At 41.3% G+C, this 72,089-nt stretch overlaps 1 long non-coding RNA gene across 1 annotated transcript; it reads left to right on the forward strand.

Moving 5' to 3' along the window:
- The first annotated feature begins 27,456 nt into the window (after positions 1 to 27,456).
- LOC139158918 (uncharacterized) lies at positions 27,457 to 47,429 on the forward strand. Its single transcript, XR_011557770.1, has 4 exons — positions 27,457 to 27,580; positions 35,576 to 35,799; positions 36,838 to 36,950; positions 47,243 to 47,429. It is a non-coding gene; the product is annotated as an uncharacterized lncRNA (long non-coding RNA).
- Positions 47,430 to 72,089: the final 24,660 nt, after the last annotated feature.

Here is a 72,089-nt window from a genome sequence, read left to right on the forward strand (position 1 = left end):
CTGAGTGGGTTAATGATTCCCCCCCAGGGTAATGGATGGACAGATGGAGTTGTCCGTGGGAGGCAAAACCCACAGCCACTCCGTCTTATCAGGGTTGAGTTTGAGTCTGTTGGCACCCATCCAGACCCCAACAGCCTCCAGACACCGGCACATCACTTCCACTGCTTCTCTTATTGGTCTCTGGGAGGTATGCAGCAAGAGACAAATAGTCTGGCCCTGAGCCATGTATGGCTTTATAGGTAATAACCAACACTTTGAATTGTGCCCAGAGATTAATAGGAAGCCAGTGCAGCTCATGGAGCGTAGGTGTTATATGGGTGTACTGAGGTACACCCATGACATTTGCGTGGCTGAGTTCTGGACCATTTGGAGTCTCCAAACACTCTTCAAGGGTAGCCCCATGCACACATACATACATGTACACATGCGTAGATATATTTTATTTTTATTTTATTTATTTGTTTCGTTAAGTACGTATGGATGGTATACAAGGATATAACAATATTTATACACACGATACTAGTAAAAGAGAAACATTAGGACAGGGACCGAAAGGCACTCAGAAATTTTTTAAAAAGAAATAATTCTAAAGGTTACATACACAGTGGGTATGATTTTAAGGGAAACATGCAGAAGGAAACTTAAAGCCATGTAAAATGCGTGAAAAACATAAGAAATCCCGAAAAACAAAATTATCTGCATTTTTAAAAGGCTCAGATGTTAGAAAAGGATATAATGTTTATTTGTTGTGAATATAAATAGTTATGAAAATCTGTTGGATCAGATTACTTCTCCTTGTATATAGAGAAATAAACAGTAAATTAATTAATTCCCATATTCCCAAAAAGGCATTTAGTCTACAACCGGGTTATTTGTGGAAAGTACACTGCCTAGTGTCTAACTTAATTTAATAGTCTAATTTAATAATCAGAATTTCTTCAATCTGTTTTTATCCTAAGTTATCAGAACAGTATGCAGAAGAAATAAAAGCCAAAATATGCCACAGTTTAATAATAATATACAAAAAAAAAAAGATTCAGTAAAAACAGATCAATGGCATTAAAAAAAGTGTCAAGCAAACAAATACAAGTAAATATAAATCTTCCAAATGTTCCCTTTGAATATAGTCTCCTCTGCTTTTTATGTCTCTGCTCTGTTTTTATTGGAGCAATTTTAGGTTCTTTTGTATTATATTTAGGGCATACAGTATTTTATTTTATCTATTCATTTTTTTTTATTTGCTATCCTTGTATCTTAGATGGGTGAGTTAAAATGCATTAAATAAAACCTGCTAGGATGCCACTGCTAAATGCATAAGTTCCATAATACATTGAAAAAAAAATCCATAGTATCTCTGCAGGTAGTCCTCAACTTATGACCAAAATTCACCCCAACAATTATATTCAGTGAGAAATTGGTTAAGTGACTTTTGCCTCATTTCACAACTATTTTTGACACATTTATTAAGTGAATTATTGCAGTTGTTAAGTGAATCGGATTTCCCCATTGACTTTGCTTGTCGGAAGATCGCAAAAGATGATCACGTGACTCAGGGACACTGCAACAGTCATAAATTTGAATCAGTTGTTCAGCATCCAAATGTAAATCATGTGACTTTCGGGAAGCTATGGTGTTCATAAGTGTGGAAAAGGGTCATGTCACTTTTTTCATAACTTCAAAGGGTCGCTAAATGCATTGTTGTAAAATGAGGACAGTTTGTTTCCCCAAAATACCCTTTACATGATATCACAGACTCCAGGACCTCCCTTCTGAGATTGAACTACTCAAAATTTCTGCTACCGGATTTCACCCCTGGATTGACCCTCTCTTTTTTGTGCCTCCCTTAACAACTTTCTCACTTTTTAACATAAATTTTGGGCTCAATTATAGTCATAATTACACACCTCTGTAATGCAAAACAGGAGTGAGTTCCGTTTTTCTTTGCTACCGTTTTTCTCAATAGTGCTTTCCACCTGCACTTTGCATGTGCACATGTGCAGTGCTTTAAACACAGCTTCTGCGCATGCCTAGAAGCAAAAAAACAAGATAGCGCTACTGAAAGAGCTGATTTAGGGGTGTGGCAGGCCTGGGTCACTGCTGGTTCTAGCAACTCAGGCTGCCAAGTTCCTACCGGTTCTATAGACCTGATCCAAACCAGAAGCAACTCCCCACTGACGCAAAACACATGATTCAATTTTTAAATATAAGTATATATTTAAATTATCGTTATTTAACATTCTGAAGAAAATGTATAAACCAACCAGGAAAAAGGAAAAGATAAAAGGTTAAAAGTCATCTCATGCATTTCCTGTGGAAGGGTGAAATTATTCTTGGGATGATTCTCTATTCTTTCTCCGAACATCCTATACAATGTGAACTGTGCTTTTTTCCAGTGTGCAAACTCTGAAAAGGGAAAGGGCATAATTCTCCATGAAAACGTTAGCATTACTTTTTTTAGCTGTTCCACGGAACTTCCTGAGAGTCTAATTTGTTTGAGAGTTCAGATAGTTAATCTTCACAAGCCCAGGCTCTTTGTTCTGCTTCATTTGCCAGTATCTTTTTCTTTAATTTCTTTGAAGTCACCTTAGGTATTGAACTATTTCCCTTTTAGCCTATCTACTTTATTTACTGTCTCCTTTACCTCTTGATTCACCTCCATTAAATCTTTCTGTGAAGGCTACATGGCCATTTTGGCACCTAATTCTTTGCTCGGTGAGCAGACATATTCCTCCTCCCTCTTCATATTTCCTTTTTTGTGCCTTATATTTAAAGCACATTTTGGTTAAATTGCTGCTACTGATTCCATTTGTCTCTATAAAAAAAGAGTATCTTTAGAACCTAATTTCACATCTAAGCTCTTTCTCACTCTCTTTCTTTTTGTACAGTTATAGAGACACATAAAACTAAAAGGTTGGAGAGTAAGGTGCTGTTTCCATAACCATAGACTTTGGGACACTTATATAACATATAATTTACTTAGGTTTGAGAAGTATTGATTTGCCGGCATGAACTCTCAGTGACAAATATGACACTGTGTTATGTTAAATGGCCCTTAAAACAGTGACGGGATTCAATTTTTTTAACAATCGGTTCTCTGCCCTAATGACTGGCTGGGTGGGTGTGGCTGGGTGGTCATGTGACTGAGAGGGCATGGCTAATTCAATGTCACTCATAGCAAAATGGGGTTGTGCATGCTAGCCAATGCTGCAGAGACAGGGTGATTTCCTACATACGATTCTGAGCCTCTTCCCCCTCACCCTTGGGTTGACAAAATAAAAGCCTTTCTAAAGATTGCGACTGCCTGCTCAACGCACGCTTGCATTGAGAACTTGGTGGTGCAGTGGTTAGAGTGCAGTACTGCAAGCTTCTTCTGCTGAACACCGGCTGCCGGAGGTTTGACAGATCAAATCTCAGCAGGCTCAAGGTTGACTCAACCTTCCATCCTTCCACGGTCGATAAAATGAGGACCCAGATTGTTGGGGGCAATATGCTTACTCTTTGTAAACTGCTTAGAGAGGATTTGTAAAGAACCGTGAAGAGGTATATAAGTCTAAATGTTATTGCTAACTTGAGGGGTAGATTGTGTGATATGAACTCCATCTGCTGCTCCTCCAAGCCCAGCTCTGGCAGCCACCAACCATCGGCCATTTTTTTCCCAGCGCTTGTGAAAGGAACTTGGAGCTTAGGGGCAGCATATAGCATGCTTTTCACTCCAAGCAGCCCAGACTGGAAAACACATGGCTGGGGTAGAGCGGTCTTCCTTAACAAGTTCCAAATGAACTGTTGCTTCTGCTCCAAGCCTGGGTTCCCCGCATGAGCATGGAAGTCAGGTAGCAGTGAAGATTCTCTCATTTGGTTGCCAGGCAGTTGTCTTTTTTGGCTGGTTTGGACTTGGTCCAATCATGACCAGATCATATATAACGTAATGATGCTCAAGGCCAGTGATGGTGAACCTTTTTTTCCTTGGGTGCCCAAAGAGTGTGGGGGCATGCTACCATGAATGTGAGTGCCCACACCCATAATTCAATGCCTGGGGAGGGCAAAAACAGCTTTCCCCACCCTACGGAAGCCCTCTCGAGACCAGAAACGGCCTGTTTCCCAACTCCTAATGGGCCCAGTAGGCTTGTGTTTTGCCCTCCCCAGGCTCCAAAGACTTCCTTGGAGCTGAGGAAGGGTAAAAGCATCCACCTCCATCCCCCTGGAGACTCTTTGGAAGCCAAAAATACATTCCCAGAATCTCTGTGCAAGCCAAAAATCATCTGGCCAGCACATACATGCATGTTGGAGCTGAGCTAGGGCAACAGCTTGCGTGCTAGCAGATATGGATATATCCTAAAAAGAACCATACATACACTACAGTCAATCTAATTCCAGGCCTGCTGGAAAAGCCAAGTCTTAACAGCTTTCAAGAAGGCCGGTAGGGAGGAGATGTGGTGCAGATCTCTGGAGGCAATTGATTCCATAGGGCTGGAGCCGCCACAGAGAAGGGTCTTCCCCGAGGTCCCGCCAACTGACATTGCTTGGCAGACGGGACCTGGAGAAGGCCGACTCTATGGGCCCTTACTGGCTACAATGAGGTCAGAGATGGTCTTGAACCATTTAGGGATTTGTCATTTTAAAAAAAGAGCCTGTATAAGTTTGGAAGGTTTTTGATTGCCATTGAAATCAAGCAGATCGCCGTGAATGGAGTGTGACCCTGTTGTCTCCTTCATCCATCTGAACAAAAAGAGGACAGAACAACAACCTCAGCTATTTTATGACTCTGCTTTCACTGAGTTGTACGTGCAGCGTTTTTGTCCATGTTATAAGCCCAATCAGCGAGAAGAGCCCAAGGCATACCACAGCTTCAATTTCATTATCTACATGGTGATGCACTAAATTGTTACCATCTTGACATGCCAAGCATCTAGGGAGTAGTCTTCCTAAAAGCAAATGCTCAGATGCCAATAGCATCCTTCCAACTTTCCAACAAAAGGAAAGGTCTTTGTATACAAAAAAGATTCTGAAAAGTATCCTCTCTTTAACCGAGGTTGCATGAAGCTGTTTCATGTTTGCTACCTTGGCAACCCTGGTCTCTGCCTTCTTCCAATATGCTTTTTGCAACATCCTGGGAAAGCCTGAAGTCCAGGAATTTGTTGGTCCTCTTCCATTGAAGTACTAAGCAGGGCTGACCCCTTAAGCTATTTTTGAGATCAGCCAAGTTTGACCAGCTGCTGCCACTCTGCTGAGTGCTCTGAAGCATGTAGAGATTGCACTAAACCCAGCCATAGCACATTTGCACCTCCTCCAAGGTGCACTCTAAGGCTGCACATAAACCAATGGCTCAAGGAAGAAAAGGGGGCATGATAATTAAAGAAGCCCCAACCATTGCATTGTTCCAGCTGTTCCAAAGTTTCCCAGAAAAAATGGTTGAACATAAGACCGCTTCCAAAGGCAAGTTTTAGCACTTTCTTTCAATAGCCAGTGGAAATAGTTAGGGCTGAGGTTTTAAACTGTACAGTTTTATTTTTCCTCCTAGTGTTTCCCAACAAATACAAGGTCTTCTTTACTTAATACTGGATCAAGTAAGTATTTATCCATTCATTGCCATGATGGGCTGCTGCCCCTGTGAGGGGGGAAGGACGCAGTGGAGGTAGTAAGTTTATGCACTATTTATTGAATACTTAATAGTTTGGTTTGCTGTCCTTCCTTCTCTAGTACCTTAGTAGGATACTTAATTACTTTTAAAATAGGAAATAATTAAATAGAATGTTTTACCCATAAATGTTTTAATCATTTTAATCATCGTCTAAAATTGAACTTTTATCGCAATTGAAGAAAATTGAGCTACTTGCCTAATTTGTTATATTGAAACTTGCAGGTTCAGTACAAAACCTTAAAATGTTACTGTGCTCCTCAACAAATAATGTTGTGTACCATTTGTCCTTTTTGTGGCTATTCAAATAATGTGACTTAATCAACTGAAAAAGAGTCCAAGCACCTATTTGAAAGCTTATCTTGGTTGGTAAGCCACTCCCACCCAGTCACATGACCTTTAAACCACCTAGTCACATGATTATCAAGCCACTCCCACCTGGTCACATGGATGACAAGCCACTCCTACCTGGTCACATGACCACCAAGCTACACCCACATAATAAGCCACACCCACAGTGTGGTAGTAAAATTTTTTACAGCCCTTCACTGATTAGTTGTGACAGCTAGTCTCCTGAGCCTTACATTGTAGGCTTGGGAGAAAGAGCGCGGCCCAGTCACCCAGATAGCTTTCATGCCTAAGGCAGAACTAGAATTCATAGCTTCCTGGTTTCTATCCTGGTACCTTAACCACTAGAGCAAACTGGCTGTCTTTTAAAAGGTGTAAGTATTTGTTCATTTTCTTTCTTCTTAATTCATTCAAACAACATTACTTCAAGTCACTTCCCACTAGTTATTTCCCTCATTGCACACAGTTAATGGGAAGTTATTTGCTTTTTCTTCCTCACTCACTCACTCGTGATAGCCTTCAGACTATATTGTGTAAGTAGGCAAAAATACAAACAAACCCCAAGTTGCGCCAACTGGAACCAACGTTATACTTCTGTGCTTGTCAATAGATTTGTACTGCCTTCATTTTTTTCTGAAGCAAAATGGGTTGGACTCATTTCTTCTCTCTGCTCCATACCCTCTCCCCATATGGATTTTAAGGTAAAGTTAAAGGTTTCCCCCCACACAGTGAAGGGCCTTTCTTCTTACCTCCTACTGAAGATCCCTTGAAAGTCGTCGCGGGTGCACATATGCCTGTTGGCATGAGATTTGGCTCCTGTGCATGCACAGCAAACCAAATCTCACGGGAGAATGCACGCGAGAGCAAGATTTTGGCTATTTTTGTTGATTTTTTTGCTTCTGCTGCACATGCACAAAAGCCAAATCTCACACGGTGGTGCATCGGGGGCATGTAGCTGCACAGGCACCCCAGATTTTACAACCAGAGTCACTCACCTGGGGGCATCGGCTGCTGCCCGCAACTGCCCACACATGTATTTTAGTTGTTTCCGGTTCTAGGGGCAGTGCTCATCTCCATTTCAAAGTTGTCCGAAGATGTCTCCATGGTCATGTGGCTGGCATAAGTAAATGCCAAAGGCTCACGGAGCACTGTTACCTTCCCACCAAAGTGGTCCCTATTTTTCTACTTGCATTTTTTCTGTGCTTTCAAACTGCTAGAATGACAGAAACTGGGGCAAATAACGGGAGCTCACTCCATTATGCGGCACTAGGGATTCGAACTGCTGAACTGCCAAACTTCTGATGGACAAGCTCAGTGTCTTAGCCATTGAACCACTACATCCCTTAATGTGTGTTCCAGCTGGACACAAAAGACTTCCCTCTTTGCATCTGGGGAGGATTACAACTGGATGGGTTTTTGAACTCTGTTGTTGGAGAGGACACTTGAAGCTCTGTGGCTAGTGCCTCCCACCACCAAAATATACCCCACCAAGTACATCACAGAGACAATCCATGATTCATTGATTTGAGGCACAAATAATTCAAATAACCTGAGCTCAAATTGTATTTCTTTGAGCATAATTCAAAGGGTCCTTGAGAAGTCCATGATACTGAGAAAGGTGGAAGGAAAGATGAGAAGAGGACTGCAAACAGCAAGGTAGATGGACTCAGTTTCAGAGGTTTCAGAGGTTATGGGTGCACTCTGGGAGACCTGAAGGGCCTGGCTGGAGAGAGATCATCCCAGAGAAGCTCAGAGAGTTGACAGTCACTTGGTGTCACATAATCAATCAAAACTGATTGGATGATTTCCCTGGATTTTTTTCAAAGAAAGAAAAGTCTTTACGATCCTTTTTAATAGTAGGAAACTCCTTTAGTGATTAGATGTCCATGTAATAGGTTGATCTGCATATTCAATTTGGAGCAGATTTTATTGAAATTGTGAACCACATTGTGTTAAACACAAAGGTTCATATCAAGATATCGAATTGATTCATGTGTCTTTGAATTAATTTAAATTATCTAAGTGGATCTGATCATGCAACTAATAATCAATTATAATCAACCAATCAGCTTGGAGCCAACTGTCATGCTCTGGAGAACAGCAATATTAATAAGTATTATTAATAATGATTATTAATAATAATCATTCAGTTTAGAAAGCATCTTGTATGTTTTACCAAACATATCTTTCCTTGGCTTGGTAGGTATGACTTTAGACTGCAAGAAAGTCACATTTTAATCACACTGCTTCTTGGCATAGTCACATTTGGCAGGAAATATTTATCAAATTTGCTTGTTCAAGTTATTCCTTGTCTAAATGACAGAATAATAAGAAAGAGCTAGATACCTTTTCTAGGAAGTAGGATCAAAGTTTACCACGTGAACTCAAGCATGTTGGCTCCACGTTTATGTGATTTAAAACCTATTAACTTTGGGGAACAACTTTGAGAATTAAATGTGCTGCGCTTGCCAAAGAGCCATAGTGGCACAGTGGTTAGAATGCAGTACTGCTACTTCTGCTGACAGCAGTTCGGCAGTTCGATTCTCACCGGCTCAAGGTTGACTCAGCATTCCATCCTCCCATGCTCGGTAAAACCAGATTGCTGGGGGCAACATGCTGAATCTGAAAGAGCTATAAAGCACTGCATATAAGTGCTATTGCTATTGTTTATTGTTGGAAAATCGTAATGGAAGGTTTTCTTGGTTAGGGCAGCTGACAACTCTTGCAATTCAATATTTGCTCAGAAGGGAACCACAGTTCTCTGTGAAGGCTAGAAGACTCTTTAAAGGTTCCAGTGGCAATTTTGACAGGAAGGAAGAACCTCAGTACAGTACTGGCATAAACACTTCCAGAGAAATCAGGTGTTTAAATTTACAAGCTCCATTGTTCTTAAATATAGAAAGCCCCAGCTCCTTAGTGTAAGTTAATCATTCCAGTACTAACCACATCTGCTTTGTCACAAATAAAGATCTTGGACTTGCAAGAATACTTTCTATTTGCAGCCCCAGGAGCTGCATTCTTCCTTTTTCTCCAAAGAAAAGGCTACAGATAGGTCAAGCTTTGGCAGAATGGGAGTGTTAATTCCTTTCGGTGTCAGCTGTGAATGTGGTCACCTGTCCTATGTCTTCGCAGTCACACAGTGGGTTATTCTGCTGTGGGCAGATATTTAAGAGCAGGGAAAGACATCGACAATTGAAGCCACGGTGCAGAACAAAATGCTGATTCTTGAGCTGCAACCTACTTTGGGCTGTAAAAATAATAAGCAACCGTATTTCCCCCCTAAAGTGTGCAGTGAATGCATTTACCTTCTTCTTAAACATGCTCCACACTAAAACCACTGTAATTTATATGCGACTGTTCTCAATGATGCTTCCCTGATGCTGATTTGTGTTTTGTCTAAAAGTCTGTTTTATAGTATTGTGAACCTCTTTGGAATTCTTTATGATGGAAAGCAATAAGTAAGTAGTTGGGTGCAGTTGGTGTACCACAAACTGGGAGACTGTGAGTTCTAGTCCTTCAAGAATGAAAACAGGCTGGGTGACATGGGGCCAGTCACAGTCTCTCAGTCCAACCTCACGGGGTTATTGTGGGAAAGATAGGGAGAGGCAATGTTAGATATGAACACTGCCATAATAATAATAATAATAATAATAATAATAATAATAATAATAATAATCATCATCATCATCATCATCATCATCATCATCATCACAATAATAACAAGAACAGCAGCAGCAACAACAACAACTACAACTGGTTGCCGATCAATTTCCGGTCACAATTCAAAGTGTTGGTTATGATCTATAAAGCCCTTCATGGCATTGGACCAGAATATCCCCGGGACCGCCTTCTGCCGCACGAATCCCAGCGACCGGTTAGGTCCCACAGAGTTGGCCTTCTCCGGGTCCCGTCGACTAAACAATGTCGTTTGGCAGGACCCAGGAGAAGAGCCTTCTCTGTGGCGGCTCTGACCTCTGGAACCAGCTCCCCCCGGAGATCAGAACTGCCCCCACCCTCCTTGCCTTTCGTAAAGTTCTTAAGACCTATCTCTGCCGTCAGGCATGGGGGGAACTGAGACATCTCCCCCGGGCCTATACAGTTTATACATGGTATGTTTGTGTGTATGCTTGCTTTTAATAATGGGGTTTTTATTGTTTTTTAAATTATTAGATTTGTTCTTACATTGTCTTTGTTATTGTTGTGAGCCGCCCCGAGTCTACAGAGAGGGGCAGCATACAAATCTAATAAATAATAATAATAATAAATAATAATAATAACTACTACTACTACAGAGTTGGAAGGGACCTTGGAGGTCTTGTAGTCCAACCCCCTGCTTAGACTACTTCAGACAAATGGTTATCCAACATCTTAAAAACTTCCAGTATCGGAGCATTCACAACTGCTGGAGGCAAGCTGCTCCACTGATTAATTGTTTTGTCAGAAAATTTCTCCTTAGTTCTATGGTAAGTTGCTTCTCTCCTTGTTTAGTTTCTACCCATCACTTCTTGTTCTACCTTCAGGTAATTTGGAGAATAGTTTGATTCTCTCTTCTTTGGGGCAATCCCTGAGGTACTGGAACACTGCTATCATCTCTCCCCTAGTCATCCTTTTCATTAAACTAGACATACCCAGTTCTTGCAACCTTTATGTTTTAGCCTCCAGTTCTCTAATCATCTTTGTTGCTCTTCTCTGCACTCTTTCTTGAGTTTCAATACCCTTCAATACCCAACAGGACCGACACAGATTTCAGAGGATAATCAGAACTGCAGAAAAAACAATTGCTGCCAACCTGCCTTCCATTGAGGACCTGTATACTGCACGAGTCAAAAAGAGGGCGGGGAAAATATTTACTGACCCCTCACATCCTGGACACAAATTGTTTTAACTCCTACCCTCAAAACGTCGCTACAGAGCACTGCACACCAAGACAACTAGACACAAGAATAGTTTTTTTCCGAACGCCATCACTCTACTAAACAAATAATTCCCTCAACACTGTCAGACTTTCTACTAAATCTGCACTTCTATTCTACTAGTTTTTCTCATCATTCCTATCACCCATTTCCTCCCATGTTGACTGTATGACTGTAACTTGTTGCTTATATCCTAAGATTTTTATTAATATTGCTTCTTCATTGCTTATTTGACCCCTATGACAATCATTAAGTGTTGTACCACATGATTCTTGACAAATGTATATTTTATTTATGTACGCTGAGAGCATATGCACCAAGACAAATTCCTTGTGTGTCCAATCACACTTGGCCAATAAAAATTCAATTCTATTCTATTCTATTTTTATATCATGGTGACCAAAACTGAATGCAGTATTCCAAGTGTGACTTACCAAGGCATTATAAAGTGGTATTAACAGTTCAAGTGATCTTGAATCTATCCCTCTGTTAATGAGGGATAGAATCAAGATGAGATAACCCAAAATAAAAGCTGCAAAAAAGTCTAATAAATAAGATATTCCTTTTTGGGAATAAGATCTGGGAGGCTAGGAATAATAGGATAATGCTATCCATTCAATCACATCCAGTTCTCGGTAACTGGATGAATAATAGAATAGAGTCAAATGGAGAGGGTTTGCGGGATCTAAATTCTAATAAGCAGATTTTGCCAGTTTATTTATTCAATTTTTATTTATTTATTCAATTTTTACGTCGCCCCTCTCCTTAGACTCAGGGCAGCTTACAACATGTTAGCAATAGCACTTTTTAACAGAGCCAGCATATTGCCCCGACAATCCGGGTCCACATTTTACCCGCCTCGGAAAGATGGAAGGCTAAGTCAACCTTGAACTGATGATGAGATTTGAACCGCTGACCTACAGATCTACAGACAGCTTCAGTGGCCTGCAGTACAGCACTTTACCTGCTGCGCCACCCCGGCTCTTAAATTTATTAATTATATTAAATGTTACAAATGTATTGATGCCAGTTAGGTGCTTGAATTCAGGACATCCACTACTAATAGAGGGAAATGCTGCAGCATTTACAATTTTACAAGTAAGAGAAACAAGAATCTAAGTGGATTCAATGTGGGCAAAGTACCCGGTAGTTCATAGTTGATTATGCTCACACATTTCTCTATTCCTTGGTAATTTTATTTTTCACAATTTTTAAAAAATTGTAAGCTGTGGCCAGAGATGCTTTGGATAGTGAGATGGGAGCAGTGATGGGCTCCTACAGGTATGGTCAGGTACACAGAGCTGGTAGAAAAAAATTGGTCAGGCATGCAGAACCGGTTAAAAAAAAATTGATTTTCCCCCCTTTTTTTCCCTTCTGGGCTCTGGATATGCTTTGCCTATTACAGTAAATAAGGTTGAATGTGTATAATTCTAGAAGAGCTGTGCGTGCATGTGTTTGTGTACATACACATACAGTTTATATAGTAGATAATGTATATTTTTGTGTGCCTGTGTGTAATATGTATGTACACATATGGCATATATACATAGAATTGAATAGTATATTTTGGATGTAAATAGATAGGAAAATTGTATCTCTTTAAGGCGAGGAAAGGCCAGGCACCCTAACCCAAACCCTTGATGTGAGTGAAATCAAGTTGGCCACCTTTAAGCCAGTCACATGACCTTTAAGCCACCCCATGGTCACCTTATCGTCAAACCACTCCCACCTGATCATATGGCTGGCAAGCCACACCCACAAAATAAGCCACACCCACAGTGCAATAGTAAATTTTTTTGAAGCACTTCACTAGATGGGAGTCATACAAATTTAATAAATAAATCAATAAAGTTGTGATTTAAATAATGGTTGCAGAAGAATCTGTGAAAACAGAATAAGTTGGATGATGGTATTTCTGCCAAGAATTAGGAATGTTGAATGAACAACTGTTATTTTCATGGAGATTACCCCTTTCCTCTTGCTTATCAATGAACAGCAGAAAGTTGCTCTGAATATTCTTTTGCGAGTTCAAAAATCTTTATTCCACTCTGTCCAATATTCAGGTGGAACATTTAATGGGCTGATTAATTTTTATGAGCGGCAGCTCTCCATCTAATGGAAATGGTAGCTGGCAAAAAACAAAAAGCAAATTATACCATTGTCATGGAATGATTTCTTATTGTTGAAAGAGAACACAAGATTTAATAGAAGAACTATATTCTTGATGTAGTTTGATGATTTATTATAGGTAGGCATGGAAGATCTTTTAAAAGTTAGCAATGCTGCTATAGAAACATCCAATGGAAATAAGGAAAAATAAGGAAGGGCTGGCTTAATGATTGTTGTGATGAACAGAAGGAAATAGGCTTTGAGAAATATCAATAAAGTATGGATGTAGCATGCACACTCATATTGTGTTGCTGTAATTTGTCCCATCTGATTCTCGAGGCATAAACAGATAACCATTCTATGGCAAAGATTAGATGACGCCAAGCAATTAACTTGGGTGTATAGAGAACCCAGCCAACATGAATTTATAAAATTAAGCCCATCCTTTAAAAGTCAGTGAAAATGATGGTTCCTTTACCATGGCCACCTCGAGGTTGAAGTTCGAGCTTAGTGAAGGACAAAAAAGTAAAGTCTGTGGCTGAGTCTTGTTTTGTTTTTATGTCTGTCCAGGCAAACAATAAGCTCCAGAGGGTGCTCTTGCCTTAGTTGTGAAGTCACACAAGGGAAGAGTGGTCTATGAGTAACATTAAGCCCCTGTCACAATATTTATTTAATCAATTTATATACTGCTTCCCATATCAAAAGGTATCTCAAAATGGTGTAGATGAAAAATGCAAGATACAAGAAAGACAGACTTACAGCAATTAACTCCTTTCAGAAAACGTGCCTAAAGATTATGAAGTTCTGTAAAGATTGGAATTAATTAAATCAAAAAAATTTGTGTGAATAAAACTTTTTTTGTTAATACATAAACAGAACAACAGACTAGTGTTGTACCTCATGATTCTTGAGAAATGTATCTTTTCTTTTCTGTACACTGCGAACATATGCACCATCTTTCAGCTGTGGCGAGGGGGGCGTTTGCCCAAGTTCGCCTGGTGCACCAGTTGCGGCCCTATTTGGACTGGGAGTCACTGCTCACAGTCACTCATGCCTTCATGACCTCGAGGCTCGACTACTGTAATGCTCTCTACATGGGGCTACCTTTGAAAAGTGTTCGGAAACTTCAGAGACTGCAGAATGCAGCTGCAAGAGCAATCATGGGCTTCCCCAAATATGCCCATGTTACACCAACACTCCGCAGTCTTCATTGGTTGCCGATCAGTTTCTGGTCACAATTCAAAGTGTTGGTTATGACCTATAAAGGCCTTCATGGCACCGGACCAGGATATCTGCGAGACCGCGTGAATCCCAGCGGTCGGTTAGGTCCCACAGAGTTGGTCTTCTCCGGGTCCCGTCGACTAAACAATGTCGTCTGGCGGGACCCAGGAGAAGAGCCTTCTCTGTGGCGGCCCCGGCCCTCTAGAACCAACTCCCCCCAGAGATTAGAATTGCCCCTATCCTCCTCACCTTTCGTAAGCTTCTTAAAACCCACCTTTACCGTCAGGCATGGGGGAACTGAGATATTATTTCCCCCTAGGCCTTTACAATTTATGCATGGTATGTTTGTATGGATGCTTGGTTTTATAATAAGGTTTTTTAGTTGTTTTAGTATTGGATTGTTCCATGCTGTTTTTTATCACTGTTGTTAGCTGCCCCGAGCAGTGTTCCCTCTAATTTTTTGGGGGGGGGTGGGCGGAAAAGTATAGTGTCTGAGCGGCAGTCCCTTCGGGACTGGACGGCACAGAAATAATAAATAAATAAATAAACAAACAAACAAACAAATAAAGAATCCACTCTGTTCTGCCTCAGAGAATTTCAAAATAAAATACTGTACTGTGTGTCTATAACAGTGAGCTCATAATAGGGCAACTCTATCAATACCAAAATGCCACTTAAATAGTTGAGCTAGTTTCAAACTAGATTTTGATTTTCTTTCTCTCTTCCTTACTCCCATTCTTTTTCTTTTTCTTTTCCTTCCTCTCTTTTTTCTATCTGTTTCTCTCTCTTCCTCTCTTCCTCTCTCTCTCCTTCCCTCTCACTCTTTCCCTCTCAGCTTCTGGGCAGGTTTGGAAAACTCTGAGTTGATGATGATTTTTAAGTGAGCGATTGCTCACTGCTCAGCTTAGAGGGAACTATGGCCCCGAGTCTACGGAGAGAGACGGCATACAAAGAAAGAAAGAAAGAAAGAAAGAAAGAAAGAAAGAAAGAAAGAAACTAACAAACAAACAAACAAACAAACAAACAAACAAACAAAGACAAATTCCTTGTGTGTCCAATCACGGTCAATAAAATTCTGTTCTGTTCTGTTCTAGAAACATAATGGCAATTTTAGATGATTTATGCCAGGCAGAGAAAAAAATAACTTTTTCTTTTCTTAGATCCTCTTAGGTTTTTATCTAATAAATATGTATGTGTTTGCGCAAACACAAAATTCATATTAATGTGATGTTTGATTTGACCTAACTACTTCACATTTTGCCTTTGTGACACCCTGGTAATGGACATCAGGAAGAGGAGGAAAAATAAAGTAAATCGAGATGATAAATGTGGCTTTGAATGCATAGATGTGTTGCCATCTTGGCATTTGTCCCCCTGAAGACAGGTATTTATATATTTACTTATTTAACATACTGTAGCTCGTATAATTTGTACAGCACCTGTCATCACAATTTTAGGCATGCATAGGAAAGCATTAAAAAGAGTTCCTAAGGTTTTGCTCAGATTTCATAAATAATGCAAAGGAAAACTAGCATTCTTTATTCTTAGAAAACATCTGTCATAGGACTGATTAAAAACTTCTTAGATTTCAAGTTAACTTTTTAAACATAATTTTGAACATAGGATTCAGGCAGGATTTCCAACACTGTTGTGCTGAAAAAAGAGCAGGAATCAATATGGTACACTATCAATAATGAAACATCCAAAAATATGTTGTAAAAACAGCAAAAAATGAAGTTTATGGCTGCACAAGTTACAAAAAAAATCAACTGGTCAAGCATTTGACATAATATACTGTCCTACTGGAGAAGAGAAGCACTTATTGATAAAAACCTGAGCAGCTTAATTTGCCTTTTCTTCTTTGACATTTCACACGTTATTGTATAGTTTGTGCCCTAGCACTGCAAGTTAATTTGGGGATGGGGAGGGAAATAAAAATATAAAAATAAATATTCCAATCAATGAAGACCTGCTTGCTACAGTGGTATAGTGGCTTCCTAATTTATCCCCTTGACTTGTAATTTTCCTGGCAGCCTTATTAAGTAGGAGAGCCTATAAATGGAACTTTAACCAAGGAGAAAGTCTTTCACATATCCATATCCATATCCATATCCATATCCATACACATATCCATGTTTCTGCAACACTCTGTGGCCTGCACTGGCTGTCGATCGGTTTCTGGTCAAAATTCAAAGTGTTGGTAATGACCTTTAAAGCCCTACATGGCATTGGACCAGAATATCTATGGGACCGCCTTCTACTGCACAAATCCCAGCGGCCGATAAGGTCCCACAGAGTTGGCCTTCTCCAGGTCCCGTTGACCAAACAATGTCATTTGGCAGGCCCCAGGGGAAGAGCCTTCTCTGTGGCGGCCCCGGCCCTCTGGAATCAACTCCCCCCAGAGATTAGAACAGCCTCCACCCTCCTTGTCTTTCGCAAATTACTCAAGACCCACCTTTATCGCCAGGCATGGGGGAACTGAAACATCCTCCCCAAGGCTTTTATACTTTATGTTTGGTATGTATGTGCTGTATGGTTTTAAATTGTTGGGGTTTTAGATATGTTTTATTTTAATATTAGATTTGTTTCACTGTTATATTGTTCCTATTATTGTTGTGAGCCACCCTGAGTCTTCGGAGAGGGGCGGCATACAAATCTAATTAATAATAATAATAATAATAATAATAATAATAATAATAATATACACAGGGATGGGCTCCAGCCGGAACACTAAATTGGGCTCGCCGCCACGGCTCATGAGTGCTTGCAAGGCCAGTGCAATTTTGCTTCTGCACCTGTGGAGATAGCAAGTGCACCTGTGTTTTGGCATGCACTGAAACAAAAAACGTCACCGAAACTGGGGCGCACCTGCAGCTCCGTGCACGATTTTGCTAACTCCACAGGTGCAGAAGCAAAATCGTGCTGGTCCCATAAGCACTCATGAGCCATTGCGGCAAGACCAATTTAGTGTTCTGTCTAGCAGCCCACCCTTGCATATACATACACATACACATACACATACACGTACACGTACACGTACACGTACACGTACACTTATACGTTTGTTTGTTTGTTTGTTTATTTATTTATTTATTGGATTTGTATGCTGCCCCTCTCCGCAGACATGAACATGGACATGGACATAGACATAGACATCCTGTCCTGGATTGATAACTGGCTAAATTGTAGTAAGCAAAGGGTGACAATAAATGGACAATCCTCTGGATGGAAAGAAGTGAGCAGTGGTGTACCGCAAGGTTCAGTTTTGCGACCTTTACTTTTTAATTTATTCCTTAATGATCTGGAAGCAGAAGTAAATAGTCAAGTAGCAAATTTTGCTGATGACATTAAATTGTTCTGGGTAGTGAAAAATGAAACTGATTGTCGGGAGCTCCAGAAAGATCTCTCGAAATTGAGTAGGTGGGCAACCAAGGAAGATTTCAGGGTCCATTAGGCATCTGGGATGGAACCACTTAATTGATTATGCCTCCCTGCAGTGAGGAATGATGCCTTAAAGTCTAACCTCAGTAGGAAATGATCCGGCCATAACAAGGGAGAAACAACTATACCCCTTAATTCGAGATCATACATCCACTGCCCCGAGAGGAACATCAGGTCAAGTGTGCCCCCCTCCCATGAGTCAGACCCTGAACTACTTGGGTCAGGTCCATGGTTGTCATGGAAGCGATGAACTCCTGAGTCTCATCCAAAGATTCACCAAGGGATGGCAGGTTAAAGTCCCCCAGTACCATAAGCCTCTTGGGGAACTCTACCATCAATCCGGCTACCGCCTCTAGCAGCACAAGTAGGGCCAGTGTAACACAGCTGGGAGGCAGGTACATTAGCAATAAACCCAATGGAACCCTTGAGTCCAACTTCAAGAGGAAAGACTCACACCAAACAATCTCCGGGGCAAGGAACCTATGAGGAAGAAGACTTTTTCAAGCAATAATTGCCACTCCCCTACCACATCCCCGGGGTCGTAGCTGATGCAGTAATTGAAATCCAGTGAAGGACTACCAAACTTTTTACTACCACATTGTGGCCGTGGCTTATGCAGGACACCCTGCATTTTCTTTCAATATCGTTCAGTGCAAATTGGGTGCTCTTGGATGGAGCTCCATTTTTGCTGCCCCACTGCGTTTCCCCCCCATCTGGGCAGCAGCCCAACCCTGTTGAAACCCCATCTGGGCACATCTCTGAGAGGGGAAAACTCCCCCCCAAACCCAACATACACATATACATACACATGCATACGCATACAGTATACATATACACATACACACAAACTATCTCTGTGTGTATGCATGTGTGTATACACTCAATATATTTTCTAATCAAATTTAAAAACTTCAATTATTAATTAAAAAAACTATTCTGATCTGTGTTTCAAACTTCAGATAAACTGGACTTAATTTTGAAAACAGTTAATATCTTCCACTGTAAAACTTTTTTTAAAAAAAAGCTTTTGAAAAAGCCTATGCTCTCCTATATTTAAATGTCGAAGAATATTTTTTAAGAAACTGCAAGATGAGAAAACTCTCAGTGGGTATCCTCACAGCCTGCATGAAATTTTTAATAGGACACTCATATTCTTATTCCAACACTTCAGAATTTTCATCTCTATAAAATAATCACCAGGTGACTGATTATGATTAAAGAGATGCATGTCGTGTGATTTTTTTTCCCCTTCCTATTTTTTAACTGTTATGGAATAATGTTGCTGGAAGTTTTAAAGCAGCACACATGGACACACACCCACACCCAAACACAAACATTCACACACATATACACAAAAACATACACTCACACATACATGCCCCGAAGCAATATTTTCTGATATGACTGCATACTTCTAAAATCCTCCATATGAAAAAATGTCTATCTCCTAAGTTACAGTACAGCTTGGTGTTCACACTGTTTGCTTATAAAATCCCCCTGCATCATTTGTGACACCACTAACTTGGAAGCATGGTGTCAAAGATTTGTAAACCAATTTAAGCCCTGCTATATAACAGGCTTAACCAGCAAAAGAAGAACATTACTATTTAATATTTAAACAATATGTTTAATGTTTGAACAGTAAAGTTCATCTTCTGAATACTAAACTTTGAGGATGGATGGCTTAGAAGGAGCAGGGAAAAATAACTGGGGGGAAATGGTTTCAAATACAGGAAAATGTTTTGAGAGCGAGTGAGACAGATTTAAAAGAAAGGTGAAATGCTTTCCCAATCTAAATTATAAGATCTTGGGATATTCTCCCCAAGAAAAATGGGGGAAAGCATTTGTTCTGATTAGTTGTAAAACCATCCATTTCAAAAATTGCATGGCAAACCCATGACTCGGACCATGGACAAGGGTGGGCGACAAAGCGGAACAGCGGGAATGCCATTCTGTTGATGGAAATGGAGCACATAGGATTCCTCCATTGCTGTCTGGCATGTACATGCCGTGCATGCACTACCGGTGCAATTCCGGTAAAAATTATTGGTGCCACACATGTGCAGAAGCAAAGAAAACACCAATTTTTGTTGCCAGGAAGCCGAATCTCTCAGCTGCGCCTAGAGCGGCAGCTGGGCCCAACAGCAAAAGTGGCCTGCCCCAGCTCCAGCCGCGTGGCCTGCGGTGTGGGAGAGCACAGAACAGTCCAGGTGACCAGAATTGGGGCCGCCCGGTCTGCCCCTGCAGGAGGTGATCCAGGTAAGGAGGGGCGAGGGAAGCAGCGGGGGGGGGGGGGTTTGAGACTGAGCAGAGCGGCAGGGCAAGTGGAAGGGAGAGTGAGGGCGAGTAGCATGGTGGGGGCTAGCAGCTCTTACCTTGTCTTCTCTCCAATTTCCGGGTTTTTTTTGCTTCCATTGCATGCGCAGAAGCAAAAAAATCCCAGAAATAACACACACAACTGCCGTCTTCATGTGAGATTTGGCTTTTGCACATGCGCAGAAGCCGAATCACATGCCAGGCACAGGGCATGCTCCTGGTGCATTCCGGTTGGGCTGGGATTGGTAGCCCACCCCTGACCAAGGACATGTAATATGGAAAGGATGCTATGGGGGCTTTTTTAAAATCATGATTTGGAAAAGATTGGGGGGGGGCATGTTAATACTGCTTTAGTAAGACCACACTTGGAATTACTGTGTCCAGTTTTGGTCACTATGTTACAAAAAAAGATGTTGAAATCCTAAAAAGAATGCTGAGAAGAGCAACAAAAATTAAGGGTATAGAAACAAAAACATATGAAGAATGGTTGCAGGAATTGGATATGTCTAGTCTAACAAACCATGATAGTAGTCTTCCAATGTTTGAGAGACTGTCATAGAGAAGAGGGGGTCAACCTATTCTCCAAAGCTCCTGTGGGTAGGAAAATAAATAACGGATGGAAATTTATCAAGAAGAGATCCAACCTAGAACTAAGCAGACATGTCCTGACAATGACAATTAACAAATTAAATGGCTTGCATCCAAAAGTTGTAGATGCTCCATTACTGGAAGTTCTTAACCCTGCTGTTCTGTTCGGGTCCTATGTGACCTGAAACCAAGTTTGAGTCCCCTGTAAAACATTTTCCCTGCATATCTGAAACTTGAAATTTCATGACTTTTCATCATTTCAGGGGTTCTCTCTATGAGAATTTTTTTGGGGGGGTGGGGGGCTTAGTTTTTGCTGGGCAAAAAAAGTCACAAATCTTCTGTTCGGGTCACATACGACCCGGACCGAAAACTCTTCATTTGAAGTGCTTATGTTTGGTCAATTTGAAAACTTTTTTCACTTGGAAAGTAGTCTGAACATTTCTTCACACAATGATATGAAAACTGAAATGAAAAAAGTAATCCTTATTGGTTTATTTTGCACATAAATGTGTCTCCCCCCCGTTTTTGTGAAAGTTTTTTCAATTTATGGATAGTTTTGCTTGCAAAATGCATTCTATTTTACTGAAGTTGGTGTGGGATTGGTAGCTTGAACATTTCTGAATATAAGAAAAATATAAAGGAACTGAAAAAAATGATTCTTACTGGTTTTTTAACATCAGAAATAAGCCCCCCCCTCAGATGCTTGCAACCATTTTCACTTTTTATTTTTTTTATGCTCCAAATCCAAAATATTCTTTAAAATTTTAGGCATTCATTTACTCAATTTAACAATGCTGATCATCAAAAAAATATTTGTGGGGGTGGGGGAAAAAGTTTTTTTCTGGGCAAAAAAAAAGTCAACTTTAGTCTGTTCGGGTCATATAGACCCGGACCAAAATGATTTCTTTTAGGTACTTTGAATTTGGTCTTTTTGAAAACTTTTTCAACTGGAAAACTAGTTTGAACATTTATGAACATAATGATGTGAAAATTGAACTGGAAAAATTGAGACTTATATTTCTATTTTGATCAAAAAGCCCCTCCTCCCATCCTTTCTGAATTTCGTGTCAATTTATATTTTTTAAGGCTACAAATCCCTAAGGAATTTCCCCCCAAAAGGTTTGATATACTAAATTGAACAATCCTGAACATAAGAAAAATATAAATGAACTGAAAAAAATGGTTCTTATTGGTTTATTTTTCCCACAAAAGGGCCACCCCCCCCCCGGCCTTGCTGTGTGCCATTATTGTCACTTGTTATACATATTTCTCTAGAAATATTTGGAATATCCTTTTGAAAATCAACCACATTGTAGCCAGATAACTAATTTTATGAAAGAAATCCATTTTACTAAAAAAAAGTATGTAAGTTTGAAATTAACAGCATAATTTTTATATAAATTGAAATAACTTTATGTGCAAAATAAACCAATATGCATCAATTTTTCCAGTTCAATTTTCATATCATTATGTTCACAAATGTTCAAGCTACAAATCCCACACCAACTTTAGTAAAATAGAATGCATTCTGCTAGCAAAACTATCCATAAAGTGAAGACTATTTCACAGAAACGGGGGGTGCATGCATTATATCAGCAAAATAAACCAATAAGATTTACTTTTCCCATTTCAATTTTCATATCATTGTGTGCAGAACTGTTCAAGCTACCAATCCCACACCAACTTTAGTAAAATAGAATGGATTTTGCAAGCAAAACTATCCATAAATTGAAAAAACTTTCACAAAAATGGGGGGGAGGCACATTTATGTGCAAAATAAACCAATAAGGATTAATTTCTTCAGTTCAATTTCCATTCCATTGTGTGCAGAAATGTTCAAACTTGTTTCCAGGTGAAAAAAGCTTTCAAAAAGACCAAATATAAGTACCTAAAATGATCAATTTGCAGTCCGGGTCAAATAGACCCGGGAACATAAGATTAGGGAGTTTTTTCGAACAGAACAGCAGGGTTGGGACAGCTATTTGTTTGAAATGCTTGCGTATTTCAAACAAATGTGAGCTGAACTAGAAGACCTTGAGGACTAGAAGACCTCCAAAATCTCTTCCAACTCTGTTATTTCATTTAAATTAGCTGCATCTTTTTTTCAAGCTTCTGGGCAAAGTTGAAAAAGGCATTGCAACTTTTAATGAACTGACGTATTAATTGAAGCCTGAAAAAAAGATACATCTGTTCTCATGCTACCCTGTGTTCCAGGTTATGTTTTCCTAATCATTTCTGAAGCATGCAGGTTTCCCCTGCTTAGCCCTTTTCAATACCTTTCTTATTTTTATTTTATTTTTTTGCTAAAGGAAGGTAACTTGGTATTTGGAATGGCAGGACAGGAAAGAACTGACACTGTCTGCCACTCATAATTATTCTACTAATTCAGATAATTATCTGAGAAAAGAGACTGAAAAATCAAGTTTGGTTCCCAATATACCATGTTAAAGGGGGGGGGGGGGGACAAATTAGCTTGGAGACAGAGCCAATATAGCTCCAGATTAATCTCTGTTACCGCTCCGGAGGCCTTCAGGAAACCCTTGCTGGCTGCAGAAATAATGGCCCGAGGTTTGTGAGGCCTGGTTGTAACTATCTGAAGGTAGCTCCACTTCTATTTTGTTTCAAAATTTCCAAAGCTTTCCTGGACCCTGAGGAGAGCAAAAAACAGTCAGGAGATTTCAGTGAGGCCTATGCACATGCACAAGGGGGGGGGGGGGGAGAGAGACGCATTTCATTATGGGTGTGGACACACACACGCATGCTATTGTGCGCTCACACACCTGTTTGGCACCTGAGTCAGATATAGATATAGAAGGACATGCAGAAGGCCTAAGTGGGATAGAATCAGGAAGCCTTATCCAAATTAGGTAAACCTATGTGTTGTGTTCAAGTCTGCAATGATCCACTTCACTTCGGAGGCAATTCAGGTTACAGGAAGAAGTAAAGGAAACATAGAAACATAGAAGACTGATGGCAGAAAAAGACCTCATGGTCCATATATTCTGCCCTTATACTATTTCCTGTATTTTTATCTTATGATGGATATATGTTTGTCCCAGGCATGTTTAAATTCAGTTACTGTGGATTTACAGTAAGTCCTTGACTTACAACTATTTGTTTAGTGGCCATTTCAGGTTACAACTGCACTGAAAAAAGTGACTGCTTTTCATACTTAGAAGTGTTGCAGCCTCCCCATAATCACATTATTGGTTCATATTTATGATGGTTACAGAGTTCCTCGGTCATAGAAACATAGAAAAATAGAAGACTGACAGCAGAAAAAGACCTCATGGTCCAACTAGTTTGCCCTTATACTATTTCCTGTATTTTATCTTAGCATGGATATATGTTTATGGAATTGGAAACATTATGCAATTGGATTACATGCAATATGTTTATGCAATTGGAAACATTAAACTGCAGTTTCCATTGCTTTGACCACTTATCTAGTAAAGCTAAATCATTTGCCATATTATAGACGCCTCCAGGAATATCAACCCTATTGCACACTTTAGAGTCATCGGCAAATAGGCACACCTTCTCTACCAAACCTTCCCCTATGTCATTCACAAACATATTAAAAAGAATAGGACCCAGAACAGACCCTTGTGGCACAACGCTTGTAACCAGTCTCTGCTCAGAATACTCATCATTAACAACAACCCTCTGATATCTACGCTTCAGCCAGCTGCAAATCTACTGAACTATCCAGGGATTAAGTCCAATCTTCACTAATTTATCTATCAGCTCGTTATGTGGAACTATATCAAAGGCTTTGCTGAAGTGCAGATAGGCAATATCTACGTCACCACCTTCATCCAACACCTTTGTGACATAATCAAAGAAATCAATGAGATTAGTCTGACATGATTTGCCTTCAGTAAAGCCATGCTGGTTTGGGTCCAATAGGTTATTGGTTTTTAGATGCTAATTTACCCTCTTTTTGAGTAGAGTCTCCATCATTTTAACTATAACTGATGTCAAGCTAACTGGCCTATAGTTACCAGCTTCTTCTCTATTGCCCTTCTTATGGATAGGCACAACACTGCCAATTCTCCAATAATCAGGAACATCTCCTGTTAAAAGGGATTGGTTAAACAAATCAGTCAGGGGTAGCAATGACAGATCAGAGTTTTTTAAGAACCCTGGGGTGGATGCCATCTGGACCCATTGCCTTATATATCTTTAATGCATGGAATGGCTGAAAATCCCCATTTTTTATTTTCTGACAAGCAAAGTGAATGGGCAAGCTAGAGATAGACTTACTTAATAAGCAGGTTAGAAACTTATCAACTGCATTGCACTGTTCTGATTCACTTAACAACTGTGGCAAGGAAGGTCATAAAATGGGGCAAAACTCACTTAATAAATGTCTCACTTAACAACAAAAATTTTGGGCTCAGTTGTGATCGTACATCAAGGACTACCTGTAAAAATTAATATAAAGTAAGAAAAAGAAAAGGTAAAGAAAGAAATCAAACAGAAAGTTGAAGAAAAGGAGGGGGAGATACAAAGAAATGCTTTGCAATCATCCTTACAGCAGTTAAACTGCTTTACAGCAGTTATAAATGTACTCCTTACTCTGTAACGAAATTCACCTTTCTATCCTATCCAATAATCAAAACCAATGGTAGGATTCAAATTGTTTTACTACCGGTCAGGGGTGAGTTCAGATTAGATTGCCCAAACCATTAGTCACTCGCTGGTGATGTAACTTTGGCATCCCAGATCCTGTTCTGTCGGTGCTGGTCTGAGTATGACACCATCTTTTTTTCTGAAATTTTGCCAAATTTTCCTGTGTTTGGATGGCTTCTCGTCATTATCTGCTTTGAAAAAAAACTCTCTCGCATGCCCCCAGGTTAATATGGATCTTTACTTCTTCACAGGAAGCACAGCTGATCAGCTCCACAGCTGTGTTTTGGGCTGAATCCACCTTCTGAGCATGCGTGGAAGTGAAAATGCAAGCCAATGGCAAAGATAAGTGGAACCCACTCCTGCTACCGTTTCTGTCAGTGTGGCTTAGTGGGCATGGCACGGGAAGGATACCGTAAAATCCCCATTTCTTCCCAATCAACTGGGACTTGGGGCCCGAGAATACAGTAGATGGGGGTGGGATCAGTCAGAGGTGGTATTTACCAAATTCTCCAAATTCTCAAAATTTCCACTATGAGTTCTCCAGAACTGGTCAGAACCTGCTGAATCCCACCTCTGATCCAAACCAATAAAGCATGCATTCATTTTTTGAGTATTTAAAACCTTGAACAGCTTGAACCTAGGATATGCAAGGGACTGTTAGGCATTTCGTATTTGATTGCCGTTTGTTCACTGGTGAATTTACTAAAGATTTTTTTTAAAAAAAATTGTCAAGAAAGCAGACTAGCATATGCCTACAATGCCTATTCTTGTTGAGTGAGTTGACAGTATTGTAACACTGTCAGATTGTGATTTTTAATATTGATTATGTTATTATATTTTTACCATGGGATTTGAAACTTATGTAAGCTGCCATGTTAAATACATAATGTATGTCTGTTAAGAACTGGCCGTTTCATTTTTATATTAAATCAATAAATAAAAGGCAGTCAAACTTTTTTTTCCTGGCTCATTCAAGCAATGCATTTGGCTATTCTCCAAAATAAATTTGTTTGCAAATCTCACTAAGCCTGTAAAGAGATTTTGAGTAACTGATTGCTTTAGCCCTTCTTTGCTCTCACCCAATCTACACGCTCACCGCTTAATGTACTATTGGAAATGGGGATACACAGAGGAAAATCTTGGCAGCATGATTAAGTCCCATTGACTTCAGTGGCACTGAATGTCAGCTAAATTAATCTAGATCTACCAGGTGTACTTCTCTAAATCTTTGTGTTTTAAGTATGTATGTATGTATGTATGTATGCATGTATATATCTGTCCTTGTGTTTCTGTACCATGTGGGTGTATACCCATCTATAAATATAACATGAATGTTTAAACTTTCTCTGCTTTAGACAAAACAGGAGATAGCACAATAGGAAACCTCATGTTAAGACACTAGAAAGAGTGCACAGAAGAGCAACAAAGATGATTTAGGGAACTGGAGGCTAAAACTTATAAAGAATGGTTGCTGGAATTGGATATGTCTAGGAAGAGAAGAATTAGGGGTGACATGATAGCAGTGTCCCAATATCTCAGGAGCTGCCACAAAGTAGAGGGAGTCAAACTATTCTCCAAAGTACCCGAAGGGAGGACAAAAACCAATGGTTGGAAACCAATCAAGGAGAAAATCAACCTAAGAACTAAGGAGAAATTTTACTAACAATTACAACAATTAATCAAAGGAACAATTTGCCCCCAGAAGTTGTAGGTGCTCCAACACTGGAGGTTTTAAGAACAGTCCCAACAACCATCTCTCTGAAATGTTATGGGGTTTCCTGCTTGAGCAGGGGGTTGGATTAGAAGACCTCCAAGGTCCCTTCCAACTCTGTTATTCTGTTAATCTAACTTTTAATTCCTCAGTTCTATGTTCAACCAGATGTATTAGTGATCACTGAAGTGTTAAATTATGATAATAGTTTGTTCTCCAAGGAGCCTTCTGTTAAATGCAATACCTTCCAGCTAGGTGTCCTCAAATTTTACATATTTAACATGGCAGTTTCATTTCACAAAATCCACACAGAATGCATGCTGAAATTTCAGCCCTGATTTTAATCCTTGAAATTGTTTAACCCCCCCCCCCTAATTTCTCACATTGGGTTATTATCCTATCTTTGTCAAAAACATATTTGCTTCAAAGTGGGTCGTACGTTTGCACAAAATTTTAAACATTTCTTGTCTTCTCTTTTGCAGAAGCTCAGGACCTAGAGGCAGTATCGAGTTCCTACGGAAAGGGGAGGGAACACCGTACCGGTAGTGGAAATGGAGTTGCCTACCCAGCTCTGGGTGACCAGTGGATGGGTGCACATATCAGAGCAAGATTTGGCTTTTGTCCATGTTCAGGAAGAAAAATTTTGCAAAAGAGAGGTTTTCGGTAAGTTCTTGCTTCCGGGCAATCTCCAAAATTGCCGGAATCTCGTGTGCCTATGTGTTTTCTCACTGTTGTGGTTGGCTCTGGCCCAGCTCCTGCCCCAGGGAATGTGGAGGTGGATTCAGGGGAAACTTCAACATGTCATAGGTCTGTTTTATTGCCGACAGAGTCAGGTAGTTCAGTTTCCTCGGACGAAGAAGAAGGTGGGAGTGACTTGGAAGAGAGGGGCTTGGCACACAGCCCAGGAAGCCAATCTCCATTATCTTCGGTCAATTCAGATGTGGAAGTCTTGGACCCACACAGGCGTAGAGTTATGCGTAGAAGAGACCAATTGAGGACATATTTAAGAGAGGCCACCTGTGTTTGGGTGGGGCTCCAGTAATTAGTGCTGCTGATATAAATAGCAGCGTGTAGGTTTGGCCATTGTGGAAGATTATCTGATCGTTGTTCTTCAGGACTGCCTTGCTGTTTCCTGACTTAGTTTGTTGATTTTTCACAACTTTGAAAACAAAGCAGAGCAAAGTGTGTGTGTGTTTCACTTTGTGGAAGAAGAAGGGCTATGACGTTTCTTCATAGCTGCAAGCTAAGTACTTAAGGACTGATTAAGGGAATTGTACAGACTACCAGGTTGTTTTGGGGTGAGTGCTCTTTGCAATACAAAAAGGGTGTTTGGTTTCTTTTGAATTTTTTGATAAAGAACATTGTTTTGAATTTTCAAATGTGTGTGTGTCTGAAATTTGTACCCTTGAATTTTCGGGAGGCTCATACCAGAGAGCCCAACAGAACACTCACTAGATTTGCTTCCTGCACATGCACATGTGAGGGAGATTTTCGGTAATTTTTTGCTTCCGTGCATGTGTGGAAATCTACAAAATCACCTGAATCTCAGGCGCCCGTGCATCTTTTCAATGGATTTGCTTCCTGCATATGCATAAAAGCCAAATCTCGCTCTGATGCATCTGAGTACCTGCCAGAGATGGGCGTGTGGCACCAATCACCCAGAGCTGCACGCACATCAGCACCAGTAGCGGCAGTAAGTTGGAACCCCCACCTGCCCAGTAGGCTTCAAATGTTAGCGTTATAAGCACATTGCATTCTATATGAAAATTGAACTAAAACTAGCTCAGAGGACAGTGCAAGTTCAAACCTTTTTCAGATCTTAAAGCATGGAGATTTTATATTTTCAGGGAAAACTGTCCACTCCCAAAGTTGTTTTTTGTTTGAAAAGGCAACTGGATTCCTGTTTTTCCTTGAAAATGTTTTGCTTGTCATCCAAGAAGCTACTTCAATTTTTTCAAAACTGAAGAAGCTTCTTGGATGAGAAGTGAAAAGTTTTCAAGGAGAAACAAAATCCAGTTGCCTTTTGAAAAAGCACCTTTGGGCCAACCATGCCCTGGGTGACTGAGAATCTCCAAAGATATCCACTGCCAAAGTGCATATTACTGTGAATAGTATTATGGGTAGAGACAGAGGCTGTCTTTCTCCTTCTCCTCCTTGTTCTTTTAAATGTTTTAAATGTCAATTAAGGTTATCTGGCAGTCCTCTTCATACACAGCATGAGCTCTTGTAAACTCAAACACAATTTGCAACCTACAGATAGTTCTCATTTGGTGATCTCAATTGGGATGTTCAAGTTCAAGTTTTATTGGATTTATATGCCACCCCTCTCCGAAAACTCGGGGCGGCTAACAACAATGATGAACAATATACAATAAAATCCACTACTAAAAGCAAATTAAAACCCCTTAATATATAAAAACCAAACATACCTACAAACATACCATGTATACAGTTGTAACGGCCTAGGGGGAGAAGAAGTCTTAATTCCCCCATGCCTGGCGACAGAGGTGGGTTTTAAGTAGCTTACGAAAGGCAAGGAGGGTGGGGGCAATTCTAATCTCTGGGAGGAGTTGGTTCCAGAAGGCCGGGGCCGCCACAGAGAAGGCTCTTCCCCTGGGTCCCGCCAAGTGGCATTGTTTAGTTGACGGGACCCGGAGAAGACCCACTCTGTGGGACCTAACTGGCCGCTGGGATTCGTGCGGCAGAAGGTGGTCCCTGAGGTAAACTAGTCCGGTGCCATGAAGGGCTTTATAGGTCATAACCAACACTTTGAATTGTGACCGGAAACTGATCGGCAACCAATGCAGACTGCGGAGTGTTGGTGTGACATGGGCATATTTAGGGAAGCCCATGATTGCTCTCGCAGCTGCATTCTGCATGATCTGAAGTTTCTGAACACTTTCAAAGGTAGCCCCATGTAGAGAGCGTTACAGTTGTCCAGCCTCGAGGTGATGAGGGCATGAGTGACTGCGAGCAGTGACTCCCGGTCCAGATAGGGCCGCAACTGATGCACCAGGCGAACCTGGGCAAACGCCCCCCTCGCCACAGCTGAAAGATGTTTCTCTAATGTGAGCTGTGGATCGAGGAGGACGCCCAAGTTGCGAACCCTCTCTGAGGGGGTCAATGATTCTCCCCCCAGGGTAATGGATGGACAGATGGAATTGTCCTTGGGTGGCAAGACCCACAGCCACTCCGTCTTATCAGGGTTGAGTTTGAGTTTGTTGACACCCATCCAGGCCCCAACAGCCTCCAGGCACCGGCACATCACTTCCATGTTACTTTTGTGTGACATTATGTTTGTTTGTTTGTTTGTCTGTCTGTCTGTCTGTCTGTCTGTCTGTCTGTCTGTCTGTCTGTCGATCGATCTATCTATCTATCTATCTATCTATCTATCTATCTATCTATCTATCTATCTATTCGCTCGGATCCGGGCCGATCTCGACTCCAATTGTATAACAGAGTCGACTGACAATGAGTCAGTCGAGGTGACTGGGGCACGTACTTGTCCACCTGTCTGGGAAGAGTTTGATCTGGTGACACCTGATGAAGTGGACAAGGCCATCGGAGCTGTGAGTTCCGCCACCTGTTTACTGGATCCGTGTCCCTCCTGGTTGGTTTCGGCCAGCAGGGAGGTGACACGGAGCTGGGCCCAGGAGATTACCAACGCTTCCTTGGGGAGGGGAGTTTTTCCATCACTCTATAAAGAAGCGCTTGTGCGCCCCCTCCTCAAGAAGCCCTCCCTGGACCCAGCCGTACTTAACAACTATCGTCCAGTCTCCAACCTTCCCTTTATGGGGAAGGTTGTCGAGAAGGTGGTGGCACTCCAGCTCCAGCGGTCCTTGGAAGAAGCCGATTATCTAGGTCCCCGGCAGTCGGGTTTCAGGGCCGGTTACAGCACGGAAACCGCTTTGGTCGCGTTGATGGATGATCTCTGGCGGGCCCGGGACAGGGGTTTATCCTCTGTCCTGGTGCTCCTTGACCTCTCAGCGGCTTTCGATACCATCGACCATGGTATCCTTCTGCACCGGCTGGAGGGGTTGGGAGTGGGAGGCACTGTCCTTCAGTGGTTCTCCTCCTACCTCTCTGGCCGGTCGCAGTCGGTGTTAGTGGGGGGCCAGAGGTCGACTCCTAGGTTTCTCCCTTGTGGGGTGCCTCAGGGGTCGGTCCTCTCCCCCCTACTATTCAACATCTACATGAAACCGCTGGGCGAGATCATCCAAGGACATGGGGTGAGGTATCATCAATATGCGGATGATACCCAGCTTTACATCTCCACCCCATGCCCAGTCAACGAAGCGGTGGAAGTGATGTGCCGGTGCCTGGAGGCTGTTGGGGCCTGGATGGGTGTCAACAGACTCAAGCTCAACCCGGATAAGACGGAGTGGCTGTGGGTTCTGCCTCCCAAGGACAATCCCATCTGTCCGTCCATCACCCTGGGGGGGGAATTATTGACCCCCTCAGAGAGGGTCCGCAACTTGGGCGTCCTCCTCGATCCACAGCTCACATTAGAACAACATCTCTCAGCTGTGGCGAGGGGGGCGTTTGCCCAGGTTCGCCTGGTGCACCAGTTGCGGCCCTATCTGGACCGGGACTCATTGCTCACAGTCACTCATGCCCTCATCACCTCGAGGTTCGACTACTGTAATGCTCTCTACATGGGGCTACCTTTGAAAAGTGTTCGGAAACTTCAGATCGTGCAAAATGCAGCTGCGAGAGCAGTCATGGGCCTACCCAGGTATGCCCATGTTTCACCATCACTCCGCAGTCTGCATTGGTTGCCGATCAATTTCCGGTCACAATTCAAAGTGTTGGTTATGACCTTTAAAGCCCTTCATGGCATCGGACCAGAATATCTCCGAGACCGTCTCCTGCCGCACGAATCCCAGCGACCGATTAGGTCCCACAGAGTGGGCCTTCTCCGGGTCCCGTCAACTAAACAATGTCGGTTGGCGGGCCCCAGGGGAAGAGCCTTCTCTGTGGCGGCACCGACTCTCTGGAACCAACTCCCCCCGGAGATTAGAACTGCCCCTACTCTTCCTGCCTTCCGTAAACTCCTTAAAACCCACCTTTGCCGTCAGGCATGGGGGAACTGAAACATCTCCCCTGGGCACGTTTAATTTATGCATGGTATGTCTGTGTGTGTGACTGTTAGCATATGGGGTTTTTTAAATATTTAAATATTTTAAATTATCTGATTGCTTATGATTTGTTTTTTACATGTTGTGAGCCGCCCCGAGTCTTCGGAGAGGGGCGGCATACAAATCTAAGTAATAAATAAATAATAAATAAATAAATATTCAACCTCTATGTCATTAATCAACTTTTTTCATTAATCAACTTTTAACCATCCTGACTACTACTGTCTCTACCTACCATTAAGCGTACATATCAAAAATTGTATTCCAGCCGCCTACAACTGTCTAATAAGCAAAACCTGCCCATTGTAAATGGGGGACTGCCATGCAATATGGGGGATTTCCCCTCCTCCTTTCTAATGCTATTTAGTAATTGCATAAGGCGATTTTTGAGAGCTATGAATGTTGGGTCGCTCTCCCCCAAGCCTGTTGAGATTTTGAAAGAGTTTGATTTTCCCCATTGGTTTCTGCATTAGCCATATACTTCACAGTTTGAATCTCCAAGCCCCGACAGCTTACTATGCAGTTTGTCTAGGCATAAGCAACACCTTTCTAATTATATGCAAACACCAAGCAAACTATTCCAAGCCGAGTTGAAAAGAAACCAATCATACCCTACTTAACCCTGCTGCTGGGGAGAGCCGAGTTACAAATGAAGTGAAATGAATATAAAAATTATGTTTTGTTTGATAGTGTTGCAGCTAGGAATTAATACTAATATGCAAATTCCTCCCTTTATAGCACCATTGATGAAAAGGAGGTCGAGAGGGAGAGATCCAATGTTTTTTTCCTTAAAAGGAAGATTTAGGGATGGCTGCCTTTCAGTAATTAAGCTTAGTGTTTCTGGTGTTTGGGGACTTGTTTGTTGGTAATATAACTTAAGATTAAACCGAGAAAAACAGAGGTGACACCAGTATCAGGTTGCTACCAGGTACAGGCCACACTACGCACCAGTAGCAAAAATGGAGCTGCGCATGCAGCCGGCGTGAACGCGTGCACATGCCCCAGCAAGATTTTGTTCTGCGTAAGCACAGGAATCAAAATATCACGAGGGGATGCATGCTAGAGATTTTAGCCATGCGCAGAAGCAAAAAATCACTGAAATCTCATACATGCATGTGTCCTCCCATGAGATTTCCTTCCTGCACATGCACAGAAGCAAAATCTCACTGCACGCCGGCGACATGGAGCTATGCGCGCATTGCACTGGTAGTCGCAGTAAGTAGCAACCCCTGCCTGGGTGACACTAAATGTCTATGGAGATTCATCCAGGCGGTGGTTGTGCCAAAAGTGCTTTTCAAAAGGCAACGGGACTTTCCTGGGTTTTCTTTGAAGACGTTTTGCTTCTCATCCAAGAAGCTTCATCTGTTCTGGAAGAAGAATCTCTGAAGATAGAAAGTCCAGTTGCCTTTGAAAAAGCAATAGAACCAGAGAAGCAACATGTCTTCAAAACAAAGAAAGTCCAGGTGCCTTTCGAAAAAGCACTTTTGGGACAAGAAGTGACACTAGTTAAGCATATAAGTGGTATGAGGTTGAGGGCATCAAGCCAATGGCTGAAATGTTTTCCTTGGCTTCTGATATGCATGTATTTATTCATTTAGTGTATGGCAAATACACTTATAGTAGTTCAAATGTTCATTCAAGGACAGGGTGGTTTATTTATTTATTTATTTATTTTGTTTATTTATTTATTTTATTTATTTTGTCCAATACACAATGAGGGTTTTAGTGGGTATATATCTATATACACATAGTAAAATACATGATGAAGGTTATAGAGGAGATACTCATAGTAAAATATATCTAAGAAATAATAGAAAAGAAGGTATAGTAATAGAACATATCAATGAAAGAATAGAAGAGATATAGGAATAGAAGACAGGTATAGGAGATATAGGAGAGCAATAGGACAGGGGACGGAAGGCACTCTAGTGCACTTGTACTCGCCCCTTACTGACCTCTTAGGAATCTGGATAAGTCAACCGTAGATAATCTAAGGGTAAAGTGTTGGGGGTTTGGGGATGACACTATGGAGTCCGGTAATGAGTTCCACGCTTCGACAACTTGGTTACTGAAGTCATATTTTTTTATGTTGAAAAAATCAATCATTGGGCTGGTGTAAGCTCTTGATGGACATTTGGATAGCATGTGATGGACATTTTGTCAAGGACTATCATACTGAGGGGTGATACAAGACCCCACTTAAACAATGAGTCTGATATGCAAAAGCTTCCATTACTACAAAGCTCACGATAAATGCTATTCTGTTCTTTCCTCTGAAATCTGAAACAGTCAGTTTAAGAAAATTGTATTTTTAGTGATACATAACAGTAACTCCCACTTCTCTCCTTCCTCCATCCTATTACTCATTTCCTTCGCAGTCTTCTCACTTCCTTCGGAAATTTGTGGAGGAAGTCAGTGTTAGGGTAGGAGGGGGAAGAAACAGGATAATATCAACTCCTTTCACTGCTTCTCAGCTGCTAAAAATAAGGTGCAATTTCCAGTTAGTAGCATGCAGAGGTTGGTTAGAAAATTATTCAGTGCTTCATTCTAATGAAAATTTATCCAATTCACACTTCCCAAACTGATAGTGAACAGAAAAGCATCTTTATTATATCACACTTCTCCAAATTTTGTCATGATGTCTTCCAATTTTTTTTTTGCAAAGGATACAAAACATCTATAATGTGAGAAAATATACAAAAGCATACTAATTGGGAGAAACAAACAAAATTATGAATAAAATTTTACTTCGGCAAATACAGAATACATGCACACATGCTCATTCCTTTGGGTTCAAAGAGGACACTTTGATGTTATTCAGTCCATCAGTGAACAAGGACATGGCTCTGCAGTCCCAATTTAGAAGCACCAAGTCTAGCACAGTGGGAACGCTGGAATGCCATTGTTGTATACTTGTGTGCGTTCTTCACTAGGCCACTCATGGTTTTCTATGTTTTTTGTGGCACCTCTTTTCAAAATTAATGGAAGCATCATAGAATAGGCCTTGCCAGAAGATTCTGTCAGCAACTGCAGCTTCTAGTTCCCTTGGCTACATGTCAGGATAGAAACATAGAAACATAGAAACATAGAAGACTGACGGCAGAAAAAGACCTCATGGTCCATCTAGTCTGCCCTTATACTATTTTCTATATTTTATCTTAGGATGGATATATGTTTATCCCAGGCATGTTTAAATTCAGTTACTGTGGATTTACCAACCACGTCTGCTGGAAGTTTGTTCCAAGGATCTACTACTCTTTCAGTAAAATAATATTTTCTCATGTTGCCTTTGATCTTTCCCCCAACTAACTTCAGATTGTGTCCCCTTGTTCTTGTGTTCACTTTCCTATTAAAAACACTTCCCTCCTGAACCCTATTTAACCCTTTAACATATTTAAATGTTTCGGTCATGTCCCCCCTTTTCCTTCTGTCCTCCAGACTATACAGATTGAGTTCATTAAGTCTTTCCTGATACGTTTTATACTTAAGGATGATGTAGGATTTCTTTCTTTCCTCGTAGCGTTTGTGTAATCAAACTCAACGTCTCTTCCTGGACTCTGGTATAATACAATGCATCTAGCAAGGCATAAGGAAGTCATGTATTTTGCTATCATGTCCCATCTGATTATGAGGGAATCAACAGTGGTGGAGATCATCCAATCCAAGATCTCCAGATTAGAAACCCGGTCTTGCCCATGAATGTCAAGGATGGAGGGGAGAACATCCATATGAAATTTCTCCAAGGTTTGTTTGTTTGCTTGTTTATCTTTAGTACACATCCAGGACTCACATTCATATAGGGGAGAAGTGATAACTACAGTTCTATAGACTTTTAGCTTTGTGGAGATGTTGTGTTGATTGAGCACTCTAATATGCCACTGCCCCTGTGCTTGCCTGGCCTTGTGAATCCTGGAGTCAATGACTTTGTCCAAAGATCCATCACTCAAGAAGATGTGTCCCAAGTATTTGAAGCTGTTTACATTTGTCAGCTGGGTGTCATCAACACTTGGTTCTACAAGCTTGGTATTTGGCACAAGCTGGTAACTGCTGACAGGTCAGGAGCTTCTGAAAATCTGTTCAGCATCAACCGATTGCTGTGTAGTGTCACAAGTGCATAATCATCAGAAAAGAAGGTTTCTTGAATGACTATATTGAGAAACTTTGTCCGTGCATTCAAGCATCGAAGATCAAAGAGAGAGAGATATCCAAATTAATTTAAAATAAATACACAACTGCAAAAAAGGAAAAAATGAGTAAAATCCATGATGAAAAGCATCCATCTATGCTAAATTAGCAAGATAGATTAAACCATGTAATTTTAGTTATAGTGTTTTTCTAATCATGAATTTTAGACATCGTAAGCAATGGGTCTGCAGGGTAATACCTTAATTGAAGCCATACATTCCATAAATGCCTATTAATAATAGGGAAGTCCCACCAATTCCATTGGAATTTGATGCTCAGTAAAAAGCCAGACCATCTGACTTCAAGAACTGTCTTCATGAATTAGTTATGTAAGTACTAACATGATCAATAGTGGTAACTTCATAATCTTTGATACTCCTATCATCACTTATTCAAACAACTTCTCCTAGAGAGGATTTCCTTTAATGATATGAGCTCTTCATACAGTTTAGGGATTTGATTAAACTTTTCCCAATAAGTGATTTTTTCCATGTCAGTGACTATGGAGAGCTTGGTAATCAATGATGAATAAAACAATACTTAAATTTGGGAATGTGAGGGTTGAACTAAATATATGCCCCTTTACTTCCTCTGTAGATCTTCTCATCATAGAACTGATATACGCACGAGAGTCAGTTATTTTTAATAATCTTGTGTGCAAGTAGCCAACTTCTACAACCATAGGGTAACTTAATGGGATTAAATACAAAGTAAGTATACTATTTAAAATGCTATGTAAGTTGAATATGTCCCATTAGAAAATATCGTGACCTAAATATGACTCTTTACTAAGATTTACTCAGGCACACGTGTTCAAGTACTGAATATCTATACAGAAATCTGAAATCAATATTGAAAAACAATTAATTGATTAATTTGACTCACAAGCTATATAACCGGACCTTCAAAATGCAATGTACCCTAGAAATGCATTATATAGCGTAGTGATGGTGAACCTTTTTTTGCTCAGGTACCAAAAGCCCATTTCCAGCTTCCAGTGGTCTTTGTAGGCCTGTTTTTCACCCTTCCCAGGCTCCAGAGGATGAAAATGCCCTCTGCATGATGCCTGTCCAGGGAAGGGATTAATGGGGGGAGGCAAAGAAAGTCTGTGCGCCCTTTCAGATGGGAGGGGGGAAGAATTGTGTGAGACCAGAGGCTCCTAGAGCCTCTGCATGAGACCTGTCCGGGGAAGGGATTAAAAGGGGGGGGGCAAAGAAAGTCTGTGTGACCTTTCAGATGAGAGGAGGGAAGAATTGAGAGCCCTCAAAGTTGCAGCTGATGAAAAAGGTGGTGCCAGTCCTCTTGTAAGCTTACTTGGACACAGGTAAAGAAGAAGAGATGCTGACATTTTTATTCCACCCCCACAAGAGAACCTTCGCTTCCCTTCCATGTCCCCCATTCCAAGAGCTTCCAACTTTGCCCTGTTGATGCCGCTGCTCTTCACCCCTCCCTCCTCCAGCCATTTCTGCCCCGCCCAATGGCTGCAACCCCAAAGGGAGAGAAATCCACTCCTGGAGCCCTGTGGTGGCCGATCCGCCCCTCCCAAAAATGGCTTCCTTGCGCCCACCAGCCCTGCCCACCTCACTTGCATACTGTGCTGAGGGGAGGGGCCAAAGGCAGATGCCTCCCCCCAGAAGACCCCTGGAGTATGGTGACCAGACATCCTCTTTTTAAAAAATTGGGACTTTTCAAAAACGCTGCGGGATGCGGGACAAATTGCTCAAAAGCGGGATTGTCCCACCAAAAGCAGGATGTCTGGTCACCTTAAGATAGGAGCACATCATGAGAACAATTTGTAGATTCCTACTGATTAGGTATTGGAGAAGGCCCACTACAACTTTTATGAATGTGGTGCTGCAGTAATGAGCTTTCCCTTGTTTGACTAGAAATAAAAGCCTATCTAGATTTAATGAGAATGATTAAGAAGGCCATAGCCATATCTGCTTCTACCAAGATTTTGTGTCTACTCTTACCACCAACAGTGGGGTATTATCTATTGTCATGTAAAATATCAGCCAGTGAGAAAGGATGTCCCTTTTTCCAATTAAGATCTTTCCCAAAGGTATGATTACAAAAATCATTCTGCATGTGGTAGATATGGAATATTTTCTGATTCACTTCCTGTGCAGAAAGAATATTTTTTAATGAGAATTCTCTTCTCTCCACCCACTCTTTGAGGGCCAGCGGGCTTGGCAATATGCATTTTGTCCCAAATTTAATAATGATGTGGGGAGATGCTTTTGGGGTTGTGTGGAAATTGTAGATCATCTCCATATACACAGATTAGCAACTCTGAATTTGTTGTAGCAACACACATAGTACTGGAAACCACGTTTTAATGCTCTTCCCATCCTCACCCTGGGTGTTTTTGACTGGGCATTATTTGGGATTGAGAAAGGGGGAATAAATGTTTCAGAGAACCATAACCAGTGCCAAAATGGGTATCCTTATAAATCTTTTAAACAAATAAATCCTTTACTTAAGAATGGATGATCCCCATGACAAATGCATCTCCTGCTGGGACCATTCCCAATTTTATTGTGGTATGCTTGTAATTAAAGAAAAACCTTGAAATTTGATGTTTTCCAAGAAACCGAATGAGCTGTGAGCTTGATAAAAAGCCAAAAGGAAGCAGTAGGGCAAGAGTTGCCAATCCTTGATTTACAACCTGGTGTTAAGGTGGCTGTTAAATGGAAGGAAATAAAAAGTAATTTAATTAATTAATTAATTCAACAACTTATTGAATTTGACATGTAGCGAAAGCAAGCATATTACAAAAACAGGAGAAAAAAACTAAATAATTTACAGAGAAAATATTAAATGAGCGGATGCCTGCAATTTTGCAGTTCAAATCTTGCCAGGCTCAAGGTTATCAGCTTTCTAGCCTTCCGAGGTGGGTAAAATGAGGAGCCAAATTGTTGGGGGCAAGATGCTGACTTTGTAAACCGCGTAGAGAGGGCTGTAAAGTGGTACATAAATCTAAGTGCTATTGCTATTAAAGGTTGGTGAGCAATAGGAACAAGTAGGATAAAATAGCAGAGCAAAGGAACAAATCATTTGAGCCACAGAATTTCCATTGTATCTTTGGGATGGTCTTTCAGTTTGTTTTGTAGGTAGAAGTAAGGTGCTATTTCTTAAATATTTTTCAAACGAATATAAGAGCCATTCTTTCATCACTACTTAATTGTTTTAAATTATATTCTATTTTAAATATCATGCCTGAGCCAGAAGGGTTTTGCTCTTAGAAAGGATGGTGATCCCATAGCTTGTTTCCAACTTCTATGTATCAGCCGATTACATTTTCTTTTTCTTTTTCTTCCATTCCTGCATCCTATCCTTACGGCAAAGGAGATAAGGCTTCAAAAAAGTAACACAAGAGTAAACAAAGAGCAAGGTTAAAATGGAATTTCAAATTGGCCCAAAGAAGTTAAAAGGAGAACATATTTTAAATAAAATATAGGTCAGACTTCATCTGCGCAAGAATCAGCAATGTAGAAATGACATTGAAGGAAGCTTGATTTGATTTGCTAGAGGCAATAGGTTGCACAGCAGTGGATTATTCATTTCATTTGAAGCTCTGAATGTTCTGGAGATGTCCCCCTAGGAATGTTTTAAGAAACAGAAAGTGATTCACTTAAAGTCACAAAGAGCTGGTTTTGGAGTCAAATCAGGCTGCGTGAGATAGTTCTCCAGCATGATTAAATATGGATAAACATTTACCTTTGATTTCTGGGGTTGACAGCTTTGCAGAACTTGCTGATCAACAGATATTTTTACAAGGTCGGCTTCCTTGCAAAGTATCATTATAATCTTGATTGTGTGGTTCCATAAATTGTGACTTATACAATTTATAAGGTTGTGTAAGGTTTACTTTCAAAGGAGAGGGGAAGATGAAAAATATTTGTTTGGTGGTAACTCTAAACCAAGGAAAATGAACCTGCTGTTGGAGGCTTGGAGTTCATTTTTGGCTTCACGCTGGTTTCTTAAGTGACATAGCAGTACACGCTTCCCTTACATCATGTTGGGGAACAGTCCAAGGTTACAATAAGGATATATAATTATTCATTCTCCTTTCCTGAACATATAACACAGCTCACCAGTCAAACCAATTCTGAAGTCAAAATCAAGCTGCCTCACATTGTAGACGTAGAATGTCCTGATTTTCATATAATGTTGATTCTGAAACAAAACCTCTCTATTTTTATTTCTCTCTTTCTCTCTTTCTCTCTCTCTCTCTCTTCTTTCTCTTCACTCTTTCTCTCTTTCTCTCTTCTCGCTCTCTCTCTTTCTCTCTTTCTTCTCTTTCTCTCTTTCTTCTTTCTCTCTTCTCTCTTTCTCTCTCTTTTCTCTCTCTTCCTCTTTCTCTCTTTCTCTCTTTCTCTCTTCTCTCTTTCTCTCTTTCTCTCTTTCTCTCTTTCTCTCTTTCTCTCTTTCTCCTCCTTTCTCCTCTTTCCCTCTTCTCCTCTCTCTCTCTTTCTCTCTTTCTCTCTTTCTTCTTTCTTTCTTTCTTTTTTTCTATCTCCCTTCCTCCACCTTCCCTCCCCTACTCCCTCCCTCTTTCTTTCTTTCTTTCTTTCTTTCTTTCTTTCTTTCTTTCTTTCTTTCTTTCGTTCTTTCCTATTGGCCCCACCAGAAGTTGGAAAACAGGTCATTTCTACCCTCCACAGGGCCTCGGGGGGGGGGAGCTGTTTTCACTCTCCCCAGGCATTGAATTATGGGTGTGGGCAATCGCGCATGCATGATAGCATACATGCACGCTTTTTCAGCACCCGAAGAAAAAAAGGTTCGCCAGCACTGCCCTATGTTATTGAAGCTGTGTATAAGTTTCCGAGTCTAGTATTATTATTTTTTAAAAAAACACATTTCATTATTATTTACTAGCCTAGCTATTCTGTTCCTCCTTCTCCTTTAAATAGAGGTCTTGTTGCACTGACAGGATATCCCAAAGGTGCTTTTTAAAGAGGCAACTGGACTTTCTGGTTAACCAGGAAGTCCAGTTATTCTTGAAAAAGCACCTTTGGGACAATCATGGCCCGGATGACGAAGAAACTCCATAGTCACTGACAGGATAGTAGGATCTGAAACATTATAAATTTAGTGTTATGGCAGGTTTATGTTTTTGTACAAACACTTTCTTTTGTTATTTTATTTTATTATTTCATTTCGCCATCTTTAAATAACTTAAGTAGCAAAACTTATCTAATTCTAGTTCTCTTCTTATTTTCTCACAACATTATTCCGGTGAGGTTGGTTGGACAGAGGAAAATGGGGGAGCGGGAGGCACACTGAATGTTTCCTTCTTGCTTTGTTTCAAAGGTTTTGTTTTGAAATCAACATTATATAAAAATCAGGATATTCTGTGTCTTTAATGAGAGGCAGCTGGGGTCTGACTTCACCTGGATTAAACCAGCAAGGCTGAAAAAAACATTGACTGGAAAATAGAATGATTGTATCCAAATGACAGAAACTCACATTGTTCTGTTTTTATGCCATGTGGAAATCCCAAAAGCAGGGGTGAAATGCTCCCAGCTCACTCTTGCCTGTCAGTTGTTGGAGAGCTGGTCGTGAAGGCAGTGCGAGGCTCCACCTACCCACCCGCATGCTGCCATTTGGGTTCTTTTACCCTTGGGTGCTGTGCATGCATTAAAAGAACCCAAATGGCAGTATCCGGGCAGAAAGGCGGAGCCTCCTGCTGCCTTCACGACCAGCTCTTCTACGGCTGACAGGTACAAGTGAATTGGGAATCTGCTGCACAAATCCCAGCGACCAGTTAGGTCCCACAGAGTGGGTCTTCTCCGGGTCCCGTCAACTAAACAATGCCACTTGGTGGGACCCAGGGGAAGAGCCTTCTCTGTGGTGGCCCCGACCCTCTGGAACCAACTCCCCCCAGAGATTAGAATTGCCCCACCCTCCTTGCCTTTCGTAAGCTTCTTAAAACCCACCTCTGCCGCCAGGCATGGGGGAATTGAGATACTCTTTCCCACTAGGCCTTTACAATTTTATGCATGGTATGTCTGTATGTATGTTTGGTTGTTTTTTTTAATAATAATGGGTTTTTAATTGTTTTTAGTATTGGATTATTATTATATGCCATTTTATTATTGCTGTTAGCTGCCCCGAGTCTCCGGAGAGGGGCGGCATACAAATCCAATAAATCAAAAATCAAATCAAATCAAATTTCGCCCTCACCCAAAAGGAAATTGAATAGATGTAATGTAAGACTTTGGGATCAGGATTACTAAGCACTGGTATGACAGAAGAAAACTACCACAATTTAGTATGTTGCAGTGAATTTAGAGCGATTTTTTAAAAGGCAAGCAGGGGATATCTGTTTTAACTAACAAAGGAGAGTATTTGTCACATTTTACAGGTAAAAGTATATTTTTCCCAACTGAAATGGGAGCATGGGGTCACCCTGGATTGCAGCCTTCAGAAGAAAAGAATGAATAGGGGTTAAGAAAGATGCCTTTAAATGGTTTTAAGAATGAAAAAAAAACTATAGACAGAAAAATGTTTTCATAACAGCAACTGTGAGAAGAATAACCCAAACATTGCTTGGTTGATAGTAGATGCTGCATTCCTTCTAATTCAAAAACTGTGTAGTGCAAGATACTACAAAATAAAACCCAAGATTCTAAGATATATTGCCTTTTTTTCTTCCTGGCACAAATGAAAAAGATGGCCGGTGTGCACAGAATTATAAAATCCTGTTAAGCTACAGATGTGTCAAGTTCTGCCGCTCCCCAGCATCCTACGTACATAAATATTTGGATAGCAGGAAAACAGCCCCATCTCTCAAATACAAATAGTTATTTTAAAATCCAATAACGGCAGACGTTGCAAAAGAAAACACAAGCACAAAGAAATATGCTTGAACAGGAACTTTCAAGTACACCTTAGATTTGGTTTATTCAAAATTATGGACAGGCCTAGCGGTAAATTCTTTCAACTTTCTCAGTCTGGGAAGACAGAAGGCTTTCCTCCTTGCATTTTAGTCCATGCAAAGGAAATATAATTATCATCTGGTAATGCTTTGATTAGGATCACACAAGATGTTGAAAAACAACAGTTTCTTTAATAGCCATGTCACCAGTCTCTGACGAGATACGTAGCAAGGTGGAGTTAAAATGACTCCTTCTGCAGAATCTGCAAATGACCTTACTATCTGCAGTGGCTTTGGTCTGAGCCCTATCTCCCTTTCCAGGTCTCAGCTGTCTTCTTGCTCTAAATGTTGAGACGAGAGCAAATTGCCTTTGACTCTGAACAGAACAGATGTGTTGGTTTTCAACTCCCATTAGACCAGCTAACATAGCTAAGGGCAAGGGATGGTGGGAACAGCTGTGCCAAGCTTCAGGCCAGAACCAAACCAGCATTGAGTTAAATAACAGGAATCCTTCTCTAAGTATCTTATTGCTAAATGTAGATCGATGACTCTGTCCTTAAAGAGAGCTTATAAATGGTAGTGTTTGCTGTAGAATATATCTGTGCATCGAACTAAAGATATGGTAATCTACCAAGAGCCTAAAAATAGGAAAGCTCATCTTGTCTATCATGGTGCACATTTTCAGCCAGGTCTTCAGCGCTGAGGAATTCTTCTTTCTTAGATAGGTCAGAAAAAATTAGGTTATGCCATCTGAGCCATGTAAAGTGCTTTATTTTGCTTCTTATTTCTTCCTTTGCAGTTCTGCAATTCCCTCCCCATGTGGTCCCTGGCCACTTCCTCCCCACTGCTCATTTCTCCTTAGGCAATGGGGCTCCTGCCATCAATTCTTTAATACTGCTTCTATCATGGAGATTGGCTGTTTTTCCAAAGTCTCCAATGCTGAGCTGAGATATTCATTACTATGGATCATTCAGTTGGGCCAAACTCTCTGCCTTTCTATGGACCAGCCTTCTCCATGCCCCTGCCTTCCATCACCTCCTTCAGATCCATCATGATTATAAGTGTCATCCATTATAACAGGGTTCCCCAACTCCTGATCTGTAGATTACTGGTCTACACAAGTAGCAAGTAAGTGTGGGAAGCATGCATGGAATTAGACTGCACATGCGAAACCATCACCCTTCACATCATCCGCCATCATTGCTGGTTCCCAGAGCCGGAAAGGTAGTGTCCATCCAACAGGTGCTAAGGTGACCACTTCTCCTTTTTCCGCTGATCATTTCCAGCATGACTGACTTTTCAAGTGAGTTAGCTCGCATGATGGATGGGATATTAGATTACATAAATCAGATATGCTATACTTGTCCACAATTACCCTTTTTTTGTTTTTGCTATACATAATTCTAATTACTAGAATGCATTATTAATTGGATACCTAGAGTGTTGGTTTCAATATAACATTCCAGTGATTTTGATTCCTTTCCTTAGAAAATTCAATTCAATTCAATTCAATTTATTATATTTGTATGCCGCCCCTCTCCAAAGACTCGGGGTGGCTCACAACAATAATAAAAACAATATTCCAGCAAAAACAAATCTAATATTAAAAAGCACATAAAAACCTATCATATTTAAAAAGCAAACAACATATACATACCCAAACATAAATATAAAAAAGCCTGGGGGAAAGGTGTCTCAACTCCTCGATGCCTGGCGGTATAGATGGGTCTTGAGTAATTTACGAAAGACAAGGAGTGTGGGGGCAGTTCTAATCTCTGGGGGAGTTTATTCCAGAGGGCCGGGGCTGCCACAGAGAAGGCTCTTCCCCTGGGGCCCACCAAATGACATTGTTTGGTCGACGGGACCCGGAGAAGGCCAACTCTGTGGGACCTTATCGATCACTTGGATTCATGCGGTAGCAGGTGGTGCCGGAGGTACTCTGGTCCAATGCCATGCAGGGTGATGGAATTTAAAAAAAAAACAGATAAAACAGAATTAAGGTATATTTTTTTCTGGAGCAGAAAAATACAAATTGAAAAGGAATGAGGGGGGGGGGAGTTTTTCAGGAAGAAATGTGTTCTGTATTTGACAGATTTGTGAGCCAATTTGATACTTTCCTTCTGCAAAATAACTAGTCCATTTGGGATATGAACTGTATTTACCTAGCTGACAGCATTAATAGTTGGCCCATCAAAAAACCTTTCCAAAGATGGCTTATAATAACAAAGAGGTCTTTCCAAAGGGCTCCATCAATTTCAAGAACAGGTTTTACTCACTCTTGTTCAGAGAAAATGATGTCTTTGTTCCATTTCTTCCTCTTTCCCTCCCTCCTCCTGCAATAAAATTTGCTTTTCATTTCTTACATTCTGGCTGAAAAGCCTTTATGGTTTGCTGTTGACAACGTGACTCTTAAAAACAGAGATGGGTTTTTCTGCTGCTTTTCATCTAGAAACATAGGTGATAATTAATCTTCCCACATTCAAACATTGCAAACATATTTCAATTTCAAATGAGATAAAAACGGAACTAGAAACACCTACACTTACAATTGTAGACAGCTTTGTACCACACACAGTGTAACTGGCCTGAATTCATTTCCGAGTACTGACACGATCAGCCAGGAGTCTGCAGAATAAGGAATCAGAGCAATGTTATCTAACAGGCAATCTTGGCAACAATAGCTGGAGATTTAACGTGGAAGCTGCAGAGTTAGAAATGCACAATTGAAAGAAAGGGGAAGTGGCTAATATGATTATGCTTTCTGGAATAGTGAGCCCTCTCATTAATCGGCTTATGTAGTACCTGCAGTTAGGCTAAGGGATGATTGAGTTGTTAGCTTATTGGCTTATTTCATTTTTATCCTGAATTCTGTTTAGTTGAACTTTGAGGGTGACTTAAGATGAGCACAAATTAAAAAATAAAAACACCTTAGAGTGTACATCCTAAATCAACGCCTTTGTAAAATTGAGGTAGGGTGAAAAGGAAAAAGTCCTTGAGTAAGCTCATAGACTGATAGACTGTGTTGTTTCTCTGTGTTACATAGAAACATAGAAACATAGAAGTCTGATGGCAGAAAAAGACCTCATGGTCCATCTAGTCTGCCCTTATACTATTTTCTGTATTTTATCTTAGGATGGATATATGTTTATCCCAGGCATGTTTAAATTCAGTTACTATGGATTTATCTACCACGTCTGCTGGAAGTTTGTTCCAAGGATCTACTACTCTTTCAGTAAAATAATATTTTCTCATGTTGCTTTTGATCTTTCCCCCAACTAACTTCAGATTGTGTCCCCTTGTCCTTGTGTTCACTTTCCTATTAAAAACACTTCCCTCCTGGACCTTATTTAACCCTTTAATATATTTAAATGTTTCGATCATGTCCCCCCTTTTCCTTCTGTCCTCCAGACTATACAGATTGAGTTCATTAAGTCTTTCCTGATACGTTTTATGCTTAAGACCTTCCACCATTCTTGTAGCCCGTCTTTGGACACGTTCAATTTTGTCAATATCTTTTTGTAGGTGAGGTCTCCAGAACTGAACACAGTATTCCAAATGTGGTCTCACCAGCATTCTATATAGCGGGATCATAATCTCCCTCTTCCTGCTTGTTATACCTCTAGCTATGCAGCCAAGCATCCTACTTGCTTTCCCTACCGCCTGACTGCACTGTTCACCCATTTTGAGACTGTCAGAAATCACTACCCCTAAATCCTTTTCTTCTGAAGTATTTGCTGAAGTATTTGTTGTGTAATATATGTGGGTATATGCATAATTTTGTGTTTATTTACTTATTCTGTCCTTGTTATGTAGTGTATATTGGAGGTGGTGACTCTTTGAGAGCAGTATGCAATGAAAGTTCATTTTAATTTATGCTGATTAATGTACATTCAAAATGACAATAAATTATTCTATTCTATATTCTATTCTATTCTATTCTATTCTACTCTACTCTACTCTACTCTACTCTACTCTACTCTACTCTACTCTACTCTATTCTACTCTACCCTACCCTACTCTATTCTTCATTCTACAAAATTTGAGAAAAGACCTTATGCTGTATGCCAGATAAATAAGCTTTCAAAACCAGGAAAATGCTTAAAGATTTTTGTCCTGCAGATCTTGAAAAGAGAACAGAGAGAGACAAAGACCCAAGGAACACTGTTGTCAAAGCAAGAGGGTACACAGGAAGCTCCTTGGATACAGGTCTTGCCTGATTATGAAAAGTTGATCTTTTTCTATAGAATGTGTCTATTATTTCAAAGGTAAAATAAGATCCAAGTAGCCACTGCAACCATGTGATCAAAGTCCTACATTTTTCTTTCTTTTGTATTGAGAATGTAGCACATGACGTGGAAGAACAAGGGTGGGGATATGAGGACACAATATCTCCCTCTCTCTCTCTCTCTCTCTCTCTCCCCCTGTGTGTGTGTTGTGGTTAGCTCTGGCCCTGCTCCTGCCCCAAGGACTGTGGATGTGGGGGAGACATCCACATGCTGCAGGCCTGTTTTGCCCCCGGTGGAATCTGCTGATGAAGGCTCCTCTGACCAAGAAGACATGAGTGACAGGGAGGAGGAGAGTGTGACAGACAGCTCAGAAGGAGATCAATTATCTAGCTCCTCCTTGGATTCAGAACAAGAGTTAATGATACAGCCACGCATGCGGAGAGCGATGCATAGGCAACAACAACTGAGAGATTATTATCAAAGAAAATGAGGCCACCTGTGGTTGGGTGGGGCTGTGGTAATTAGTGAGGCTGCTATAAATAGCAGCCTGTGGGTTTGGCCATTGTGGAGGATTATCTGATCGTTGTGTTTCGTGACTTCTTTACTGACTTTGACTTTTTGTGTGCTGATTTTTCCCCGCTTTGAAACTAAACCAGAGCAAAGTGTGTTTCACTTTGTGAAAGAAGAAGGACTGTGAATTGCCTCACAGCTGCAAGCTAAGTATCACATAACTGATAAGGGACTTGTACAAATTACCAGTTTGTTTGGAGACGAGTGCTCTTGGCTATGCCAAAAGAGGGCTTGGTTTAAGTGAATTTTCATTATAAAGAATATTGTTTTGAATTTTCAAACATATGTGTGTCTGAAATATGTACCTGTGAATTTTTGGGAGGATTCTACCAGAGAGCCCAACAGAACAGTGTGTGTGTTTGTTTAAATAGTACTACCACCGCTGGGCAGTTGCTTCGGCCTTCCAAAGCAGTGGAAGAGATTAGTCATTGCACTATTGCTTTACAAAGAGCAAAAGGCGAAAAACAATGACTCAGTGCAACTCTATATACCAACAAAAAGAGACTTAAGGGGGGGAGAATTAATCAACACCTCATAGGATCTCTTTTTATAAAAGCCAGACAGAAATGCCTTACTGTACTCATTAGATGTCAGTGTAACTAAATGTATTACAGAAATGTTCATTGGAGGCCTAGCGTGCTATCACAAAAGCAAAACAAATCTGTGCCATGTGCAAAATTAAAAAGCAATGCCATATTTTTAAAAACATGCTCACTCATAGGGTTCATCCTGTATGCAACACTAGAAGGAAGATACCTTTTCCTCAGCTATTACAAATATAATCCCTCATGGGGCCAAAACAATATGCCTTATGTCTCCCCCCCCCAATTATTATTATCCGGTGTGGGAGGAGGCGTTGTATCTTCAAGTATGTGTTAACTCTTGGCGACTGCCTGAATAAGCTTCTGCAGTTTTCTTTGCAAGATTTCAGAAGTGGTTTGTCATTTCCTTGGTACTAGGGCTGAAAGAGAGTAAATGGGCAAAAAAGTCACCAGTTGCTTTCTGCCTAAGGTAGGGCTAGTTTCTAGTCTGGTGCTTTAATAACTATATCAAATTGGGTCCCTGCCCTACATCTAAAGCCATGCATAAGCATGGGATTAGAATTCCCAGGCTGTATAAGATTCTCACTGAGAACACTGGAATTGTAGTTCTAACATGGATGGAGGGCTCTAAATTAGCGATGTCTGTGCTCTCCAATATTAATAATCCTTGATCTGAATCTTGAAAATATATAATCTCTCAATTCTACAATTCATCTAATTTTTCCTTTAATGAAAAGCAAAATAAGATTTGGTCAGTATAATGATTATTACCAGACAAACCAACAAACTCACATATATTACTATTCTAAAATATATTAAATTCAATGTCTGTAATGAATAGATATATAGGATTGAAATAATTGGCAATTATGCCCCCTCTATAATTACGCACACAGACACACAAACACAGAAACACACAAAGACACACTGATGTTATTATGTATTTTATTAAATGTTCATTTAATAGGAATTTTACTGCCAATGAGTTATTAGTAATTAGTGTTCGCCGAACCCAAACCCAAACCTGAACCTGAACCCAAACCCGAACCCAAACCCGAGCAGCAGCAAGCCGCTGTGGCATCCTTTTCTGTAAAAATAAACTTTTATTTTTTATTTTATTTACTTTTATTTTATTCTGTAAAAATAAACTTTTATTTATTCCTTTTATTTTTACAGAAAAGGATGCTGCAAGCAAAAGTAGGTGGGGAATCCCATGACGGGATTCTGGGGGCGGGGCTTTGATGTCACAGAGACTCCTTCCTCCCCATTTTGGCTGGCCAGGAAGTAGTCTCCGTGACATCAAAGCCCCGCCCCCGGAATCCCATCGTGGGATTTCCCACCTCCTTTTGCTTGCAGCGCCGCAAGCAAAAGGAGGTAGGAAATCCCACAATGGGATTCCCCACTCTGCTCCCGGGCAGTTGCGTTTCGCGGTTTTCGAGCGAACACTGAAGCCGAAGCTGAACTTTACCCAAACTTTTTAAAAAGTTCAGGATCGACATGCCAAACACTGCAAAGTTCGGAATGAACCCGAACTTTGCAAGTTCGGTTCGCCCAACACTATTAGTAATTCAAATACTTCTAGTATGTATGCCTTTAGCTAAGCAGTAGATTCCAGGATATGTTATGTTACTTACTTCCTTTCTTTTTTTGGCCATAAAGTATAGCATCATCTTGTTAGAATAACAAGTAGAAACTTGGCATCTCTCATCTATCAAATATGCTATATTAAATATCAAAGAATATTTGCAAGGCATTTTCACACTTCTGTCTCCCTTTCTATTATCTTTATTGGATATAAGAAAATTTCTTCTATAGTTTGAGGTTTTATCAAATATAGCAGCTACCAACCATTTGGGCACCAGGGACCAGGTCTGTCCCTGACAGGTTTTTCTGCAAACCAAAGGCGGCGTGGTTTCACATGCTTCCTGCCTTCCATGGATGCAAGCTGGTCCATGGGCTGGGGGTTCCAGACTCCTGATTTAATATGTGTGCATACTCCCACTGACTTTGATTAAAGACCTATGTCAACTTTGGTATTCTTGCTCTTGATTCTAAATAACATTTTACCCTTAGACTATCCATGGTTGACCTCTCCAGATTCCTAAGAGGTCAGTAAGGGACGTACATAAGTGCACTAGAGTGCCTTCCGTCCCCTGTCCTATAGTCTCTCCTATATCTCTTATTTCTTCTCTACTATATCCTCTATAACCTTCATTGTGTATTATTGTGTATTGGACTGAATGAATGAATGAATGAATGAATGAATGAATGAATGAATGAATGACTGGCTCAATGTAACTGCTAGTTTGAAATAATAAAATGATCCTCTTAGTGGATAATTTTCTGTAGGTGAATTTTCCATCAAAATAGATCCCTTTATATGTTAATAGCTGCATACTATACTCTATTAAGTATATATCAGAGCCAAGCAGCTCCTTCCCATAGCTACAAAAGGCACAGGTGAAACCATCCAATAAAAACAAGTTGAATAATCACTATACAAAATTGTTGTGGTTAGCTCTGCCCCAGCTCCTGCCCCAAGGACTGTGGGGGTGGATATGGGTGAAACATCCAAATGTCACAGGCCTGTTTTGCTGCTGACAGCTTCGGGCAGTGAATTATCCTCTGAAGAAGGGAGTGACTGTGAGATGGGACCTTCAGAGGGGGGGCTGGCAGGCAGCCCAGGAAGAAGCCAGTCATCATCTTCCTTATCTTCGATAGACTCTGATGAGGAAGCTGTGATAGACCCACGCATGCGTAGAGCTATGCATAGAAGAGAACAGCTTCGGAGGTATTACAGGAGAGTCTACCTGTGGTTGGGTGGGATTCAAGTAATTAGGGCTGCTGTTAAATGGGCAGCGTGCCGGCCTCGCAGTGTGGAAGATTATCTGATCGTGCTTGTGGAGTTTGCATTGCTGTTCCAGATTTTCCCAAGACCTTGTGTTTGGATTTCAGGACTGTGACCATAAATCATAGTGAGTTTACAATGTCTGAAGAGGAGTAGCTGTAATGAATTCACAGCTACTGGTTAATGGACTTCAGTTTGTTGTTTTGGTTATTTCACTGCATTCAAGTTTGTTTGTTTTTACAAGTGAGCCCTTTGAATTCAAAAGAGGGTTTTTCTTCTATTTTTCTTTGGATAAAGAAACTATTGTTGCCTTTTCCTGTTTGTGTGTCTGTTTTTGCTACTTTTACATTTAATTGAAGGCTCGTGCCAGAAGCCGGCAGAACACAAAATATAAAAACATCCATAATCAATTTAAATTTTAAAAAAGTATGAACGGTGGCAACATTCATTTGTTGTGTATTTATTAGATAAATTTATACAGCCACTCAACTACTGTAGTTTTGAAACCTGCTTTACTAATAATTATGAAGACAGTTTATTACTTACAGGAACATTTACACTTAGTGAGCTTCAGCCTCCAACACAATATTTAGAAAAAAAAAACTTTACGAAAGCTATCAGGTACCATCTTGAGTGTAAATGGGTGCCTTTGAATGAAAAGGGGGAGAGCCTTTTCTGTAGCTGCCCCAGCTCTATGGAACCAACACTCTTCCCCCCCCCAATTTGTCACACTGCTCCCACTCTACCGGCCTTTTGAAAAGCTGTTAAAACCTGGGTTTGCCAACAGGCCCAGGGGCCATGAATCTTAACAACTGACTTGCCCGAATTATGTTCGACTGGTATGTATGTTGTTGTTAGATTGGATTTAGGGTTTTAGGGGTTTTTGGGGTCTATAATGGGTTTTTATAACTATTATTAATATTTGACTTCTTTTTAATTATTGTATTGTTTGTGTTATTGTAAGCCGCCCTGAGTCCTATGGGATTGGGCAGCATAGAAGTCCAATAAATTAAGTTAAATTAAATCTTAGCTAAATAGGTTTTATTTTTTAGTAAGCTTCAGTTATAGAACTTACCTTTAGTTATAGGACTTGCCTTCCAGGTCCCAATAGATCCGGAGGGATTTTGCAGTAACCTTCTTCTGGAGTGGGGAGGAATTGGAGATTTTACAGTATCCTTCCCTTGCCACACCTACTAAGCCACTCCTACAGAACTGTTAGTAAAAAAAATATTGAATCCCACCACTGTCCATCACCATATTGTCCTTAGCAACCGCCTATGTTCCAATATGAGTTTTCAGCAGACCATAATCAAGTTTATGACTTTATGAGAACGATCCAGACCCCAAAACAACCACTACCTAACTTGTCCATATTTAGATCATATTTGATTGAGAACTTTATGTCCCGGTGATTTCCCCCCCTTAAATTTCATTTATTTTTCCTTTTTTGCCAAATGATCCTATTACTTTACTCTAAATGTCACAGAGGTCAATTGTGGCTTTTAATTTGCAGTATTTGTTTACACATAAATGAGAAAACAAGGGATGCCCCTAACGCCATCTGCTTACATTTTCCCCTGAAGAGGGCTTGTGTGTTTTCACCCAGAAATCAGCTTAAGCGTGTTGCAATTTTCTCCAAAATGTATCGTAATTTTACAGTAGCCCTGCTAATCTTCCTTCATAAAAGGCAAACTGATTATGAATTGCAGGGAGCACTGCTTAATCTTGTGAAAACCATAGAAACGGCTGAAAGGGAATGCGATTTTCTGTCTTTTGGATTGGAGACAAAAAAAAAAAGGCCCACAAAGATTGAAAAGGGGTTTTCCCAGCCTGGCAAAGCAATCCTATGATATCTCATGGAGTGGTTCAGTGAAAGTGAAACTAGACCAAGTGTTCTGTCCCTCTTGTCCTCCAATGACAAACAAAGCCACCAAAATGTTATTCTGAAAAGCAACTTATTTCCGGGTTCATTGCACTAGTTTGTTTGTTTGTTTGTTTGAGCTCGCCAGCTGGAAAGTTGACAGAGAAGGTTTGAGACCATCCGATGGGGGGAGCTTCCATTACTTACTCCAGCTCCTGCCGACCTAGCAGTTCAAAAGCATGCAAGTGCAAGTAGCTAAATAGGTACCACTTTGGTGGGATGGTAAGAGAGTTCTGTGTACCTTGGGACATAGCCGTGCTGGTCACATGACCACAAAAATGGGTTTTGGACAACACTGGCTCCTTTGAGTAAGAAACAGAGATGAGTATCACCCACTAGAAGCTAACGTGACTGTACCAATCTTTACCTTTAGACCAGAGGCCTTTCTTTGCATCACTTTGGGAGTGTTCCACTCTTGGAGACATTGCCTCAAAGTCTTCCAGAAAGACTGAAGCGACCATCAAAATTGACTTTGGAGGGGAAACTATGATTAATCCCAAATTCTTGAATTGTTAACCTAAGGCTCACAGTACGAAAGCTTTAGAATGCAACTATATACTATAGAGCCATGATGGCGAACCTATGGCACACATGCCACAACTGGATCATGGAACCATAACAGAGGGCACATGAGACATTGTCCTATGTCAGCTCCAACACGCATGCATGTGCTTGCCAGACTAGAGGGTGAAAAAAGGGCCATTTCCTTAAAACCCACCTTTGTCGTCAGGCATGGGGGAACTGAAATATCTCCCCTGGGCCTATACAATTTATGTATGGTATGCTTGTATGTATGTCTTGTAATAGAGGCCACAGTTAACTCAGAAGTTTATTACAGAACTCATGCCAGGCCTGGCAGGTACAGACTTAAGCAATAATATACACACAGGCTTATATATAACAAGCTGCCTGAGGCAGCACCCAATCCCGCAGAGAGAAACTTCCCGCTTACATTGTAACTACGGGCTGGCGGCCAATCAGCACCCTGGATAGGGACGCCTATCGCCCGGCTCTATTCTGCGGCTGTAACTGAGCAGATACAACACTCCTATCCCTTTCGTTAGCACATACGTAATCTTTCAAATAGTCCGGTCTCTTGCAAATACGTCCCGATCTCCGTGGCTCTATTTCTTGTTCCTCCCTGGTCCCCGGACTCGCCTCTCTGCTTCCCTCGCTTACAAACGGCGAGGCTTCTTCCGAGCTGCCAGTTTCCCCATTACTTCCACCCCGATATAGGGTTTCCTCCATAACAATTCCTGGGTGGCCTTGACCCCTTTCCTCGCCAGTATCCATTCCCTTGTCTAACCGAATTTGGTCCAAATGTCTCCTCCACACTCGGCCATCCCTTAACATGACCTCAAAAGACCTGGGACCCAGCTCCCTGCTTATTTCACCTTCAGCCCAATTCTGCTCTCCAGAATATGAGCGCGCAAACACCCGGTCACCCACTTTCATCATTCTGGCCGGGGTTTCTGGCCAAGGCACCGACTGTGAATACCACGGATGAAGCCTATCTAAAACTATTCGAAGTTTGCGACCCATTAATAGTTCTGCAGGGGTCTTGCCCGTGGCCACACAAGGTGTGGTGTGCTGTGCTAATAACAAATCTGCCAACCTTTTCTGCCATGAACCCCCAGTCATCTTCTTTAAAGACTCCTTGACTGACCTAACTGCCCGTTCCGCCTGGCCATTACTGGCCGGATGCCAAGGTGAGGTCAGCGCGTGGCGGATGCCCACCGATGCCAAGAACGACTCGAACAGTACAGATGTGAATTGCGGGCCGTTGTCGGAAACCAGGAGGTCTGGAAACCCTTGCGTGGCAAATACTGTCATCAGTGCCTCTATAATCGTTTGTGACTGTGTGGATTTTAGGTGCACCACCTCCACCCACTTAGAGTGTGCGTCCACCATTACTAGGAAAGACTGCCCCATGAAGGGGCCAGCCAAATCAATATGTATCCGAGCCCAGGGGCCCGCAGGCGGCTCCCAGGCCAATGGCTCACCTCGGGGAGGGAAAGGCCGGTGCTCTTGGCATGTCCTACAATATGCCACTCTTTGCTCTACCCCCTTATCCAGCCCTGGCCACCACACGTAATCCCTTGCCAGGCTTTTCATGCGCACAATGCCTGGATGGCCATCATGCAAAAGAGATAATACCTGGCTGCGCTGCTTGCTCGGAATTACCACCCTGCAACCTCTCAGCAGAATTCCTCTTTCCACGGAGAACTCGTTCCGACACCTGAAGAAGGGCACATACTCCTCGGCAGGGGCTGCGACAGGCCACCCCCTTAACACCCATTGCCTTACCTGGGACAAGATGAAATCCCGCCCGGTTTCCCAAGCTACCTCGGCTGCAGACAAAATAAGACCTCCTTCAGACAACGCAAAGACTGAACATGCAGGTGCGGGATCCACTAGAACTTCGGCCAGGGGGCATCTGCTAAGGGCATCTGCATGAGATATGTGGCGCCCAGGTTTGTATGATAAAGTGTAATTATAGTTTGCAAGGAAAACTATCCATCGTGACATCCTGGGGGAGATTACTACAGGGCTTTGACGGGACCCAGACAATAAACCCAATAACGGCTGGTGGTCGGTCACCAGTTCAAAGTGACGGCCATACAGGTACTCATGGAACCTTCGGACTCCAGCAATCAGAGCCAGCGCCTCCTTGTCGATGTGGCCGTAATTACGTTCCGCTTTAGCCAGCGTGCGGGAGAAGAAAGCCAGGGGGGCTTCTGTACCATTAGGCAGTCTGTGGCTTAAGACTGCGCCCACCCCATATTGAGAAGCGTCGCAGGTGAGCACCAGGGGCAATCCAGGTGAGTATTGAGCTAGGATGTTATTAGAAGTGAGTAACTCCTTAACACCCAAGAACGCGGCTTCCTCCCTCTTTCCCCAATGCCAAGGGGACTGTTTGTCCAGAAGTCTGTGTAACGGCTCGGCCACCGATGCTTTATGCGGGATGAAGACCGCATAAAAATTTAGTAAACCCAGGAACGCCTGAAGCTCCCCCTTGGATTGTGGCCTGGGGGCATCTCTGATGGCACGAATCTTTTCAGGAGTAGGGTGTATTCCCTGCCCATCCACCGTGAAACCTAGAAATTCGACCTGGGGCACACCAAACAAGCATTTCTTAGCTTTCAGTTTAAGCCCAGCCTCCCTGAATTTAGCCAAAACCTTCCTTACTCGTGCCATTAATTCGTCTGTGGAACTCCCCGACACTAGAACATCGTCGAAATACGGCACAGTTCCTTCCAGTCCATATAATAGGCGCTCCATCAGTCCTTGGAAGATGCCTGGGGCGATGGAAACCCCGAACTGCAGTCTGTGGCATTTAAATACCCCCCTATGGGTGATGATCGCCTGGGCCTCGGCTGTCAGGGGGTCTACGGGGAGCTGCTGGTAAGCCTGGGATAAATCGAGCTTGGCAAACACCTGACCCTCCCCCAGAGTGTGTAGCAGCTGTTGCACCACTGGCAAGGGGTATGAATGGTGGGCCAATGCACGATTCACAGAGCACTTATAATCCCCACACAATCTGATTCCCCCATCCCCCTTGAAAGCAATCACCACAGGGGTCTCCCATGTAGCCTGATCTACCGGCTCTAAAACCCCCTGGGCAATTAATCTGTCCAACTCTGCATCTACTTTGGGACGGAGGGGAATAGGGACACGGCGGGCCTTTAAGCGAACTGCTGGAACCTTAGGATCTAAATTGAACGAGATGGGGGTGCCAGTATAACGGCCCAAATTGCAGTCAAAAACGGCAGGGAACTCCCGTGCCAGCTGTTCAAATCCCGACTCCCCCACAATTGCATTAACCCCCTCTACGGAGAGTCCCAGAGAAGAGAACCAGTCCAGTCCGAGCAGGCTGGCAAAGGGTCCATCCACCACTACGAGAGGCAGTCTACCGGCGAAAGTCTTGAAGCGGACTGCAAAACGGCCCTCTCCGATGATAGGAATCGCAGCTCCTTGGTAATCCCTCAGGCTCAAAGCGCAGGGCAGCAGGCGACTCTTCCTCCATGCAGGGAAACAGCGCTTGAGGGTGGCCCAAGAAATTAAGGAATGAGCAGAACCGGTGTCTACCTGCATGTTACAACGAGAACCCCCCAATTGAACCACCACAGAAATTTTCTCCGCCGAGCCGGCGGTCCTCCTGACATAAGACGAAACCGGACGATGGCAGCTGTACACCGCGTTGCAGTCATCTCTTCTAGGGGGAGGAAATCTTCTTTGGTCCCGAGAATTGAAGCCAGAAAACTCACGCTGCTCTCGGAACGGGGCAGCCGGGGATCTACGAGACCGGCAAACTCTGGCGATGTGACCTTTGGCACCACATCGCCAACATGCCACATCTCGGGACGGGCAATTTGAATGATAATGACCCCCCCCACAACCACGGCAAGGCGACAAAGGAGGACGAGGACGTCCCGTCGGTGCTTCCCTAGCCCGATTAGTAGCCAATCTGCAGACCTCTTCATCTTCTTCGCCCCCTACATCGCCCACCTCCTTCGGGGCCAGCTTAGGTTTATCCGAAACAGTGGCTGCCTTTTGCGTGGCATTAACTGAGCTGTCCATAGAAGCCAAAGATTGTGTAGATAACTCGAAAGCACGAGCCTCTGCCACCGCAGCTTGAAAGGTTAAATCCCGGATTGCCAGGAGGCGCCGCTTGAGGCGACCGTCTCTGACTCCGAAAACTAGTCTATCCAAAAGGTAGTCATTAAGGTCCCCAAACTCACAATATAATGCCGCTCTACGGAGAGCAGCCAGAAAGTCATTAATAGACTCCCCTTCGGCTTGATTTCGCTGATAAAAAGTGTAGCGACGAGCACACCTCGAAGGGGCAGGGGCATAATGATCTTGTAACGTTTTCAAGAAATCCTCCCAAGTCACATCATGGATGGAAACTGGGGCAAACAGGGCACGAGCTGTCTCAAACATATCGGGTCCACAAAACCCCAAGAAATAGGACCTCTTCCTATCCCCGGAAATGTCCTGGTATCCATTTGAGATCAGGAAACAATCAAAACGGGCAACATAGGAGTCCCACGTCTCCCCTTGAGGATCAAAGGGGGGGAATGTTAAATGCACAGACATCCTGACTTACTGTCACAACTGTCAGTCTTCCGCATAGGCTCGCTACCTCGTCGCCAATGTAATAGAGGCCACAGTTAACTCAGAAGTTTATTACAGAACTCATGCCAGGCCTGGCAGGTACAGACTTAAGCAATAATATACACACAGGCTTATATATAACAAGCTGCCTGAGGCAGCACCCAATCCCGCAGAGAGAAACTTCCCGCTTACATTGTAACTACGGGCTGGCGGCCAATCAGCACCCTGGATAGGGACGCCTATCGCCCGGCTCTATTCTGCGGCTGTAACTGAGCAGATACAACATGTCTGTTTAATAATGGGTTTTTTAAATATCTTAAATTGTAAATTATTAGATTTGTTATAAACTGTTTTTATTGTGTTGTGAGCTGCCCCGAGTCTACGGAGAGGGGCAGCATACAAATCTAATAAACATAAACATAAACTGGAAGTTCGGAAAAACAGACTTCCAGTTTTTCAGTTGTGCTGTTTTTCACACTCTGGAGGCTTCAGGGAAGCTTCCTGAAACTCCAGAGTATGAAAAACAACACATCAGGCAAACCGGAAGTCCATTTTTCCGAACTTCCGGTTTACCCATTTGGCCCTTTTTTCACCGTCCAGGCTTCAATGAGGCCTGTGTACATGAACAGGGACAGGGGAAGGGTTGTACACATGTGCAGGGGCAGTGCAGGGGGTACACGTGTGTGTGTGTGGGGAGAATGGGTGTGGTCACGTGCGGCATGCTAGCACACGCACCCTTTTGGCCCGCAAACCAAAAAAGGTTCACCATCACTTAGTGATGGGCTACCAAAAAGTTTACTACCATACTGTGGGCATGGCTTATGCATTTTGTTTCAACATCTTTCAGTGCAAATTGGGTGCTCTGGGGTGGAGCTCCATTTTTGCTACCCCACTACGTTCCCCCTGTCTTTGGGGTGATCCCATGAAACCAATAGTTATTATGGAGGACAATGTTTCAGTCACATTCATAGCTGAAGCTGAATATGTTGGAGCTCGTTCACGGCACATCGACATAAGATATAAGAATGCAAGACAATACGTAAAACAAGGATTCGTGAAACTACATTATGTGCCCACAACTGAACAAATCGCTGATATGCTGAATAAACCACTGCCAGCTGACCAACACGAATACCTCTCCAAGAAAATGTGCCTTATGTGAACTGATGTCCCTGATGACTGCCAAAGAAGGGGTGTCACGCTGAATATTGCCAGCCACAGAGACATTCAGTAATTAAAGAGTTAACATGTGTGCCTTGTCATTAATCACTCCCATATTCCATGTCATATCCTCCTATATCACTTCCGTCCCCTTTGCCTTGTTGTTCTGCTTAATCTTTGTTCTCAAGACGCCATAATGTGAGCTGTTTATATTCTTTTGTCTATCAAGACACTATTTTGTTTTCAACTTTTATAATAAAAGAAATGCTTGTTTTGATTAACACTGCTTGGATCTCCTAATTCCATCACCTCTGCGGTGTAAAGGTTCAAACGGATTTTTACTACCCATGACACCCCCCATCTGGGCAGTAGTCCACCCCTGCCATCACTGCTATAGAGTCTTACATAAGGATGGTTATCATTGACATTGGAGATTTACTTCTGGGTTGTTGAGTGTAATATAATCTTGTCAGGAAACAAAAAGAAGGAAATAAATAGAAAATCCCAATACAGATAGTCCCAGTCTTACAGACACAGTAGGGACTAGAATTTCCATTGATAAGCAGTGTGGTTTATGAGTGAGTTGAGCTTAAGAGCTGTTCCGAGATTGCATTAAGGGAGTGTAGTAACAGATTGCACTCTGGGTAACATAGTCTATGACATGTGACCTCATCTGTGTGTTCTTATTGGCCATTGAGCTATACCTGGATAGCTGGGTAATTGTGCCATGGTCTCCAACAGCCATTTTTAAGTCTTAACAAAGGACCATGCAACAGCCTGCAGATGGGGAGAAATGAAACTCTTTTCACCTACATGTAATGGGACAGATTATGGACATAAAATCTGAGGAATATAATCTCTTAGTAAGCCTATGATATGGAGATACCAAACAATAAATGTTATCTATATGATTTACCCATTTGTGTGGAGTTTTATCTGAGTGAGGAAAGCATTTCTAAGCTTGGACCAGAACAGGGATGCTGCACTCATAAATGCAAGGACTGGTTAAGTCACCTTTTTTAGGGTCCTCAAACCCACGGTTGGAAATCTAGCATTACCTGTAATGGGATCACCCAAATTGCGCTGGACAGGGAATGAAAACTCGAACACAAGAGCTGGATGAAAATGGGTCACTTTATTGATTACATTAATAGACCTGTAGAGGGAGCTAAATGGGGTGAAAATCTTGAACAAAACATACCTGGGCAACCAATGGGCGAACTCCTTGCTTGGTAGGGGTGAAGCGAGCCCCGCCTTCACCCAAACTGAAAGCCATGCCCAGCGTGTGGGAGGGATCACCTCCATGACCTGTAACCGGAAGTGACGTAAGTGAGCCCCAAGCGCTCCTCCCTCCCACCGCTCCGTCTGTGGAGGAGGCATGAGTTGTGAGACGAAGGAGCCCATCACCTTTTTAAAAGATGCCCAAGGGAGAACACACGGTTGCAACTGACACCCCTTCCACCCCGTTTTTGCCAATAGTGACCAAATAGAGTCAATACAATTAACCTATTTACAACCAATACACCCCCTAACCCATTAAAACCTCACACCTGACCAGGGTGGAGAAGGCGAAAAAACAATCTGAAATAAAGCTTCCAGACTGCCAAAAATTCCTTCTTGGCCCCAAAGGGCGACCTCTGCCAGACACCCTGGATAGAGTGGAGGGCGGGTGGGTGACCGATCTAAGGCAAGCAGGGACCAAAGGAGCGAGGGCGAGGGGTGCAGACCCTGAAATAGGCCCGCGACCCCTCCCCTCGCTCCCAGCAGCCCCTGCGAGCCAACCACCTCTCATGGTGGGCTCGGACGCTTGGCGCCTCGCCAATCAGCTGGGAGGCAGCGCCCCGCCCCTCTCAGCTGAAATGGACATCCGGCCGGGGCGATTGTTCCCCCGGCCGGACAGCATGGCTTTGCAGCAAAAAGGCAGCATGTGGGCGAGCCTGCGCTCTGTGCAGGCTCGCCCAGCTGGGAGGCGGTGTTTTCACCCCTCCCCGCCATCGCAACTATCGGCCGGGCGAAATCGCCCAGCCTCTTAATTCTGGAGATGCATAATAATCACCGGGCAAAAGATTTTTGTAAAAGGTTTTTAAATGGTATCTTTTCTCCTTAAAATATGTCCACAGCAAGGATTATCAAAGGTGAAAGAATCTACGTGATAAATCAGGACTAGAACAGGTTCTGAGCTCATTTCTGATGGAACAATGGATTATTTTATTTATGTATTTATTTATTTATTTATTTTGTCCAATACATAATACACATTGAAGAGAATATATCTGTAATAATATAAATAAAGAAAAGAATAGAAGAAAAGATATAAAAGTATAGGTGAACATATTTGAAAGGAAGAAAAGATAAATGAGATAAGGAGAGACAATTGGACAGGGGACGGAAGGCACACTGGTGCACTTATGCACACCCCTTACTGACCTCTAAGGAACCTGGAGAGGTCAATCGTGGATAGTCTAAGGGAAAAATGTTGGGGGTTAGGTGATGACACTACTGAGTCAGGTAATGAGTTCCACGCTTTGACAACTCGGTTGCTGAAGTCATATTTTTTACAGTCAAGTTTGGAGCGGTTAATATTAAGTTTGAATCTGTTGCGTGCTCTTGTGTTGTTGCAGTTGAAGCTGAAGTAGTCATTGACAGGTAGAACGTTGCAGCATATGATCTTGTGGGCAATACTTAAATCGTGTTTTAGGCGACGGAGTTCTAAACTTTATAGACCTAGTATTGATAGTCTGCTTTCGTAGGGTATTCTGTTTCGAGTGGAGGAGTGAAGGGCTCTTCTGGTGAAGTATCAGACTGTATTTGTATTGGTTTTAAATGCCCCATTCATAGTTCCCTCTAAGCTGAGCAGTGAGCAATAGCTCACTTAAAAATCATCATCAACTCAGAGTTTTCCAAACCTGCCCAGAAGCCGAGAGGGAAAGAGTGAGAGGGAAGGAGAGAGAGAGGAAGAGAGGAAGGAAGAGAAACAGATAGAAAAAAGAGAGGAAGGAAAAGAGAAAGAAAAAGAATGGGAGTAAGGAAGAAAGAAAATCAAAATCTAGTTTGAAACTAGCTCAACTATTTAAGTGGCATTTTGATATTGATAGTTGCCCTATTATGAGCTCACTGTTATAGACACACAGTACAGTATTTTATTTTGAAATTCTCTGAGGCAAAACAGGGTGGGTTTTTTATTTGTTTGTTTGTTTGTTTATGTATTTATGTATTTATTTATGTATTTATTATTTCTGTGCCGCCCAGTCCCGAAGGGACTGCCGCTCAGACAGTATACTTTTCCGCCCACCCCCCCAAAAAATTAGAGGGAACACTGGCCCCATTATAACAACACACCTACTTTCTTTTCAATAGTGTGCACGTTTCTATCTCCCATAAGATTCATTTTAAAGCCTTCCTGATAAAACTTGCCATGCTTTGGGTAAAGATATTTTTACCAGTCGTTATGCAGTTCTTCATCTAATGAGCCGAGGTGGTGCAGTGGATAGAGTGCAGTACTGCAGGCCACTAAAGCTGACTACTAGATCTGCAGGTCAGTGGTTAAAATCTCATCACTGGCTCAAGGTTGACTCAGCATTCCATCCTTCCAAGGTGGGTAAAATCAGGACCCAGATTGTGGGGACAATATGCTAGCTCTGTTAGAAAAAGTGCTATTGCTAGCATGTTGTAAGCCGCCCTGAGTCTAAGGAGAAGGGCGGCATAAAAAAATCAAATAAATAAATCTAGAGAATTGAGAATAAATTTCAAAAAGCAAATTTTGGAAATGCAAATGCAAAATGCAAATTCATTCATTTGCATTCTCCATTCTTTTTCCAGTCGTCCTAAAAAGTTGGATGAAACATAATCTGATCACCCAGGATCTTGAGCTTACTCCTTAGATTATGTGGCAATGGGATTATAAGTGTACTACAGAGTATCCTTTATCCTCATATATACAGGTAGTCCTCACTTACTGACCACAGTTGGACTGGCATCACTAAGCAATGTTGATACATTGGTAAGCTTGATGAGCATGCCCAATTTATGGCATCAACTGTAATCATTAAGCAACTTACTGTGCGTTGTTGAGCATTATGTCACATGACCTCCATTAGTGATTTCCTGCTGGCTTTCCCATGGGCTTTGCTTGTCAGACCTCTGCGACTACAGTAGTCTCCTTCAATGGCCAAATTCTTCCCCTGCTGAGGAGCAAACTAATGAGCCTGGTCCTTTTTAGCAAGTAATGGAGATTGCTTTGCAAACGGGTCTCAGAATATCTTTGTTCCACCACAAATTGCCTCCAAAGAACAGCAGTAGGCATTGGCTTGAAAGTATATTGAATGTTGAAGGGGGAAATGAAAAGGTTGATACTTTTAAGAACAGTTTTGGATGACTTTCCTGATTAAAATAAACATACCATCATGACCTCCGATTATGCTGGTGACTAGTGTTCTTTTTTCTGAGTCTATCTGCACCTGCTGGCAGTGGGTGAATGTTCAGAGTCTTTCTCAGGAAAAGAAGGGTTCAGAACTCCTATGTATTTCGTATAATGGTTATGTCTAGATTTCACCCACAAATTAAGGCTAAGAAGGTGATAGTTTTCACTGCATGATTTGGAAACAAGGTTGATAGCGATGTTATTTTATAAAGCAAAAGCTGAGGCTTGTAAGAAGAAGCAGAGAGGTCCTTTAGAATGCACACATAGCATATGTAATAAATAGAAAATGTAGAAATATGCCCAAACCACAAAAACATAGCATGCTCTGTCTGAGTAATTACTACCACCTGCCTTTCCCTCTTAGAGAAAACATCATGCTGCCACTTTTTAGCACAAAAATTAATGGAGCCAATCAGGGAGAGATATAAACAAAATTGACTCAGAAACACCTGCACCTCATTACATTTTTTTTTTAGAAAGTAGGGAGGAGGGGGAAAAAAAATCAAACATCAGTGTATATATGTTTGCATTTTAAACTCTGCCAGAATTCATTTACTGTTTAACTAGAATTGGTTTTCTGTCATTTGGTTTTTTCATGTCCTATGGTCCTTGGTGGGAAAGATGAAATGAACGCTGATCTCATTACTAAGTGCTTCAAATGTATCTAAAGGTGGATTCCAAAAAAATGAAAGCAAAATAGGACAAAGGTGGACCCAAATATGATGCCATGTCCTTCTTACGAAAGGGAAAAACAATAAACTGCTTCCAGGTTGTCATGGCCAAAGAGTAGCAAGTGTTGGTTAAGCAAATACAGGGTCAGAATCGAGTGAAAAGAAATCAGTTGGTCATGTTGGAGAAATGAACACAGAAGCTCCAGAATTAAAAGACTGGAACAGTGTCTGCCAAAAAGCATGCTGTGAGTTATATGCCACAGTCTGTAATCAAGTGCTCCAGTAGCCTAGAGAAGCAGGAAATTTGGAAGAAAAGCAGCTGGCTGCCTCCTTTCCTTTCCTTTCCTTTCCTTTTTTCCTTTTCTCTTCTTTCTTCTCTCTCCTCTCTATTTTGTTTTCTTTTCTTCCCTACTTCCATTTTTCTGCTGATGGCAGCTGATGAAATTGACCTCGGTGGAGTGCAAATTCACCATGACTACCATGGAATCCATCCTTTTGAAGAGCAGCAAGGATGTAGCTAAGTCAGAAGATAAAAAACACCAAGAGCCACCCCAGGTCCCCGGAGAGGGGCGGCATACAAGTCTAATAAATAACAATAACAATAGCGATAGCGATAGCGATAGCGATAACAATAACAGTAGCCGGGGTGGCACAGCAGGTAGAGTGCTGTACTGCAGGCCACTGAAACTGACTTGTAGATCTAAAGGTCAGCGGTTCAAATCTTATCACCAGCTCAAGGTTGACTCAGCCTTCCATCCTTCCGAGGTGGGTAAAATGAGGACCCAGATTGTGGGGGCAATAGCCTAGCTCTGTTTAAAAAGTGCTATTGCTAACATGTTGTAAGCCGCCCTGAGTCTAAGGAGAAGGGCGGCATAAAAATCAAATAAATAACAATAACAATAACAATAACAATAACAATAACAATAACAATAACAATAACAATAACAATAACAATAACAATAACAATAACAATAACAATAACAATAACAATAACAATAACAATAACAATAACAATAACAATAACAATAACAATAACAATAACAATAACAATAACAATGACAATGACAATGATAATAACAATAACAATAACAATAACAATGATAATAATAACAACAACAACAACTGGAGCAGTCTGTACAGTGTACAGTAGATTAATGAGGAAAAAATATCAACAACTGTAGAATCAGGCTGCAGCATAACAAAATTGAAAAAAAATTAAAGGGGGTCTGAATACTTTCTGAATGCACTGTATATATAATATATTATTATCATTCTAGCCATTGTGCCCTGCAGGATGAAGACCTCTTCTGCATGTTTCCAATCAGTGTGGTCTTATTTGGGCCCTAGAGATGACCTAATCTCATTTGCTGAAAGAAAGCCCATCTGAACCAATTTAGGTCAGCACTAAAGGAGAAAGCTCTTATCTTAACTCTTCTTCCAGTGCTGGCTGAAAACTTGCTACCCTGTTTTCCTCAAAATAAGACATCCCCTGATAATAAGCCAGATTCTTATTTTCAGGGAAACATGATAGCTTGCTTTCACTAAAGCTGGCCAGCTTGGAAATTGCTCAGTAGTACAGTGAAGGGATTCTATCAGCATTCTTCCATGGTATTACTGAACTTATCAAAAAAATGACTCACTTTCTGTCACTGATCACCACCTAATGTAAGAAGCCAATATGTGAAAGTGGGGCTCAGAAACCAAACAAAACAAAGCAACATAACATGGTGACACCAATTTGGTTTTAGAAGTGTGAGGAGCATTCTTTCTTTAGAAAGTAAATTCAAGAAAGTGCTTTGACAAACTAAACAGACTGTTGTGAAACTTTGCATAATCTGACAATAGAAACATAGAAGACTGACGGCAGAAAAAGACCTCATGATCCATCTAGTCTGTCCTTATACTATTTTTTTGTATTTTATCTTAGGATGGATATATGTTTATTCCAGGCATGTTTAAATTCAGTTACTGTGGATTTACCAACCACGTCTGCTGGAAGTTTGTTCCAAGGATCTATTACTCTTTCAGTAAAATAATATTTTCTCATGTTGCTTTTGATCTTTCCCCCAACTAACTTCAGATTGTGTCCCCTTGTTCTTGTGTTCACTTTCCTATTAAAAACACTTCCCTCCTGAACCTTATTTAACTCTTTGACATATTTAAATGTTTCGATCATGTCCCCCCTTTTCCTTCTGTCTTCCAGACTATACAGATTGAGTTCATTAAGTCTTGCCTGATACGTTTTATGCTTAAGATCTTCCACCATTCTTGTAGCCCATCTTTGGACCCGTTCAATTTTGTCAATATCTTTTTCTGAGGGGGGGGTTGTCTCCAGAACTGAACAGCGTATTCCAAATGTGGTCTCACCAGCATTCTATATAGCGGGATCACAATCTCCCTCTTCCTGCTTGTTATACCTCTATTATTATTATTATTATTATTATTATTATTATTATTATTATTATTATTTAGATTTATATGCCACCCCTTTCCGAAGACTCTGCATCCAAGCATCCTACTGGCTTTTCCTACCGCCCGACCACACTGCTCACCCATTTTGAGACTGTCAGAAATCACTACCCCTAAATCCTTCTCTTCTGAAGTTTTTGCTAACACAGAACTGCCAATACAATACTCAGATTGAGGATTCCTTTTCCCCAAGTGCATTATTTTACATTTAGAAACATTAAACTGCAGTTTCCATTGCTTTAACCATTTATCTAGTAAAGCTAATTCATTTACCATATTACAGACGCCTCCAGGAATATCATCCTATTGCACACTTTAGAGTCATCAGCAAATAGGCAAACCTTCCCTACCAAACCATCCCCTATGTCACTCACAAACACATTAAAAAGAATAGAACCAAGAACAGACCCTTGTGGCACACCGCTTGTAACCTGTCTATGCTCAGAATATTCGCCATTAACAATAACTCTCTGATGTCTATGCTTCAGCCAGCTGCAAATCCACTGAACTATCCAGGGATTAAGTCCAATCTTCACAAATTTATCTATCAGCTCTTTATGTGGAACTGTATCAAAGGCTTTGCTGAAGTGCAGATAGGCAATATCCATGGCACCACCTTCATCCAACACCTTTGTGACATAGTCAAAGAAATCAATGAGATTAGTCTGAAATGATTTGCCTTCTGTAAAGCCATGCTGATTTGGGTCCAATAAGTTGTTGTTTTTTAGGTGCTGATTTATCCTCTTTTTGAGTAGAGTCTCCATCATTTTAACTATAACTGATGTCAAGCTAACTGGCCTGCAGTTACCAGCTTCTTCTCTACTGCCCTTCTTGTGGATAGGCACAACACTGGCTCAGAAGTCTCAGAATTTTCAAATCTGGTGATTCATATAAAACAAAATGGCCAGCAGAGCTGGTAAGGCGTCATAGCAGCAACTCCCCTTAGAATAAACCCACTGAAGAACATTAGCCTTGTGAAGCATTACCTCAGCCTGGAAAGTGAAAAGTTCATTTCCTGGAATGATGGCTGTCTCATAATCCCATTATATGGGATTAATGGTTGTGTGTTTCCTATCCAACAAAGCTTACTGCAAAGAATTTTGAGAACCCCCCGCACAAGAAAAATCTCATTTTGACTCGCTGTATACTACATTTTCCAGAGTAGAATGTTTGTCTGTTAATTGTGGCCATGGTTACAAAATTTACAAAATTTAACAATTAAAAAAAAAGTTTGTGCAGCTAGTTCAACTTCTGAGCAATCACCAAGCCCCAAGATTCATATGATGATTCATATCTGATAAGAATATTCTTATTATCACAGTCTACTGTAGTTTAGCTTCAGTGATCCCATTGGAAAATTTATTCCTAACACAAAGGATTTCTCAGTGTCTGGCTACTGGAGAATGGATTTAGACTTAGATCCCCATGCTCAGGTGTTAAAATGCTTAGGAGGCTGACATCTCATTGGAACCTGGAAAAAATTGCAAAGGAGTACAGCCAGCTGAGAGAATTTGAAGATTATCTTTTGGTAATAAATGTGTATTCTTAGCATAGGGAATGTTTGTCAAGACTTTGAAAGATTTTGAAAGGTAAATGAAGTAAAACAAGGCCTTAGAAAATCTGCCAGTACTAGATCAAACAGACATTTCTCTGCAGCATAATTTCACAACTTAAATATCAGGTCTGTTGGTGATAGTGGTAGTGCAGGTATATCAAGAACTCTTAAGACACTTGGAAGAAGGAAGGAAGGAAGGAAGGAAGGAAGGAAGGAAGGAAGGAAGGAAGGAAGGAAGGAGTTTTAGAAAAAGTAAAAATATTTCTAATGGCAAAAACTTGGTTCGTTAATGAAGTTAATGAATAAAATGGAATACTTCTTCACATGGTGCATTAACTGAAATCAATGTCAGTTCTAAAATACAATAAGACAGCCTTATGAAATATAAATCTGGCACTGACTGTTAAAGATAAGTATGGCAGTAGTTTGTTAAATGCCACTTGCCAAGGATCAGGAGTGGGAGGGCCTACTGTTTTTGCAGGACTGCCCTGCTGATATTCTTCAATTGGTTTTTGCCATTTTAAATTGACATTTTAAATTTACATTTTTAAAGTAGAATGAAATCCTCCATTGTTTTGGCATTGCTGTAACTCCTATCACAAATTGTATAATTATAATTTTATCAGGAACACTAAAGATTTCCACAAGTAGTTTAATTATGCATTTTCCTGGGACAAAATATTTCCAACCTAAACAGTTCTTTATCAGGTATAGTTTTGTTCCCTGTGCCAGAAATAAGAGAATAAGGAAAGATACATTACTCAATATTAATATTGTAAGATCATACTTCTAAAATCATAGCATTTCTTCCTCAAGAGAGGGGAAATCTTTGGGTCTAAACCATTAAGCCCATTATTTTATTAATATGTCACTCTCCAATGAAGTTCTATATCACCACTATTTTTAAATTAAAAATATCTTTGCATTCCTAATAAATCTGAAATTATTGATTTTACTGACATCTTTTAAATAAACAATTAGATTTATGCTTCAGTTGTACAACCCCAAAATGGTTGTTGGTTTACCCCAGCCCCAATCACTGCTTGCCATTCCACATGCTACAACTGCTTTGACAATTTTGATACTTTAAGAATCTGAATTCTAGCACAGCGCATGCCTCTGTGGATTAGGAAAGTTATTAAACATGTGGAGAGTAATCATATCAACTGTATTTCATTAATTACAACTAACTCTCATTCAATTTCCATCTTCATTAAATTAAGTCAGATATAGTTTCCTGTCTGGGTCAGTCTATCTGCTCTCCTCTCCACTCTCCACCCCACAAAAAAAGTGGAAAAAATATGGCTTCAGCATCAGAGCATCAAAGCAAACAGCAATTTGGCCAGAAATGTTTGCAGAGGGAATCCCAAAAGTCAAGATAGTGACTGTTACCACGCAATCAAAGCCTCCATCCCTTTTACTCCATTCTTTGTATGGATGGCATATCTAGAAAAGCTAAAGGGCTTTGTGAAGAGGTAAAGACACTGCCTTGACATGCACCTTATGTGCACCTCATCTTGCTAATCTTAATTAAAAATTAAATAAATTAATTAAATGGGAGAGAGGGGGAGAGAGGGAAGGAAGGATAGAGAGAGAGAGACTCAGTGTTGTATACTTTGTCACTTTAAATTTAAATCAGGGGTAGGCAACTATGTCCTCTTTACCTCTCATAGATTTCATCTCCCAGAATTCTTGATTCAGGAATTCTGGAAATTGAAGTCTTCAAGTCATAAATGGGCCATAGTTGCCTACCACTTGTTATGCCGGGCTTCACGTTACAAGCCCCTAATTAAGTCCAAAGTATAAATTCAAACACACACCTTTGTAAAGTAAACAAAGTTGGTTTATCAAAAGGAAAATACTGTCCAAAACGCACTTTTAATCAGCCAAAATGCTGTCCTACACACCACATGCCTTGAATGCTGTGAAAAACATAAAACAGAAGCAAAGCAGATAAAAAGCAGCTGTGAAGATGTCACAGCCACCCTCCTTCAAGAGTCCTCATGCTTAAACTTAACTGTAAATTGTTCCACAAAGTCCTTGTAAATCCTGAAGCCGTTTACAAAAGTCTTTGTAAATTTATGAAGCAAACCACAAGTCTCTTTCTCTCAAAATGGATAAACTCCCACGCCGAGAGGCAATAACGCTGGCCCCCACAGTCCTTGGAGCAGGAGCTGGCCCAGAACCAACCACAACACCACTGACTCAAGAATTCTGGGAGTTGGAGTCCAGAGATTCTAAAAGGGCCATAGTTGCCCACCCCAACTTAAATCATAGCCTCTACATGACAATAAATAGAATGTGGAATTAACATTGAGTTGGGAAGAAGCACTGATTTGTAGGAGAAAACTGCCAAAGACTTTGACTCTAGACATTTCCCCATAGTTTTCTTACTTTAAAATGGCCCCCATTTCCCTGCCTTTGTCTTCTTTCACGTAAGGCCAAGATGGAGAGAGATGAAAGTGCCTATTTGCCCAAAGCCTGCAATATTCAACTGTCACTTTCAGCAAAGTTGTCAAGAAGCCGCAACCGCAGAGGGAGCTAGGGGAGGAGGGAGACCCATTGTGCAAATTAGATGGGTACGAGCACTTTGTAAACAAGCTATTAAATATATGAATCATGTACTTCATTCATCTCAAAATGTTCAACCTCTGCTGACAGGATTTTGTAACACTGAATAAATTAGGAATGCATTTGGCATGTGGTGCTGTTTCCTTCTTCACTTTCTCTCAAAAACAACACCCCACATCTTCCTGATTTTTCAGCTTATTTCTGGTAGGGCTTTTCTTACCCTCCCCTTTTTTTTTGTCTGTCAAGAGTGTTCTTTTTTTTAATAAATTATAGGTGAAAAGAGTATTTAGACAGAATTTAAAGTAACTGAATTATTTAGAGCAGAAATGCCATCCACAAATGTATAATTTATTCCCAGACTGTATAATGCTGCTTCAAGCAGTTAGAGTCGATGAGGGCAAGGTAGGATATTTTAAATCATTCCCTGCCTGGAAAATCAGAAATATCAACCTGAAAATATTTTAATGGATCTGGCCAGGATCGAGTTGTGGCACCTAGATAAGGAGAGGATGTCCTCAAGTTACAACCACAATTGAGCCCCAAATTTCTGTTGTTAAAAGAGACCATTTCGTTAAGTGAGTGGTGCCCCATTTTATGGCCTTTTTAAAACTTCAGTTGATAAGCTAGTAACCTGGTTGTTAAGTGAATCTGACATCCCCATTGATTTTGCTTGTGAAAAGGTTGCAAAAGGTGGATCCCATGACCCAGGACACTGCAACTGTCATAAATATGAACTATCAGTAGTTGCCAAGCATCTCGATTTTGATCACATGACCATGGGGATGCTGCAAAGGTCGTAACAGTGAAAAGCAGTCATAGACTCCTCTTTTCAGTGCCATTGTAACTTTAAACGGTCACTAAATGAACTGCAACAGCACTGCAATTTCTATGTTC

This window comes from Erythrolamprus reginae, chromosome 2 (genome assembly GCF_031021105.1).
Source record: "Erythrolamprus reginae isolate rEryReg1 chromosome 2, rEryReg1.hap1, whole genome shotgun sequence".
NCBI lineage: Eukaryota > Metazoa > Chordata > Lepidosauria > Squamata > Dipsadidae > Erythrolamprus > Erythrolamprus reginae.